This window comes from Canis lupus, chromosome X (genome assembly GCF_003254725.2).
Source record: "Canis lupus dingo isolate Sandy chromosome X, ASM325472v2, whole genome shotgun sequence".
NCBI classification, from domain to species: domain Eukaryota; kingdom Metazoa; phylum Chordata; class Mammalia; order Carnivora; family Canidae; genus Canis; species Canis lupus.
The window spans coordinates 116,900,553-116,972,641 of NC_064281.1; the positions used below are offsets into that span (position 1 = coordinate 116,900,553).

General features: G+C 39.5%; 1 protein-coding gene and 1 pseudogene across 1 annotated transcript; both read left to right on the forward strand.

The window, feature by feature from the left end:
* Positions 1–20,472: 20,472 nt before the first annotated feature.
* Positions 20,473–54,037, forward strand: FMR1NB (FMR1 neighbor). The gene is made up of 6 exons (XM_025460819.3): positions 20,473–20,869; positions 33,125–33,244; positions 36,889–37,029; positions 39,096–39,192; positions 52,279–52,427; positions 53,874–54,037. The coding sequence occupies exons 1-6, from the start codon at positions 20,554–20,556 to the stop codon at positions 53,888–53,890; spliced, it is 840 nt and encodes a 279-aa protein (XP_025316604.1). The 5' UTR covers positions 20,473–20,553; the 3' UTR covers positions 53,891–54,037.
* A 15,681-nt stretch (positions 54,038–69,718) lies between these two features.
* On the forward strand, positions 69,719–69,841 carry LOC112668606 (small nucleolar RNA SNORA70; annotated as a pseudogene).
* The last annotated feature ends 2,248 nt before the right edge of the window (positions 69,842–72,089 follow it).

Below are 72,089 nucleotides of genomic sequence, written 5' to 3' on the forward strand. Positions count from 1 at the left end.
ATATTTAAATCTTCAGCATCTTTATCACTGTATGTTTATTTAAGGCTGTTTAAAAATTTTATTTGGGGGCTATTTAGAAGTCGTCTTTACAGCGCTCCTGGGTGGTACAGTGGGTTAAGTGACTGACTCTTGGTTTCAGCTTGGGTTGTGAGATCGAGCCACATGTCAGGCTCAGCACTCAGCAGCGTGGAGTCCTGTTTTCCGCTCCCTCTGCACCTCCCGCTCATTCTCTCAATAAATATTTCTATTTAAAATTTTTTTCTTTCTATTTCTGAGTACTTGCCAGAAAGAAACACGGAAATCCTTTTTTTTTTTTAATATTGAGTTTTATGTTAGTGGGAGAGGCCTTAAAACTCTTTGCAAACTGCACTTGCTAAATGATTAAAGACTAAGCTTCAAAATGGAGTGCTTGAAGGCTTTCCCACCAATTTGTGTATACCATAGACTTGATTACAGGGGTAGGTTGAAAATTGGAAAGGAAGATTGTCAATAAGAGATGGTTACACAGAATCCTGGAAATTGGGGTATATGATGATGATTCAGCATCATTCAAAACTTCGATGGCTCATGTGGGGAGGAATAAAAAATCCAATGTTATTTCTTCGGGTATCCAGTTTCTTTGCTAAATACTAAAGCATCTTTGTAGATTTCCCTGGAAATCAAAACCTATAAAATACGGCATCAAAGAACAGAATGCTAGTGCTCAAGGAATATATATCATTAAAAGTTGCAAATGCAGTGTAGCTACTACATGACAAAAAGGGACATCGGGAGTTATGCTGTGGAAAAGGGAATTGTGGAGTAGATTCCACCCTTGACCAGGGCACAGACTAGCTCAGTGGTAACTGAGTAAGTCCTTTCATTTCCATGTGTAGGCTTTTCCATGGGTTAAAGAAATGGTTGCTAATAAGTGTTTGTGTTTTATATGGAGAAAGCTACAGAGTCAGTGGCCATGAACCTCACCCCTGGTTTCATCTGGCTCTCCGTGAATAGTCCCTGAATATTTACTAAATAGGCACTTCACAAGCTTCTTGGGGAAATGGGCAGTATCTGAGACGTTCCAGAAGTTCAGTGTCAAGTGGGAGAGCTTGAATCAATGGGCAGCTGCAGCATCTGGTACAGAAGATACTAAAATGCACAGGGTGAGGTGGGAGCATGTAGAGGGACCTGCCCAAATCAGGGTGGTGTAGAGCCAGTAAAGGGCTTCTCAGGTGAAGTGAATCTTACTTAAAACAGATTGGAGGTGTTAGCCAGGTATAAGGGTACTGTGGGCATTAATCTAGGCATGAGAAACTATTTGGGAAGTTTCCAAGAGTTCCTCATGGTTAAAGCACAGAATTTGAGGAAGAGAGAGAGGAGATGTGCTGTCAGAGGCCTACGGTGCCACGTTACAGGTTGGACTTCAGAGAGTCTTGGAAGGATCTTAAATGATCAGATTTCCACTTGGGGTGTGGTGGGACAGACAGGATTTCCCCATGGCTTTGGGAGCCCCTGTCAAGTTACCTTGTAACCAGCTAGCAGGAGGGACTGGGCCCAAATCCAACTTCCAGGACGCTCCTCTGCCCCCCAGTCCAAATCCAGCTTCCCACAAGGTCACAGGTGCCAGTGGTCTGTGTTTCCAGACAGCTCCCCTGACAGCCGGCAGTTTTAAGTCCTGACTTGATCCTCCGAGTACAAGGCTGCTCCCAGGCTTACCGTGTGGAAGGATAGGCTGCCAGAGAAGAAATAGCCGCCTCCCAGAGTACAAACCCCAAGGTGCAGCCAGCAATGCTGTGACCTTCGCATCTCTGCGAGAGAAAATGGGCATCCACGTACCTCTCCTTGCCGGTAATTTTGCCTTATGAAAACCTCTTGCTTTTGTCTGGTGGAGTGCTGTTTGCCTTCACCCACTGTTTCACAGATGGTGCCCAGCATGAGGCAAATGCCACTTACTCCTGCTCCGACCTCTTGGAAACTGCAAAAGGGATCAACTAAGCCATTCCAGGATGGACAGCAGCCCTCCAAGAGCTAGTGGGAATCCAAGGGTAGTGGGAAAGCTGGCTGAGCTGAAATCACAGGTGAACATGTTATTCCAGTGCTTATGGCCATTCCACGTGCCACAAAGGCCATGGAAAGCTCTCTGTGTAAGGCAGATTGAAACAGTTTGATCCCTCAGCACTCTCAAGTCAGCCATCCCTGTGAGCCCTAAGAAGGAAGAAATTGGGAGAAAAGAACTTTTGGGCCCAAGTGCCATTAGAAGAGTCGATTGAGTCTAACCTTTTGGATCTGAAATCTATCATCGTGCCATGTAGCACCCAGGGGTTGTCAGGGGTGGGATGGAGGTGCATTAACAGTCACAGGGATCCATTGAGGTTTGAAGTGCTTGCAGGGTGAAGAAGCTGCATCCACGAGGCAAGTGACACAGTGGCCAGCATTTGGGGTTTACCACGGGATTCCCTTTTGCGGAATGAATTCGCTAGTATAACCAATGAGGAGGGAGCAAATGTGCCTGCCCTGTGCTTGAACTGGATGCTCATGGAAATCAGATTCACACAGCTGCAAGGAGGAGACCTTCCTGAGGCACTGAATGCAAAGTGAGACATCCCTGCTGAGGTCCCAGCAGCTTTGAGGCACCCAGGCACTATTTACATGGTTGTAGGAAAACTCTGGGCATTGAGGATAACTTGTGACCAAGTGACTTTAATTCAGAGAGTGCTGGCAAACCTGATGGCATCTTACATGAGGAAAAGATCCCTAATTTTGCCTCCGCTGGGGAGTGAGGGGTGGGATAGTCTGTGGGCTGACTTAAGCCCCATCCAAAGCCGGAAGATGAGATAAGGGGCCCTGTAAGGTGCACCAGGTCTCGACAAAAGTGGAAAGGCGGAAGAGCACCACTCCAGACCTCTTCTGAGGCTCTCTCAGGCAGCATGTTCTGGCTCTGGGTCTTGAATGAAGGGGTCCCTAAGTCAGGAGATAGATGGGGAAGGTAGAGAGGCAAGTGGGGTAAGTAACTTGAATCACTGTGAGATTGCAGAGAGAACACAGGGAGGTATGCAGGACAATAACTTACTCTTTTTAAATACATTATTTTAGAGAGAAAGTGAGTCAGCGGGGAGGGAGCGAGGGCAGTGGGGGAAGGAAGAGAGAATCCCAAGGAGACTCCTCATCGAGCACAACCGGAGTCCGACTCAGGGCTCCATCCCACCACCCTGAGATTATGACCTGAGCCAAAATCAAGAGTCAGACACGCAACCGACTGCACCACCCAAGCACCCCATTCATAACTGATTTTACACCAAGGAGACCCCTATAGAGAGCTGATGCAAGGAGGTCCTGGGTGGGGGGATTCCCCTTGGAGATGGAGGCCAGTTGTTTTCCCTACTGCCTGGCCAGCAAATCAGCAAAGCCTCTCATGTCCTTGGCGAAGGCTCCAGAAGAGGAAGTTCAGTGGTTAGCCACATCGTAATGCTGCTGAAAGAAACTCAAAGACCCCGTCTCCAACAGACCTCCGTGCCACTCAGGAGACTGATTTTCTAATCCAACTGCTGGAGGGCCTTCCAATTCAGATTTGAGTTCATTCCAAGCAAACTTGGCCTAGGGCCCAATCCTCTGCCCTCTTCAGGGGGTTGCTTTCTGTCCTGGTCCATGTAGCCTAGAGCAGGTGTGGGGAGGATCCAGCAGACCTGGACCTACCAGACACTAGCGCCCGAGGAGCCGTTGTTCTGGGACCAGTAAGTGCATGGTCAATGAATTTCCCTGGGAGGCTTTGGGATTGGTTTTATTACAGCCAAGAGACTCGGCACAGTTACTGCATATGCTGTTGGTCCCCCCGTCGGACTGCATGACAGGTACGGACATGCCGGGCTCCCTCGACCCAGCGCAGCGCACTGACCCGCGGAGTGGGTGCGGGTATTGCCATCTTTCCCTGTGAATGCAGAGCCTCTTGTATTTCCGAAGCCTGCCGGGACCATGCAGTAGGTGAGCAAGAACACATTGGAGGCCTATTCCGTTGCCAGGAGGCAGTGGTAGCCCCCAGTACCCTCCAGTTCCCAGCCCTCTTCAGCCAGTGAGTAAGTCCAGCATCTGTGGTCCCTGATTGCAGATCATCGTGTTTTTAATAGTGGCCACCGGGACACCCAAAGCATCTGATTCACCAACAGGCCTTACTGGCACTTGGTACGTGGCCGTAGAGTTGCACTGTCCAGTTCTTCAGCCACTAGACACATGTGGAGGCTGCTCAGAGCTTCTAACGTGGCTGGTGTGAACTGAGATATCCCGCCCTGAGCCGAAGGCCGACTCTCAACCACTGAGCCACCCAGGTGCCCCAACAATTCAGTACTTGAATATAAAGAAAAATTAGGAAGTCTTCAAAATCCATCGTATATTCTCTCAGGAATAAATAAAATCTTAAAAAGAATAAATACTGAATTGTTAATATTTTGGACCTGTTCAGTCAATTAAACTATGTCATTAACATTAGTTATACCTGTCTCTTACTGTTTTTCTTTCAAATAGGTCTACTAGAAAATTTTAAATTCCATGTGTGCCTCACATTATATTATTCTTGGACAGAATTGCCCTACATTTTGCTAATGTCGTCTTCTCCAGATTTCTCTAGGAAGAAAAAAAGTACTTTGTTTTCATCTGGCAAAGTGTTAATTTTACCTTTATCGTCGTGCCTCGGGCATTTTGAACTTCCCCAGCAATAATTAATAACTGGAATATATCAGTAATGAGTAGGGTAATCCATTATATTATGTTGATGATATTTTAGGGGTTTTATTGTTTTTATTATTTTTATTTTTTTAAATATTTTATTTATTTATTCATGAGAGACACACAGAGAGAGAGGCAGAGACACAGGCAGAGGGAGAGGCAGGCTCACTGTGGGGAGCCCCATGTGGGACTCAATCCTAGGACTTCAGGATCATGGCCTGAGCCAAAGGCAGGCGCTCAACTGTTGAGCCACCCAAGCGTCCCTATTTTAGGGTTTTAAAAAAAGATTTTTATTTATTAGAGAGAAATCATGAGGTGGAGGGGCAGAGGGAGCGGGAGAAGCAGACTCCCTGCTGAGCAGGGAGCCTGATGTGGGGCTCCATCCCACTGAGATCATGACCTGAGCTGAAGGCAGACGCTTCACCAGCTGAGCCACCCATGCACCCCAGTATCATCTTTTTATATAGGCTCCATGCCAAGCCTGGTGCCCAACACAGGCTTAAACTCAAGACCCTGAGATCAAGACCTGAGCGGAAATCGAGTTGGACCCTTAACCGACTGAGCCACCCAGACACCCCTGTTTTTCTGGTGGCCCTCACAGCTCTCTATGCATGCTCTCTAAGCACAGCTGTGCACAGGTGGCTACACCTTGAATTAGGATGGAGACCAGGACCAGGCCACTTGAGTGCCCAGCTTGGGGGCTACATGAGCAGCTGTCCAAAGAGCTATTCCACAACCTAATAAGAAAAATTGTTGGCCTTGCAAACACTAGCTACACAAAACAGCCCTTCTCACCTGTTTGGCCTCCGGGTATTAGAGGCAGCACATCCTGCACCCAAGAATGTTACTTAAGAACCCACTAAAGTCATCGGACAGGTAGACAAATGTGATTGGAGCCCTCTGCAGTAAAGCCATGGAAGGAACACAGGTAGCAGTAAAATAATACCTGCTCCACCCCCAGAACTCCCATGGAGTTTTAAGTACCGGGAACCTGTCTCATTTCTGATGCCTCTGGCAGTAATACTCTGCCAGTATATGGATGGGTCATATCTTTGCCATGGAATGGTACATGCCTTTTGGGACAATTACTGGTTCTGGTGGGGACAAATTGTCTCACTACAGAAGAAAGTGTGATCCTCAGTTCCAACATTCCCATCTTGCCATGGGGTGTGGTCACTAAACCAATATCGATCACGGTCCAATCAGGAAACCAGAAATCACACCAGTGTTTTTAATGGGAAATTTAATATAGAGCTTGGTTAGACAGACATTAGAGGATTGAAAATTCAAAACAGGAACATTAAGGTAACAGCAGAAGTGGAGTCTGCAGGAAGCATCTGCCATCTTGAGGCCTGGGGGAATGAAGGGATAAGGCTCAAAGGAAAGGCCCACAGATTTAAAACTCTGAGCTCTAGGAAAGGGATGCTGTTGGTTGATACTGGTACCTTGGTAACTCACGGGAAGGCCTCCATGGAGCTGGGACTTAGACCATTGAGGAGGGAGTGGCAGCCAACTGGTTGATGCTGGTGTCCCTGAGGAGATGTGCTGATGCTGGTTCTGATGGGGGGGGGGTGCAGGGGGGGATCTGGAAATTGAATTCAGCTGCTGTTACTGGAGCAAACCATTCCTGCCACGGTCTTCCAGCCTCCCTCTAGAGCCTCTTATCGGCAGAACCTAATAGGCAGCACTGGCAACGGAAAAATATGGTGTGCGGAGTCCTAGCCCCAGCCTCAGAGAGCAGAGCAGAGGATGGAAAGATGGTTTGGGACTGAGAGACAATAGTTTAATCATTGACAAAGTGCAACAAGCTGAAAAAATGTTAAATGGAAGCACAGCCAATTGGGGGTTAGGCCACTTGCAAAAATAGGTTGGCTACCCTCTCAATAGGAACTGAGATGCCCCCATTGGCTGCTTTGCTTGAGTTACTGGCTTAATAGGGGCCTCAATTTTGAGACTTGGTACCATACAAGGAAACATGTCTCACTGATGGGTGAATAAGTTCAGTAGAATGCTAAGCCATCTGTTATAATGATGGTTAGTGCTGACAACCCGTGGCATTAGTTGCTCTGCACAATGGGTGGAACTGCAAAGTGCTGCTTTCAGCAATAAAGCATTCTGCTCCTCAACGAATGAAATACACCTTTTCATAGACTCATGGGCTGCTGCTAATGGCCTCACTCCAGTCAGGCCATTGAGCGACCCAGGATGAGACCAGTAAAATCATGCCCTATGAAAACAAATACAACTCACCCACAGGCTCAATAAGTCACATAGGTGTTTGTCTCCTAGAAAGGGCCACATCCTGAGAAAAGCAAGGCATCTGCAAGAAGTAAGTCAATTGAGGTCATGAGACATCAGTCATATCCATATCCATGATGACCTACTAGATCTATGTACAGACCCACAACACTAACAAAACCACCACGAAGGGCTGCCATTTGACATACAAAGAAGCTACCAATGCCACCCCCACCCCCACCCCCACCAGAGCCTGCACTCACTGACAGCTTCCTAACCCTGTAATTCAGGGTGAACTTGGTCACACTACAAAAGACCAGACTGGCTGGCTCATGCTGACAGACAGACTTCACAGGCCCCCTGCCCTCATTCCATTTGAAAATGCTCTCTGGGTGTAGGGTTGCTGTCCCCTCCTCCAATCAGATAGCCCATAGAGATTTAAGGCTCTGATGGACCACCTTGCCACATGGCAGAGGAGGTCAAGAGAGACTTTCAGACCATGATGCAGATCTGACATTTAAGAGGGAAAAGGAAGGAAGGAAGATTGAGTAGGAAGGATCTTAGAGTATAACACGGTTCCAGGCATGTTTCTACCAGGCTGATGGAGGTTCTTGAGCCAAAGTCACCTGTTACAGGGGTTCTTCTCCTCATAAGAATGGATCCGCATTCGTCCCCCGCCACTGTGCTCAATTATTGGCTTGAGGTGGTCTATAGGAAACATGACCTTGGCACAAACAGCCATGAATGCAGAAGGGTAGCAAGTGGGGCTGTCAGACAATCACGCTTGCCACAACAGATTGAAGTGGCACACTTGCCACTTGAAGTGGGCACCACACTACATAATAATAATTCCCCCTTTCTTTGGACCTGCATTGACTACAGTGAGTAGCTGGAAAGTTTTTACTACATAGATGAAGGAAATGTGGATGAACACAAATTTAAAATGGCATCTGGTGTCCTTTCCCACCAGGCAGACAACTCTGACACTGGGTATGTCATAGACCTCCTCTGCAAGTCGAGGACACTCCTGGGGCTCTTACGCTCATGCAGTAAGTCACTTTTACACCGTAGCCATCTTCCTTGATTTCAAGAGACTGCCTTTGGTAATTGAATTGTTAGCCCTGGGTCTCTGTGGAGCTTTTCACTCCAGCCTCTAAAATAAGGGGCCTGGTTCATTCCTGAGGGGAGCTTATGGAACCCAACTGGTTGGGCATGGACAGATCCAACTCTAGGAAGCAAGTAGAGGATTAAGGGGCAAATAACCTCTCTTTTGTGAAATAAGTCAATCGGAGAAGGACAAACATTATACGGTCTCATTCATTTGGGGAATATAAATAATAGTGAAAGGGAATAAAGGGGAAAGGAGGAAAAATAAGTGGGAAATATCAGAAAGGGAGACAGAACATGGAAGACTCCTAACTCTGGGAAATGAACTAGGGGTGGTGGAAGGGGAGGTGGGCGGGGGGTGGGGGTGACTGGGTGGCGGGCACTGAGGGGGGCACTTGATGGGATGAGCACTGGGTATTATTCTGTACGTTGGCAAATTGAATACCAATAAAAAATAAATTTATTATTTAAAATAAATAAATAAATAAATAAATAAATAAATAAATAAATAAATAATTACTTGAAAAAAAAATAACCTCTCTTTTCCTAGGCCAGATATGGACAGATTGTTCCCATCTGGGGCAGTGACCATACTGCCAACTATCACAAAGCTTGATATGTCACCCCCAATTTGATTTGACTGTGGGGGATCTTATGACCACCCCACTATCAAACAGCAGCTCCAGTATTGCTTCTACCAGGCAGAGGGCTGAGCCACTCTTTGCCTGGATTTTCTACACTCATGTACCATTGCCCGTGATGTCCATGCTAAATGGGTACAGACGTTCACCTTGGACAGAACTCAAAGCAGGCTTTGTGTTCTTTTCACTCACTTCCAGGGACAGCCTGCATTGCCTCCCCTGCCTCCTGCTTGGACACAGAGCTTCCTGAGAATAGCCATACAACTCTTTGGTAACCAAAGACCCAGTGGGCACAGGCTATATATCCGAGATTCCGGTGCCTTTAGCAGGATCTATCTGGGGGCCTTAGGGACACAGTTTATCATCATTTTATATGGGCTTTCCTCCCACCAGGAGGTGTTTCTAAGGCAAACTTGAGATTCCCAATGAGATAGCTGGGGTCTTAATATCAAAGATATTCTTGATCCCTCGTCTCTGCTTGTGTTGGATACCTGCATAGCTTTGCATTATTTACTGACTAGACAGCTTGCACTCTGGACAACAGCTCCTGCTGTTTCTGACTGAATACCTCACTGCAAGTGAAGCTAATGTCAACTATAGGCACTAGCCACATGGCTCTAAACTGCCTCCCACCTAAGTCCTACAGTTTTCACGATGAACTTTGTGTTCTTATTTAGGATCGTCTTCATTTTGCAGTGTCTTGTTTGCCATTGTCACCATTTCCAGAAACCCCATTGGCAAATCCAATTAATGTCTTAGTCCAATGGGAAGGCAGGTTTCACTGTGGGATAATGACAGAACATGAGACCATGTGCCTCATCTCACTAATACTTAGGCTTATGAGGTACCCCAATCAAACCTATTCTTGTGCCCACTGTACAGGACTGGCATCTTCTTTCACTCACCTTCCAAAGATAGATTAAATGGAGCAAAACTAGAGGCAGGGAGGCCACGTTGTTGGAGTAATGAGCCAACGCAATGACACAGAATGAAGATGGTGGGATCACTATGATATTTAAGAGCTAGAAACAGTGAGACTTGGTGATTATTATGTATGGGGAAAGAGAAAGGGAAGAAACTAGGGTTATGATTCACATGGTTTGGGCTTGATTAATAGTTTTCTTTCAGAGGAATGTAGATTTATTCATACAACTAATGTTTATTAAACATATACCATGAGTCAGGCAGTATATTTGATGTGGAGATGCAGAAGAAAATGACACTCGGAAACAGAAAAATCAGCATAAAATAATAGATAATTACAGGGACAAAGAGATAATCGTGCCTCTTCATATGATGCAATGAGAAGGGCACAACTCACTCAGCAGTGTTCCTGTTAAAAAAAAAAAAAGCTTAACCTAATAATTCGGAAACATCAGACAAGTTCAAATTGATGGACATTTTACAAAATAAAAGGCTGGTACTTGTCATAATTATTGAGGTCATAAAAGACAAGGAAACACTGAAGAACTGTTTCCAATCAAAGCAAACTGAAAAGACATGACAGTTAAATGCAACATGTGGTCCTGCATTGGATCTTCAACCAGAAAATACTGTCATCTTCTGTTACAGAGGACATTATCGAGAAATGTGGCTTATAAATCAGGTCTGCAGATCACGTGCTAGGACAATGCAAATTTCCCATTTTTGATAATTGCACTGTGATTATATAAGAGGATGTTCCTGTTTTTAGGAACTACATGAGGTATTTAGGAGCTCCGATATGAACTGAAAGAAGTTTCGAGCAGTAGCATAGCGGCTAAGCATGCTTAGGCTTCGGGGTTAGACTGCAGGAGTTCCAATCCCAGCATAGTTATTTACTACCTATGAGGCTTTGGGCAAGTTATTAAAACATTCTATAGTTTAAGATTCCTCCCTGGTAAAATGGAAGATGTTAATAATAGCACCTAACTCATAGAGATGGCATGAGAGTGAGATTGCCATATGTAAAGCACTTAGCCCCGTGTCTGGCATGTATGCATAACCAATGCTGGCTGGATTTCTGCTCTTTTGCCTCTACCCTGGAAATACAGAGAGAAATGGGATATGGCTCCCTTGTTCAAAGAGCCACAGTCTCGTGGGAAAAATAAGGTTAATAGATAATAACAAAACCACGTGATAAGTGTTCTGCTAGGGATTTGAGCTGAGTGCAACTGAACCTAGGACAATGAGTTCTGCCAGAGGAAGTCAGGAGAAGTTTCACAGAGGGCTTCTGGTTTGAAATGGATCACCAGGGGTGAACAGGAGTTTGCCAAGAATGCACTTTTTCCCATTTTTGTCAGGCCCAGGGCATCATTGGTGCAAAAGCACAGAGCTCTGGAAAGGGCATTAAGTAGTAAGTAGAGTACAGCTTCGGCCATGCAGTAGTGGTTGGCAGAAGGGCCAATATTGACTACTAGTCAGTTGACACAGGTTGAGATCCCAGCTTAAATATCACCTACAAACAAACAATCTCCCTAAACCTTGATTTCCCTGAAATATGGAAATATTAACACTTCCCTCATGCCTGTTAGGAGGAATAAAATAATATGCTTAGCCCAGCGCCCAGGACATGGCTCATCCCCAATAAAGGATCATGGTTAGTACCAATGCTAGTGTTAGATATTTCTAGGGTTTGCCACATTTCCTGATTCTTCTTTCCTAGGCACAGGCCTCCTTTGAGTGAGGCTTGGCCCTGTAACTTCCTCAGGCCCACGAGGTGAAAGCAGAAAGGATGCATGTCCTTTTTGGGTCGAGGCCAGGATGCTGTGACTCTCCACACTCTCTTCCCCTGACATAGCGATGTGGAAGCTCAAGATGAGAGGGTGCCATCAGAAGACAGTGGCACATCTGTCAATCCAGTTAACGGTGACAACAATGAGCAGAGTGCCGCCTGCCAACCTGTGTTGGGCATGTAGCATGAGCAAGCAATAAACCCTTGCTGTTTTAAGGTACCAAGACTTTGGCATTTTATTATCTTTAGCCACCCTTATAAGCCCTGAGGAATCAGTGACTTTTCTAGATCCTTTGGTGTCCCATGCCGATTCCAGCTAAGGGAAAATAGGCATTCATCACTCTCCCACTTTGTTGATGGGGTGATAAAAACGGATGGAAGATTTAGAAGCATGTGTGGTTAACAGAGGAATTCAAAATCATTGTAAACAAAGAAAAGTCATCCTGTCTTGCAAAGACTCAAACAGTGAGTGGAGGAGGTGATAAACATGGAACAGATCTTTCTTTCTCTGAATTAACTATGAATTTGGTTTTTCACATTCAAGCACCATAAGATTAGTGATGTTATAACCTAACCTTCTAGGGAAGTATCAGGAGGGACTATAATCTTGTCTGGGGCTCAGGAAAAGTCTCACGAAGAAGTGATATTTGGGGCGCCTGGGTGGCTCAGTTGTTGAGTGTCTGTCTACCTTGGGCTCAGGTCGTGATTCTGGGGTCCTGGGATCGAGTCCCACATCAGGCTCCCCACAGGAAGGACTATGTCTCTGCCTCTCTCTGCCTATGTGTCTGCCTCTGTGTGTGTGTGTGTCTCTCATGGATAAATAAATAAAACCTTTTAAAAAAGTGATATTTAAACTGAGGCCTGAAGGAGGAAGAGGACAGGAAGAGAAAGTGTGTGAAAAGGTAGCAGAGAGCATCATGAGTCTGGGCGAGCTGGGTGTGGCCATAAGAGGAGGAGCTGAGGCTGGGGTGGTCAGCAAGGCGCAGAGCAGGTGAGCTCTCAGGAACCAGGATCCAAGGAAAGGAATTCGGGTTGTCAGGGCAATAATAACTGGCTGTCGAAAGGTTTCCAGAACGGGAGAGGGATGTGATCCGATTTATGTCTCTGCAAGTATACGGGGGTCACAGTGCGGTGAATGGACGGGAGTGGGCAAGGCTACAGGTAGAGATGAGCTGAGACTATCTCAGGAGTCCAGAGACAACGAGGGGGAGGCAGTGGAAACAAGAACAGCGGAAGGAATAGAGACCTTGTGTATCAGTCAGGGATCTCCAGGGAAATAAAACCCATAAAATATGTAAAATCAATATAGATTTAGTTTGAAGAATTGGTCTATGTGATTATAGGAGCTGACAAGTTCAAAATTCCTAGGGCAGGCGGGTAGGCTGAGAACTCAGACCGGAATTGATACTGCTATCTTGAGACAGGATTTCTTCATCAGGGACATTCCAATTTTGCCCTCAGGGTCTTTCAACTAATTAGATAAGGTCCGCCCAGATTATTGAGGCTAATGTCCTTTACTTAAAGTCAGCTGATTGTAGATGCTAACACACAGCTATAAAATACTTTCACAGTGACACCTAGGCTAGTGTGATGGACTGACTAGGTTCTACAGCCTGGCCAAGTTGACACCGAAAATGAATCGTCACACGTAGTTTCAGAGTTAGAATAGAGAGCTGTTGGTGACTGAATGAATGGGGATTGGAAAATATGGAGGACTCAGGGGCACCTGGGGGACTCAATGGTTGAGCATCTGCCTTCCGCTCAGGGCGTGATCCTGGGGTCCTGGGATCGAGTCCTGCATCAGGCTCCCCGCAAGAAGCCTGCTTCTCCCTCTGCCCTATGTCTCTGCCTCTTTCTCTCTGTGTCTCTCATGAAAAAATAAAATCTTTAAAAGAAAATAAAATAAAAGCAAAATATAGAGGACTCAGAGAAGACTCCCAGATTTCCCACTTGAGAAACTGGACAGAAGGTAGTACTGCTGATTAAGATAGTGAACAGTGCAGAAAGTGCGGGTTCGTGGCGGAGAATCATTCAATTTTGGATGTGAGCCGTTTCAAGTGCTGTGAGTCAGCCAAGCAGAGATGCTTAAGTGAGGTTAGGGAGAGAGATCTAAACTGAAGTTTTGTAAATAATCAAGATGTAAGGGCAAGTCAGCTGCTGGAGCGTAGTGATCCTTTGAGGGGACAGTGTAGAGTGAGGGAGGAAAAGAGAAGAAGGCCTAGCAGAGGGCCCAGCGGGGGGGCCTAGAGGAGGAGCATCCAACAGAGTAAATAAAAAACACATAGGAAAGGAAAATGAGGAGGCAGCAATCTGAAAGTGCCAAGGACTTCCTGAAGGAGGGAACAGATTTATTGTCATCATTTAGACTGTAGCCTTTAGGGAGCCAGCAGAGGTTATTTCAGTAGGAAGAATCATTTGACTGCAGTGAGTATGGTGGGTTAGAATTGTGAGACCCTATTGGTGGAGAGATCCTTTAGGAAACTTTTGCTGGTCGAGGGAAGAAGTAACTATGCAGGTCTAAGCTAGGACTGTTTAAGTAGAAATAGAAGAGAGGAATGGGACTGAGGAGTATTTTGAAGCAAGATCAACCGGCATCTAATTGGACATAAGGGATTAAGAATCCCAAAAAGCTCAGAGGTAGTAAATCAAAGGGATCCAAAGGATGAGAACATCTACAGGAAAAAGCAAGTCAGGAAAAGGTACTGGTTTGGGAGAAAAAGATCGGAAGGCCAGGTTTGTACATGCTTCGAGGTGTAGCAGAGTATTTACACCTGCCTCCCAAACACACCATGTCTATCATGTCCTTCCATTCCTCTGGGTCTCTGTTCGGCCTCTCCTCCATGAAAAAAATCTCCCCCATCTTGTTTGGCTGGACATTTTCTATTCAATCTTCAAAACTTAAATTAAATGTCACTTTTCAGTAGCTTTCACTGACAGCCTCAGGCTGAATTATTTGCCCTCTTCTCTCTGTTCCTATGGCACTCTGATCACACCTTTGTTTCCAAGAGCATTCATCACATTGTGTTATAATTGTATTTTACATGCCTGCTTCCCACCCTAGAGCGGAGCTCCCAGAGCCCAGGGCCTCTGACTTATTCCATCTGGTTCTCCTAGAAGCAACAACATTGAACTTGCTTTGTTGATCTCGAGTTTAGAGCTCAGGACAGGGGTGAGGCGAGTTATATAAAGATGAAAGCACCACTGACACAGAGTGATCAGCGAAGAAATGAAAATAAATATATCACTCAGGAAAAATCCAGCACAAATAAGTAGCAGTGGGCTAAATCTCAGGGAATGCCTACATTTAGCCAATGGGCTAGGGATTAGAAGGACATGAGATTTGTGCTTTGTCATAGCAATTATCCATTAAAATCTATTTATTTAGTGGATTCTGTGTGCCACTCACTGTGTAGGCATTAAAACTACATCAGTAAATAAGAAGCAAGATCCCTGCTCCTACAGAGCTCACAGTACTGTGGGGACACATGGCTTCCTCAGGGAAGGAAGAAAATTAACAGTTTCAAATGCTGCAAAGTGTTTGAAGGAGGATAAATACTTCAGTGGCTTTCGGGTTTGAAAATTGGAAGGTGGAGGAGCCATCTAGCCAGCTTCATTGCAAGGATAACGGCCAAGAGTTGTGATGGAAAGGAAGTCAGAGAAGTAGAGAATACAATTTTCTGGAATGTAGTAGGCCCTTGAGATGCAGAAAACGAAACAGGTGGTAAAATCAGATAATGTGAGTCCCAAACAGAGGAGATTGACCACAAGCATTGAAACCATGGTTTCAGAGAGCAAAGGGATCTAAGGTCTTTTACTGACCCTTTCTCTTTACCTGGAAGTAGGAGGAGCAGCATCCATCACAGAGGGTTTTCAGGACAGTGATGAACCCAGGAAGGGTTTGACAGTAGGAAGCTAAACTTCAGCTAATTCAAGGGGAAGGAGAACAGGAAAAAGGAAAAGTGTGAGGATTTAGAATAATTTCTCTTCATTAGGATGGAGAGGTAGGATTCTCTATACCATAGGAGGCGCAGTGGAAGGAGCTGATAGAGCAAGTCAGATGTGGAACGTGCCTGGGTGGTAGTAGCCCTGAACTGGCTGGGTGTGAGGCTATTGAAGGCGATAGAGGCTCACTCAATCTTTGGGGGTTTGCCTCCCTATACTACAGAAACTAGAAAGCTAAACACTACATTTCCCATATTTCCTTGCAGACATGGTTTTGGATGTGACTTAGGTATGACCAATTAGACAAAATTATATTATGCTTGAATTCCAAACTGAACCAAATGTGGAGCAAAGCATCACATGCAGGACATTCATTTTGCTGGTGAGAGTCTGGAGTCAACAGTTCTGGCAGCAAGTTCCCAATCCCCAGGTCCCAGCTAACGTAGCATTTTCCTAGAACCACCAGTTCTAGAGCTCCAGTCTCTCAACTAGAGCAAAGGTAGTAGTTCCTTTTATTGGATGACAAGGATATCTCACACGAGATACACTGGGGTGGATTGTTTTTTAACTTGGCTCTCTTTTATAGGACACAATTACTTTCAGTAATAATCATTACATGAAATGAATAAATATAAATGGCCAGAAAAGAAATGCAGCCAGTGTGAAAATTTTCTTTTATTGAACTTCATATGTATATATATATGCATATACATAATCACACCATAGATATTAATAAGTAATAAAGGAAATATTAGAATCCAAGTGCAAAAAAGAGAAGAAAAACAATGGGTTAATACTTCTTAATTACACTGATAATTTTTGGGGGGAAAAAGGGAGAACAAACTTACATCTATATATTGGTCTGTTGCAGTAATGAATAATAGCATTCTAGTTTAATAAAAATCAAATAACAAGAACAGCACTGTACAAAGAAGGATCCATCTCAATTTTAAAGATTTTCAAATTTGGTAAAATCGTTCATGAATAAACTGTCATTTCACATTTACACTTACTAAACAAGCACAAATATTAGAGACATGAACTATACCTGAAGTGAGCTTGCAAACTGTGATGAACTAATTCTCAAAAACGAGCGTATGTTGTTGAGTCCAACAGGTGTTAGGGATTGACCAGTTGGAAGTTCTCTAAAACTGGAAGTTCTCCAACTTAACTTCCATGTAAATACAATGTTGATTAAAGGATATGTCATTAAGATGTGCTGAATTGAAGCTTACATATCTATTATTATGACTCAACAGCAGTCACAGCAATTTGTTTAGAACATAGTCCAATAAATGATTTTTTTTTTCAGAAAGTAAGCCAGACAGGAGAGCAAATGCTTTGTGGTCTCATTTATATGCAGAATCTAATTTTTTTAAAAAAAGTCAAACTCGGGCAGCCTGGGTGGCTCAGCAGTTTAGGGCCGCCTTCAGCCCAGGCCGTGATCCTGGAGACCAGGGATCAGGTCCCACATCGGGCTCCCTGAATGGAGCCTGCTTCTCCCTCTGCCTGTGTCTCTGCCTCTCTCTCTCTCTCTCTCTCTGTCTCTCATGAATAAATAAATAAAATCTTAAAAAAAGTCAAACTCATAGAAAAAGAAATGGAGATTAGAAAAGAGATTGCCAGGAGCAGGGAGATGGGGAAAATAGGGAGAGGTTGGTAAAAAGGGTATAAACTTTCAGCTATAAGATGAATAAAGTCTGAGGATCTAACATGAAACAAGGCGACCACAGTTGGTAACACTGTATTATACCACTGAAATTTGCTAGGAGGATAGAACTTAAATGTTCTTGCCAAAAACAACAACAACAACAACAACAAAAACAAACAAAAAAACCCCCCACAAAAACAAAACAAATGAGAAAGAAAAGAAAAAAGAAACAAAACAAAAGATGAATATGTACGGTAATGGATGTCTTAATTAACTAGATGGAATCCTTTCACAGTGTACGTGTATATCAAATCACTATGTGCACATTTTAAATTTCTTACAATTTTTTTTAGCAGTTATACCTTAATAAAGTTGGAAAAAGAAGAGGTTGGCTTAATAGAACAGTGAAGTCACCTCTTGAAAACCTAGTATGACACCACCTAGGAGAAGGCAACCTGTGAGTTGTACACTCTGAACTAGAGCCAATAATCAACATACAGTGTAGTTTCTTCCATAACCGGAGACGTGAGGCTAAGAACTAAGGGTGGTGGTGAGAGATACCTGATGACCCACTTGCAAAAATCTTGTGCTTTGCTTATCATCCCCACAACTCTGGTTCCTGCCATTTTAGAAGCTTATTATCTAAGAGAGGACTTTTTCTTTCAGGGAACACAACAATGGTTTGCACTGAACTAGAAGCAGGGACTGCCACTTCATGCCACCAGGCAAAGTAGTAAAAAAAAGAGAATGACTATGTTGGCTAGGGTGATCGATCCTGATCACCATTAAGTACTATATGCTTAGGGGAAGGAACTACACTGTGTTTCCATTTCCCTACTGAGGCATCCTTTATATTGCTTTCATTAAACCAATGACCATCTTTGTACATGTCTCCTTTTACACATGGATGACAGGATAGATACCCAAAAGTGGAATTTCTGCATCACAGACTATGTGGATATTTAACTTTACAAAGTGTCGTCAAATTGCATTCCAACGTGGTTGTACCCACTTATATCGCCACCAGCAATGACTGAATTTCTATTTCTGCATATTCTTATGAATATTTATTAATTTTTGCCAATCTGATGAGCATAAAATGATATCTCATTGTTGATTAATTTGCATTCCCCTGATTACCTGAGGTTGAGCATCTTTTCATGTCTGTCTATAGCAATATTTAAAAAATAGTGTCAATTCTCAATTTCCCACAAGAACAGTAGTCACATTCTGAGCAGTGGTATGTACCACCTCATGAAGCAGTTCTTGTATTCATGCCCATATGACAGATTTTCCTCCCTAATTAGGTCTGGGTTGACTAGTATCAAATTTAGCTCCCTCAAGAATATAGAATGAAAGAGGAAAGCCAGTGCAGAATTTTAAATCACCATCTGATAATCTTCAAAATGGCCACTTCGTATGGCTTTTTGTGTCCCCAATCTTGAATTAGTGTTATGTAATCCAGGGATTGCTCAGGCATAATCTTAGGGATTTTGTCCCTCTGAGTTCCAGTTAGTAATTTGGGTTTCTTTTTTTTCTAAGATTTGATTTATTTATTCATGAGAGACAGAGAGAGAGAGGCAGAGACACAGGCAGAGACAGATGCAGGCTCCGTGCAGGGAGCCCGATGTGGGACTCGATCCTGGGACTCCAGGATCACACCTTGGGCTGAAGGCAGGTGACAAACCGCTGAGCCACCCAGGGATCCCCGTAATTTGGGTTTCTAATGGCTTAGAAGTACTGGCATTGTTGTAGAACTGCTATGTCTTGCCTCTTTGCAGCAACTGCAAATGCTACCATCCAGGACAAGTCACAGCAAGCTAGAGCGAGAAGGAATCTTCGTAATCAGTCTGCCCATAGCCCATGCTTTGCAGAAGGGGAAACAGTCTCAGAGAGCATAACCTGTGAAGCGGTCAAGAGCTGAGTGCCCAACCTGCGTGCTCTAGCTTAATCTCCTGAGCCCTCAGGGTGGTTGTGTGGTGCTTGGTCACACGCTCATTCTCCACATGTGCTATGACATGAACAAGGTTGCTGTTGGGAGGCAACTGTTCATGGATTTCTCAAGTTTCTGCATGTCTCAGGGGAGCTTTTGTCTTTTGTCTCTGACCCACTTGTCTTGCCTCTTCTGCCAGCAACTAGGAAACTGCAGCAGGCCACCCTGTTACTCACAAGTAGGCTAAAATCTCCAACACTTCAGCTTCTTAGAGTTGCAAGCAGTAGTTTCAGAAGCTGTTAATAGCGTTTTGTGGGGCAGGTGTCCTCTGGTTAAATTAGTTTGGGAAAAGCTGAGCCCAAAAAAATCATAAAAAAAAAATACAAGGAAGGAAAAGCAGGTTCTTTTCTTGTCAGATCCTTTAAGAAACTAAAGAGCCCTGTGAATTGCTCCTGGATGTGGGGATGGGGTTGAGCGGGCTAATTTCAAGAATTATTTGCATAGAAACTTCCCTCCCTCCTTCCCCCTAAGGAATGCCTATTAACAGTGGAAAGAACAACAGGAACAATAGCATAAAATCAGCAGAAAACCATTTGGAAAGCCAAAGTAAGATATTGTAGGAATAGGGATGGAAACGCAGTGGAGAGGGCCAGTTTTCACATCCCTTGAAAAATTGAAATGAGGCAGGCTACAGTTAAGCCAGCATCAAGCACTCGCTCCTCTTGCAGGCCTGTCCAAACCGTGCAAGCTGCTGGGATTTTGCCTGAGAGTCCGATTCGAGAGTCAAAAGGGGGCTTAGAGACGATGCTGAGTCTCTCTTTAGACATTGCTGTGCTAAGGCCCCAGGAGGGAGGCACTTAGGCCCCCCCCTCCGATTCTTTAGTGGCAAACGATGGGAATAAAATCTAAGTGCTCTTAGAGATACTCTTTAGTGTTCCTCGCATGTTCTTTGTTGTCACGTTGTCCTGTTTCATCTATTTGTACCCAAACCTTCAAATCTCTGCAGGCAGGTATCATTTCGGTCCGCTTAGAAGCTCCGAGGACTGTATTGGCTACAGTCACTGCGCACGTCCAGCGCCGCCCGCTCCAGCTGCCTGCCGGGCCGGAGTCGGCCCAAACCCGCACGGTCCCGCACGGCGATCGAGCGCTGCGTACGTGGCTAGCGTGACTGCCAAAACGGCTTCTTGATTCCGTTTCATTTTAGTGACCTAGAGTTAACATCTAAGCAGCCCCAGGGGGTAGCGGCCACCGCAGGGACTAACGGTAGTGACCGCAGAGCGCAGTGCGGGACACGGGGGCCGAATGCGAGCGGGGACGAGGCGCCAAGGCCGGAGTCGGAATTCTCGCGAGGCACTGGGTTGCTCGGGGACCAGCAGTCCCGCCACAGCGGGCAGGCCTCAGGCCGCGTACGTTCGCCAAGAGCATGTTTCACAAGCAGCAGAAGCGCCAGGGCGCGGCTGGGGGAGTGGCGCGCAAACGCAGACAGTCGTTAAAAAGGGGCGGGGCCTGGGGACGACGGCTGGCACGTGCCACGTGCAAAGTGGGCCACGTCAGCGTCACTGTCCCGGGGGATTGTGGGGCGTGAGTCGGCGACATTTGAGGTCTCACCTCAGCGAGGCGGCCACCTCTAGCCATGCCTTCCGAGGGGAAGTCGATGCGGGGGAGGACCCGGTCCAAGTCCAGGGTGCTGCGGGGAGCCCGCTCCAGGCTCAGCTCTGAGGCGGGGTGCGTTGCGGAGGATCCGGCGACTGGGTCGCATCCCGGAGGTAGCCTCCCGGGCCGCCAGGCCGTCATGGCTGCCACGCCTCAGCCTGGCTGGCAGGCGTCTCTGTGTGGCCTCCAGGCCGAGACTCGCCACTCTCTGGGAAGGATGTGGGCCCACAAGCGCTTCGCGCTCCTGTTGCTCGGCATCTGGGTCTTGGTGCTGTTCTGTTACTACCTGAACACCGGTGAGTGAGGGCGGCGGGCCTCTGCCAGCCACGCGTTCGCGCCGGCTCTCCTGCCCTTTGACTTCTACCTGCCTGGTTGCCCCTGAGAGCCCCTCAGAAAGCCCTTCCCTCCCCGACTTCCCCGCATAAGATTCTAACCCCCCTTCACCCCCCTGCTTTTTGTTCGAAAAATGGCGGTGACCTTCACCTCACGTGAAATGGACTTTGCGGCGAGCAAGTGAGGCAGTTTAGTATATTTCAGCGTTGCAGAGCCACCACCGCTGCCCAGTTCCAGAATGTGCTCGTCGCCCCGACTTAAAGCCCGCGTTCATTCGTAAAGCGGTTACTCCTCATCTCCCGGCCCCTGGCAACCACCAGTTTGCTTTCGGTCTCTGGGGATTTACCTTCCCCGGACATTTCGTATAGAGTTAACATAGAATATTTTTTCTTTTGTGTCCAGCTTAGTTTACTTAGCATAATTGCTTTCGGGATTTATGCCTCTGCTACTTCGCTTCATCGTAATGGTCGAATATTATTCTGTGGCATGAATATACCGCGTTTTGTTTATCCATTTATCATCTGATGGGCATTTGGGTTATTTCCAGGTGTTGGCTATTATGAATAATATTGCTGTGAATATTCATGTACAAGTTTTTGTGTCAATGTGATGTGAATTCGCTTAGGCGTATACCTAGGAGTCGGACTGCTGGATCATAGGGGAATCCCATGTTGAATTTTTTGACGAAGCCCCAAATTGTTTCACAAAGTAATCGAACCATTTTACATTCCCACTAACAATGTGGGAGGGTCCTAATTTCCCAGCATTTGTTACCACTCCCTTTTTGATCATCACCATCCTAATGGATAGAAGTGGTACCTTATAGTGGATTTCATTAGTTTCTATAAAGACTACTGATACTGAGTATCTTTTCATGTGCTTTTTGGGCGTTTGTATGCTTCTTTAGAGAAATGGCTGTTCAAGTTCTTTGACCATTTTTTAACTGGATTGTATGTGGTTTTGTTATTGAGTTGTAACAGTTATTTATGTATTTTGGATGTATGATTTTTACATATTGTCTCCCATTCTGTAGGTTGTCTTTTTTACTTTCTTGATAATCTTTTTTTTTCATGCACAAAAGTTTTTAATTTGAGGCAGCCCAGGTGGCTCAGCGGTTTAGGGCCGCCTTCAGCCCAGAGCCTGATACTGGAGACCTGGGATCGAGTCCCACATCGGGCTCCCTGCACGGGGCCTGCTTCTCCCTCTGCCTGCATCTCTGCCTCTCTCTCTCTCTCTGTGTCTCTCATGAATAAATAAAATAGAGTCTTTTAAAAAAGAGTTTTTAATTTGAGGAAATGCAATTTATCTGGTTTTTGAATTTTTTTATTTTGTCACTTGTGCTTTTGGTGTCCTATCTAAGAATCCATTGCCAAATCCAAAGCCAGAAAGATTTATTCCTATGATTTCTCTAAAGTAGTTTTTGGTTTTATTTTATTTTTTAAAATTTTAAATTTTTTAAAAAATGTTTTGGTTTTAGCTTTTCTATTTAGGTTGTTGATGCATTTTTTTTGTTTGTTTTAAAGATTTTTATTTACTTATTCATGGGAGAGACACAGACAGAGAGAAAGGCAGAGACACAGGCAGAGGGAGAAGCAGGCTCCAGGCAGAGAGCCCGACGTGGGACTCCATCCTGGGTCTCCAGGATCACGCCCTGCGCTGAAAGCAGTGCTAACCTGCTGAGCCACCCGGGCTGCGCAGCTGTTGATGCATTCTGAATTGATTTTTTAAAAATTTTTATTTATTTATGATAGTCACACACAGAGAGAGAGAGAGGTAGAGACACAGGCAGAGGGAGAAGCAGGCTCCTTGCACTGGGAGCCCGACGTGGGACTCGATCCCGGGTCTCCAGGATCGCACCCTGGGCCAAAGGCAGGCGCTAAACTGCTGCGCCACCCAGGGATCCCCTGAATTGATTTTTTTTAATAATAAATTTATTTTTTATTGGTGTTCAATTTGCCAACATACAGAATAACACCCAGTGCTCATCCCGTTGAATGGATTTTTGTATATGGTGTGTGTTAGGGATCCTACTTCATTCTACATGTGGATATCCAGTTGTCTCAGCACCATTTGATGAAGAGACCATTTGTTCCCCATTGAAAGGTCTTGGCATCCTTGTTGAAAATTAGTTGGCCATAGATGTATGGGTTTATTTCTGGACTCCTAAGTTCTGTTCTGCTGATCTGTGTATCTATCCCTGTGCCAGTACCATCCTTTTTTTGATTACTGTAACTTTATAGCAAGTTGAATAATTGGGACATGTGAGTTATCCGGTTTTGTTCTTTATTCATTAGGTTTTGAGCATTCAAGACCCTTTGTAATTCCATATACATTTGAGAATCAGCTTTTCCATTTATGCAAAAAAGCCACTAAAGTTTTGATAGAAATTGCAATGAATCTGTAGATCAGTTTGGGCATCTTGCCATCTTAACAGTATTAAGTCTTTCAGTCCATGGATATGAGATGTCTTTCCATCTATTTATGTCTCTCTTAATTTATTTTAGCAGTGCTTTGTAGTTTTCAGGGTACAAGTCTTTAACCTCCTTGGTTAAATTTTATTCCTAGATATTTTGTTCTTTTGAATGCTATTGTAAATGGAACTATTTTGTTGATTTCCTTTTTCGATTGTTCATTGCTGGCGTATAGAAAAACAATTGATATTTGCATGTTGATCTTGCAGATTCTGCAGAGTTGCAGGGTACAAGGTCAACATGCAAAAATCAAAGTACTAGCCTCCATTTCCCCTCTCTTAAAGTTCTTCTACCTCTAACCTCATTTTACTAAACCCCCTTACCTCACCTCTCAAATTCCTTTCTCCATCACCTCCCTTCACAGAGACCTTTCCTTGCTCACTTCGCCCACACCAAGGCCTTTCCTTCTTTTATGGTTTGCCTTCCCTGCCTCCTCTACTTTCACAATTGACTTTCCTCTTTCACCTCCTGCCTCAAAGGCCTCGTTCCCTCAAGCCCTCTCACAAAGTGGGAACTTCCCTCTCCTCACATAATACTGAACTTTCACCTCCTTTCTTAAAGAAGTGCTCTTCTGTGCTTACAGAGGCCTTCTCTCTGTCACCTCCCTTCACAGATGTATTCCCTCCCTCATCATTGCTCAAAAGTTCTTAACTTTTAGTCAAGGTCCTTTCACTTTTCACCTCCCCACAATGACTTTCCTTTGCTCACCTTATCGGCATCCTCTTCCCTCACTCAAAAGCCTTTCTTCTTTATCTCACAAAGCCCTGAACTCCCTTCACTCCATCTTCCTTTGAAAATGCCTTCATTCACCTCACGCTGTCTTCTCTCTAACTTACTTTCACAAAGCCCTTCCTTGCCTCAGTCAAAATCCTTGTCTTAGCTCCTTATTTACCCTTCTCCAGGCCTTCTTCACTCACTGTCCTCTTAGATGCCTCTTTCAGCCCTCCAAAGGCCCTCCTTCCCACTCACAGCTTTCCCCTCCTTCACCACTCAAAGGCACACTCTTCTTCCCCATAGTCGACTTTTCCTCCTTCTACTCAGTGGTCTTGCTGCCTCACTTTCCTCAGTCTTCCCAACTTTCTTCTCCAAATATGTCTTGCCCCCTCACTCAAGTACTTTTCTTTTCCCCACAGCCTTCACTTTTTAGCTCCAAGTTGGCCTTTTTAGAAGCACCTTCTCTACCTTACCTCCCATGGCCCACCCTCCCTTCCAACTCCCTCTCAATGGTATCCTATCTCCTCATCTGTATAAAGGCCTTGGCTTTCCCATAGTCTTTCTCCCTCCCTCAAACTCTAGCCTCAAGCTCAGCCCTTCCACCATCCACCTCTAATCTCAATGACTTCTCTTTCCCTGCCTGCTCCAGGGCCTTCTATGCCCTCAACCAAGGTTCTCCCACAGCCAAAGAAGGGGGCAAAACGTGGGGAGATGCATTGTGAGTAAATGGAATATAGACCTGTATATACTATGTCGTAACTTTGTGGGATTATGACTTTTGGTGAGGGATGAAATTTAAAACTGAATAAAGTACATGCTATGCATTCTTTTCCAGCTATTTTATATAAGCTGGGAAAATAGGATTTTTGTTCTTTCACAAATATCTCAAGATACTTTTAAAATGATTGCTTGCAAATCATATTACTTCAAATTATTCGTATTTATTTTTCTTACTATTCATCTAAAATACCAGAGTATTTCTGAATTACTTTTACTGTATTTGTAAATGTTAGTTACAAATACATTTGAAAGCCTTACAAACTGAGAGCTTTTTCATTCTTTGAAAAAGTAAGTTAAAAACAAAACTATAAATTGTACATCATTTTTTCTTAGTCCATGATTTCTTCATTTTCTATTTCTATTTTGGGTAGAACTCTTTACAAAAAAAGAATACTGTTATTCAGTGTGATTTCTTTATTTCCATGGGGACTTTTTCCAATATAGGCTTAACATGTTTTCTCCTAAAATAATCCATGATTCATTCTTTATATTGTCAGATTTCCCAGATTCCCAGGAGGTGATATGACACTGGATGGATTAAGTACCATTTTGCATTTTAAATGGTTTAACTTAATTAATTTAAATGCACTGTGTTATGGGTTAAATTGTATCCCTTCCACAGAAAAAGTTGGAATTTTAAACCAAAGGACCTCAGAATGTGACCTATTTGGAGTAAAGGTCTTTATAGAAGTAATTAAGTTAAAATGAAGTGAACCCTAATTCAGTATGATTGGTCTCCTTATAAAAAGGGGAAATTGGGACACAGAATTAGACATTCATAAAGGAAAGACAAAATTAATAGAACAGGGAGAAGACAGCTGTCTACAAGCCAAGGAAGGAGGCTTTTTTTTCTCAGCCCTCAGAAGGAACCAATCCTGTTGACATCTTGATTTTGGACTTCTAGCCTCCAGAACTGTGAGACAATAAGTTTCTGTTGTTTAAGTCACCCAATTTATGGTGCTTTGTTTCAATAACCCTAGGAAACTAATACACACTGAAGATTTAAATAATTTGGCCATGGCCTGGAGTATTATGGTGAAAGCAAGGCACGTGGTCTTAGAGCTAAATTCCCCTTCTGCTTACTAGACAGACCCTTCTGAGTTCTCTTTTTTTTTTTCTCTGAGTTCTCTTAGATTTAATGCCACTAATAGAATTTGAGGTTGAGGGACTTGAGGTAGATCTGGGATATCTCTAGTTTTGTATTTTCATTTGGGCTCCCAAGACACTTTGCTTTTCAGGTTCTGTTTATGTAGAAGATATGTAGACTAGTGGCATACAGAATGAGGAGACTAGCCGATTGAGGACTGGGAGTTTGATCCCACCTATTCCACCGATTCTCTGTAACCTATTGAATCAGTCCTCATTGCACATTTTTTCAGGGAGATTTAAAAAATAAAATAAGAAATAAAGATTGAATAATAGGTAATATTTTCGGAATGCTTTAAAAGCTCTATGGACAAAACCATGAGACTAGTTTCTCTATTATTATATTAGAATACTTCACTTATCTCCTATCCTTGGGAAATGAATGAGACGGTGCATATGGTCTGGCTACCTGCTGTGTACCTCATTAAGTATCAAGCTTGCTCTTGCCTTAACCATTTGTGTGTGTGGTATGGTTAGAGAAGCTCTGAATTAGGAGTTAGGAGACCCAAGTTATTTCGATTCTGCCACTGACTTGCTGTGTGACCTTTGATGAGTCACTTTACCTCTTTAGGTTGCAGTTACCTTGTCTAAAAATTGAGATTTCACTAGATGAGTGTTTCTCCTGACTCAGTCATTTGTATAACACCTGCCTGGCTCTTGGTTATCTTACTGTTACCAGTTTTTCATATTTTGTTAAACTGCCTATTTTTTTACATAAATATATTTATTTATTTATTTATTTACTTATTTATTTATTTTTATAAATATATTTATTTTAAAAGAAAACTGTAGCACAATTGTAGATGGAAAACTGATCATATTTGCTATCAAGAGAATTATTTCTAAAAATAAATATCCTGAAAACAAAGTAATGTTATTACATTTACAATTCTAAGCAATAAAAATAAACAGTGAAAGACATATGACAAAATATTTACTCATTCTACATTGTACTTCATTTAATCCTTACAATCCTTCAAAATAAATATTATCCCCATTTTGCAGATGAATAAAGTGAGGCAAAGAGAAGTTTACTGCCCGACTAGTCTGTGGCAGAGCCAGAATGCAAATTCAGGTCTATTTGAGGCCAAAGCCCAGAAAGACTGCAGCATAGATAGACCCTCAACTTATGAAAGCCCCAGCAGAATCTTCTCCAACGTGATAACATGAGCCACTGTTCCCATTCTGTCCTCACTCTTTAATTCAGTTCCTCGAATCTGAGAGACCTCCCTGCAGAGTAGGGCTGACAGCATAATTCATATAAAGAAAATGCAGGGTGCCTTGTTCAAAATTTATTATACATTTCAAGATGATAACAGAATCATGAGTAGGGTCCTTCTAAGAGCCAGACTCTGTAGACTGTGCAGGTCTTATACCCGTGGAGCCTGCAGCTTTGAGTCTGTTTTTTTTTTTTTTTCTGAAATGTAGTTAGATTTTCAGTCTTTTTTTATAACAGAGAAATTAAAAAATAAAATTCTTTGTGATGGGGAAACATAATTGGTCCTTTACCATTTCTTGCTGCCATTTAAGGAAGCTGGCTCCTAATCTTTTGTTTGCTGAGCATGTTAATGAGTGTACAGATGCAAATTAGAGGTAGAGAGGATGGAATTATTCTGCCTATGAAAAGCAGTGCAGGAGGGGAAAGAGTCTGGAGTCTACCAGAGTGAAGAGGAAGATCTGAGAAGACTTGGGTGAGGGCTGATGGGAGATTTTGGAGAGAGGAAAGTACAGTTGAATTGCTCCCAGGGATGAAAGAACAGAGATGTTAAGGAGAGTTTTATAAAGGTTTGCCATATGGTGAGTTATGTCAACCTTGTTGGGTGTCATGGTAGTTTTGATAATGCTAGATTGATTGATCTATCTACCCACACACACACGTATATATATATAAGTGAAAAAGAGGAAGAGAGAAACAATCATATATTTCTTTCTATGCTTTTAAAGTAAATACATAAATAGCAAAAAATAAATACATACATAGATATTCAACTGTGTTCCTCCTAAAATTAACTCATGTAATACTTTTGGTACTCATGCCACACTTTGGGAAGTACTGCTCAAGATAATTTGTAAATAATTATCTTTAAATATAGGGAAGAAAGAAACCAGTGGTAGAGTGCAGGTTAAAACATGCTGGAGAATTTTGTTTCAGGCTGTCACCAATGGTGCCTATCTGAGTAAAATGTTTAATTGCCTCCTCTATTTCAAATGTCCATTGAAATGACCAAAAGATCTATAATGATTGAAAACCAAAAGAACGAAGAAGGGTGCCATATGCCATCAATATGCCAGAATTTTGGAGGGTTTTCTGAAAGATAGACAGGAGGCCAGGCCAGACACTACTAAGGAAAGTTGCAGCAACCTGTGTTTGACCTCAGGCTTAGGCCAAGCCTATCTGGTAGGGCCTGGAGACTAGGGTACTTTGAGTTGGGGATCAATCTCTGTCCTAGAGGGACACCAGAAAGTACAACCTCCTATAGAAATTAACCTAGAGTGGAAACTTAAGCCACGTTGTGCTATACTGCCAGCCAATGCTTCCTTCATATGATGCACCAACAAGGACAGTCAGTTGGGGAAGAGGAGGAGCACCAAGTGAACAAATGGCAGTTTCTGGTCCTGTCAAAGCCACTTATAATTGATTTCTTTTCTGTATGGTGTACAACAGTGAGCCCTCTACTCTATTGAAGTGTGCCTGGCAATATTAATCTCATTTTTTTGTACCCAGTGCTGGAAGCACTCTTCTAAGCCCTTGGTGTGCCCAGCTGCTTCTAATCCTTTTTTGAAACTTAAATATCATCTCAGGCCATCCTCTAGTTAAAGTAGGTCCCTTACCTTATACTGTATTGGTATCCCCTTTCTTCACAGAGCTCATTACAATTGGTAATTATTTAACTTCTTAGTTTACTTATTTTTTGTCTGTTTGCTCCACAATACTGTAAGCCCCAGGAAGGCAGGGTTCTTATTTGATTTGTTGTATTCCCAGAACCTAGAATATAGTAGTCATTAAATACATATATGAGTAGGAGTTAGGAAAAACAAATAGAACAAAATGGGTTATTTTAAATATTGTCAAGATGTGTAATATACAGTGAAGATAAAACTTTAATGAATGAATGTTTATGCATAATGTTAAAATAAAACAAATGGTCTTAGAAATTCAAGTAGAAATGGACAAAAACCACAGTCACGGTGGGAGACTCTAATACATATCTGTTAGTCCTTGACAGAAAAAATAAAGATATTGAGCATTTGAATAACACCCTGTAGCTTGATTTAGCATGTATAATAAAGTTCATATTCATGTAATACATTTCATATCATAAGAAAGTACTCTACAGGTTGAAAATACACACTCAAGTGTATGTGTATGGAAATTGGTCTCATTAAAATGAGAAGGGTTATTTTCATTGATATAAAGGAGATTTAAAAATTATAAGTGGATATTATTATGATTCCATTGTAATAATTATTTTGTAAGTGGCTGATTTCCTAGGAAAACATGAAGAAGTGAAATGCTGTTCAGGAACTATTCTCTCTACAAAATACAGTCAGACTATTTATGGATGACTTTTCCCAAACCTTTAATGGATCATGTATTTCTTGTTCTGTTTAAATTGTTTCAGTATAGAAAAAAAGGATGGGAAGCTTCCCAGATTATTTTATGAAGCAAATATAAACCCCACACCAAAACATACAGAGAGATAGCACAAAAGGAATTGCAGGCACACTTAGAAATGTTGATCCACAAATCCTACGTACAGTGTTAGCACTATGGGCTTTATTTCAAGAATGTAAGAATATTTTAATATTGGGAAATATATTAATATTCAACAGTTAATAGGCAGAGGGAAGTATGATTGTGGCAGTAAATATTAAGAGCATTTGATAAAATCCCAGTTCCATTCTTGATTTAAAAGTAACACAAAATAACAACAGAAACTCTGTAGTAAATCAGGACTAGAGGAATGCATCCTTAGTTTAATAAAAAATGTCTGCCCTAAGCCAGAAGTCAAAGTTATACTTAATGCTGAAACACTGGTGCATTCCCATTAAAGTCAGGATTGACTGTAGCATGCCCATTATCATAGCTGTTTTTCACCATAGTTTCAGAAGTTCTAGCAATACAGTGAGACAAAAAAGAAATGAACTGTTAGTATTGGAAAGAAAGGAGACAACACCATCTATATTTAGTGATTATATGATTGTATAGATCTGGAATGAAAGTGAAGAACAGTGGAGAGCTAATGAGTCAAATAAGGTAGTAAATCAGAATATACATGAACCAGGGCCACCTGGGTAGCTCAGTGGTTGAGTGTCTGCCTTTGGCTCAGGTCATGATCCTGGGGTCCTGGGATGGAAGCCTGCTTCTCTCTCTGCCTTGCTCTCTGTGTCTCTCAAGAATAAATAAAAATTTAAAAATATATATACATACACCAAAATCAATAGCTTTCTTACATACCAATAGTAAATCAGTAAGAAAATGTGACAATACAGATCATATTTGCATAGCAAAGTATATATGATATAAGGGAGTAAACATAGTAAGAAAGGTATGGGACCTATATGAATGTAACTATAAACCTTACTCAGAGAGAAAAAAGAGTTGAATGAGTGGAGAAAGCAAACTTATTATTGGGTGAGAAGATTTTGTACAGTTATCACTTCTCTCCAAATGAGTTGACATATAACTGAATTTATGCTTAGCACATGAGACACATAATAAATACTTTTTAATGAATATTAAGTAAGTGAACATAATTACAATAAAAATATTGCTAGATTTTTTGACTTGACAAAATGATTCTAAGCTTCATCTAAAAATGTTCTTCAGAGTTAAGAATAAAAGTTTGATAATGAAGACTAATGAAAGGATTGCCAGGTCAGTTATTAAAACATATAACAGTGTAAGATAAATTATAACATTTATTGGTGGTATTGGTGCGTGAACAGATAGATTCATGGAACAGAGTAGAAAGTCAAGAATCAGATTTATAATTGTTTAATGACTTAGAATATGATGGTGAGATCATAATTAGGAAAGGGTGGGTGTAATGTATTTGGACAACTGAAAAAAAAAAGCATCCCTACTTCAAAATATATTCCAAGTGGATGAATGACTTAAATTTCCAAAGTGAAGCTATAAAAGTGTTAGAAGGAAATATTGGAATTTATAATGTCTTTCTAAACATGACCCAAAAGGCAGAAATAGTAACAGAAGAGATTGATATATTTGATTACATAAAACACCTAAAATTTTGAACTTCCCAAAACATCATAAAAAATATAAAGGTAGCTGACTACCTTGAAAAATATTTGTAACACATGTGGTAGACTAAAGCTTAAGTTCTCTATTATACAACAAATGTATGAAAGATATAAGCTCCCTGATGACTAAAGGTGCAAAGTAAAACAAAAGAAATACCATTATTTTGGCTATCAAGCTGGCAAACAACAACAAAAAAGTCTGGGGTGCAAAGTAACTTGTATTTGCCTGCACTACTGGTAGAAGTGTACCTTTGAGCAGCCTTGCTAGAGGGTAGTGTGACCAAAATCAAGAGCCATCCCTTAATTATTTATCTTAAGGAATTTTTCATAGCTATTTGCAAATACAGAGTTCCAGTAGTAATCATTACAATGTTGTTTATTTCTTCTTTTTTTATTGAGGTATAATTGATATATAACATTGTTAGTTTCAGGTATACAACATAATGATTAGATATTTGTATATATTTCAAAAAGATCACAATAACTCTAGTTAACATCTGTCATACATAGTTACAGAATTTTTTTTCTTGTGATGAAAACTTTTTTAAAAAAGATTTTATTTATTTATTCATGAGAAGCAGAGAGAGAGGCAGAGGCACAGGCAGAGGGAGCAGCAGGCTCCATGCAGGGAGCCCGATGTGGGACTCAATCCTGGGACTCCAAGATCGCGCCCTGAGCTGAAGGTGGCGCTAAACCGCTGAGCTACCCAGGCTGCCCTGATGAAAACTTTTAAGATCTACTCACTTAGCAACTTTAAATATGCAATATGGTGTTCTTAACTATATTCACCATAGTATACATTACATCCCCAGGACTTATTTATTTTGTAGCTAGAAGTTTGTATGTTTTGATGTTTTTAACCCATTTCACCTACCTCCACCGCCTCCCTCTGGCAACCACCAGTCTCTTCTATGAGTTGTCGTCGTTGTTTTGTATCTATGAGTTCTATGCAGTGTTTTTCATAATATCAGCATCTTGTGAATAACTGAAATGTCTTTCTATGTGGGAATGGTTAACTCAGTTGTATTAGAGCCATATAATGGAATACTGTGGGATTTTTAAAAAAGATTTTATTTATTTATTCATGAGAGACAGAGGGGCAGACACATAGCAGAGGGAGAAGGAGGCTCCTTGCGAGGAGCTTGATGTGGGACTCAATCCCAGGACCCCGGGATCATGACCTGAGTCAAAAGCAGATGCTCAACTGTTGAGCCACCCAGGTGCCCTAAGTACTGTGAAATTATTAAGGATAGTGTTGAAAAATATTGAATGATATAGACAAATCCATGCTACAGAGACAAAAATGGATATACTTTCCTCTGATATAAAAGGAAATGATGCAAATAAAACTAAAAGCAGTTTGTTGGAAATATTAAGGAAGAAGGATAAGGAGAGTTTTACAATGTCTAAGGCCTTGATTTTTGTCTGTAAATAAAGATACCATCAATATATGCCAAGAGTTTCTGTGATGGAATCTAATTTAGTTCGGATACATACTGTTTCCAAGTAGTTAATTGATTGGGCCTCAGTGTTAATGCTGTTTGTGAGGGGCAAGTTCAGTATTATAATTCAGTTTACAGCACGAGATGTGTTAGCCTATGGCTTATGCATTTTAAAATTATTTTTTTAATCACAAAGTTTTAAAAAATTAATAGTTTTACAGTTTCACAACAGAATCACATTCTGATTATTAATAGTACCTAAGCTATTATGAGATTTAAGTATAATATCTGTTAGCTCTTAGACTTTTCATAATTAAGCAAAGGGTAATTACTATTAAAAGGTCATAGAAAGTGATCAATGCTTTGTATGTTGGGATTAATAATTTCACTTTTTCTTAAGGGTTCTTGAGTTTTGTGTCTCCAAGTGAATATATTCTGTGGAGCAATGAAGATGCTGATGGACAGTCTCTGGAAAAAAATTCTGCATGGGAAACTCTGTTGAATTTTTTCCTTCCAACAAGTAAGTTCTTTGATTTTTTTTTTCCTCTCAATGTCCTCGTTTTGAAATGAGTAGTTAAATGTTTAGGAGGCAGTGTGGTCCATTGGCACGGGGGTGAGACAGACCTGAGTTTCAAAAGATTTTATTTATTTATTCATGAGAGCCACAGAAAGAGAGGCAGAGATATATAGGCAGAGGGAGAAGCAGGGTCCATGCAGGGAGCCTGATGCGGAACTCAATCCCAGGACCCTGGGATCAGGCCCTGAGCTGAAGGCAGACATGCTCAACCACTGAGCCACCCAGGCATCCCCAGACCTGAGTTTTAATCCTAACTCTGCCCTTTGCCTTAGGCAGGATAACATCTCTGAACTTCAGTGTCCTCATCTTTAAAATGAAAATATTTACCACAAAGAATTGTGAGGATGACTTAAGACAATCCATAAATGTTTGTTATTCTTTATAGAAATACTCTTCCTTCACAAATATCTAAACCTTTCACAATTTACCTTAGTGGCATTGTTTGAAATTTAGTCACTCACCCAGTACTGTGAAATCAATGTCTTCTTTAGCATTAACCAGAGAATTTTGTGGCTCTAATATTACGGAATATACCAGATGTTTTGCCATCTGTTTTAATGATAAAAAGTTCAGGTTTCAAGTCACATCATCTTTTTGTGATTCTGGATATAATGTTTTTATCAAGCACATGATGACCCCTGAGAATTATTAACCACAAATAAACATGTTTCATTTTCTACAGCATGTGGTGCCCTTTCAAGGAGAAGCTTCAAATAAATTGACATGTGAATTACAAAGATGAAACTTTTATTAAAAATCATTAAAATTTATTCTAACAAAATTTGATGTACATATATAAGCACAGAATTATATTCACTGTTTAGTTTCAGACTCTACCACTTAATTCTTCTATGATCTTGCATAAATCTCTTCATATTTCTCTATACTCGTTTCGTCAAGTACAAAACAGGCATAATACCCACTCTAAATGAGAATAGCAAAACAAATGAGGCCCTTAAATAAATTTTAAAAACTGCCACGGTCAAGTTGAGTGAAGAAAGAGAAATTTGAAGGGTTTCCTGGCTGACTCAGTTGGTAGAACATGTGACTCTTGATTTTGGAGTTGTAAATTTGAGCCTCATGTTAGACGATAGAATTTACTGTAAAAAAAAAATAGAGGTGCTAGGTGGCTCAGTGGGGTAAGTGTCTGCCTCTTGATTTCAGCTCAGGTCAAGATCTCAGGGTCTTGAGATCAAGCCTCTTGTGGGGCTCCACACTCAGCAAGGAGTCTGCTTCTCTCCCTCCCCCCCACCCCTGCTCATGCACACACTCTCTCTCTCTAAAACAAATAAATGTTTTTGAAAAATAATAAAATCTTTTAAAAACAAGAAATTTGAGGGGGTAGTATGTTGTGAAACTAAAAAAAATGGTTTAGTGATTGCCAAAATTGGTCATAAATGACAACAAATGATGATTTAAGCTTTAGAGCTTATGAAGATAACAAACTGTTCCATAATTGTCTCTGATAACATTATATAAACACTGCAGCCGCCTTTAAAAATAGTCTAAATAAGAATATCTGCATTTCCAAAATATTCCTTCATCCTGCTGCAGTAAGTTGAGTCAAAATCAATTGTATGAGATGCCCAACAAAATCAGACTGTTCCATTTTAAGAGAAACATTGGACCCAGGTTGATTCAAATCTTTCAGAAACAGTGATTAAATATTTATAAAATGTACATGCTATCTCTTTGAAAAGAATAGCTATAAGTTCATAAAATGTGAAGTATTTTTAACCAATTTTTTCCTCCCCTGTATAATTGAAAAGGAACATTCTTCCCACTTAAAGCACGTGCACACACACACACACACACACACACACACACAAGCCTGCCGTTTTGTCATCAGGCTGTTCATGAAAGATTTATCTCTTGTGCATTAAAGTGATAACCTTGAGACAGACTGGCAGGGAATCTTGAGAGGTTACACAATCCTCCTCTCTTTGGACAAAATTATATACTTAAACCTGATACAAAGTATTCTACCCTTTTTATTCTTCAGAATGCAGGTGTCTCAGTAATTTAAGTCTGAAAGTTAATTTTGGTATCTGGCATAAAGTCCAACAGAAGCTCAGCATTAGGTGAGATCTTAGAGATCACTCAGTCCAGTCTCTTCTGTGATTTAAAATCTCTTCTATGATTTCCATTCCTGGAAAGTGGTCTTTGAGCAATGCCAATAGTGAAGAATTCAACACGCAGTAAAGTAAGTCCATACCGTTTCTGACTAGGCCTGACTATAGTCACCCTTTTCTGAGTGTGTGGTGCCTAGAACTGAAAATGGTATTCCAGATGAGTATCCAACTTGGGGAGGAAAGTCACTGTGGGCCTGGCAGAATTGAAGAATAGATTGCCCAAGTGTATATAACAACAAAGTAGACCAAAGTGTCACATGTCTAAAATGTTTGGGAAATGAATATCCAGGCCAACTGGTAATGCATTAAATTTGTGGCCTTGCACAGGTTACTTTGATCTTCATTTCTTTATTTCTAGAATGGGGATTGTACGACTTAGAGAGTTTTTTTGTGAAAATTAGAAATAATACGTGTAAAGTGAGGAACCTGGACCAAATATGTACCTAGTGAATAGTAGCTATTATTTTACCTTAGTTTCAGGAATTGCCAATCTTTAAAAAAGAGGATATAATAAAATATACCAAGAGAGAAAAATGTGCCTGTAACCATGATACTGTTCTTTGCTGATGTTAAAATTCTTTGGGGTGATCATAAAACATCAGTTATTAACTTTTCTAAGTCTGTAGTTGTTGATGGTATTGGAGATTGAATTAAATCTATGCTGGCTTTAAGCCATAATGTGGAAGTTTTCTTTTTGAATAAAAATTTGGTATCTTTTTGGTTGTCATTTGTTTCTCTTATAAAGCAGGATTTTTTTTAAGCAACAGCTATTTGAGCTTGCAAGTCTCTATGAGCTTGCAAGTCTTATAGATTCAGATATATATGAATTTATTACAGTTGCATGAACTTTGGTATTCATGCCATAAGTTTTTGCCTACTGAAAATTAGATAGTCATAACTTAAGGCCAAAAGGGAGAGACTTAAAAAATACTATAGTGCCAATATGGTAAGTGTTCACAGGAAGTAGATCAATAACCGATAGTATCCACTTAACCTTACACTCTAGCAGTAACCTGTGAATTTTACTTACATTCCTTTTCGTTGACATATTCAGTGAGTTTCTGTAGCTTAGTAAAATTGAGTGAGAGGATATATATGATATTTTAACAAGGTGTTAGTTTTAAGGACGTTTGGTATTGTTATTTAGCTCCTTCTGTGTTAGATTTGTATCACTACTACTCAGCTTATGATCCATAGTCCTTTTAAAACTACCTTGCCAATGACCTCTTAACAATTTATATTTTCTGCAGTTCATCTAGAATTGAAAGTGTGATGTTAAATAACTTTGTGGTAGTTTTTAGCTTAACTCTTATTTTTTCAGCATTCATCACTATTTGTATATATCATCTAGTCTGTACCAGTTTGATTGTTTATCTGTTTTGCAGTCATTATTTAATTAAGGAAAGTGTTTATTAACCATACTGAATTCTTTTTCTTGGATTTTGTTTCTAAAAGCTTGCATTCCAAAGGAGAATGAGGTGCTGAAGGCTTGCAATGAGCAGCGAGATTATAACAAGAGTGAATGTTTGGAATACAAATGCTGTTATTCATCCTCCGAGACTAGTAACTTCAGCTGCTTCGTCCCATTAAAGGATAGTAAGTTCATCCTCTTACGTTTATTATATTTCTATTTTTAAAAATCAAATAAATAGGTCACAATGGCATAAATTTAAATTTGGATCTCCCAGGGACTCCTGGGTGGCTCAGTGGTTGAGTGTTTGACTCAGGTCGTGATCCTGGGGTCCCAGGATCAAGACCTATATCAGGCTCCCAGCAGAGAGCCTGCTTCCCCCTCTGCCTATGTCTCTACCTCTCTCTCTCTCTGTGCCTCTCATGAATAAATAAGTAAAATCTTTTAAAAAAATATTTTTGGATCTCCCAGCTTAACACTTAAAAGTGTGCTCCCAGCCCTAGAGCAAAACTGTCTGTAAAAGTCCAGAGGTGGTCAGGCCTCTATCCATGAATAGTTTCTGCTTAGTCCTTAGATGTGACTTTGGCAGTTCAAAATTAGTTTCATCTTTTGCTTTAGTCACTCTCTTTCTTATTCCAAAGATTCCAGACTCGAGATGTAACCCTCAGTGTCTGGAGAAGATACCAGTCAGGCATGCCTTAACTTATTTTTCTCTTCTTACCTTTTCTTCCTACTTGAGGAGAATTCTTCCCATTTTTTAAAAAAGTTTTTTTTAAGATTTTATTTTTTTATTCATTCATGAGACACACACACAGACACACACAGAGAGAGAGAGAGAGACAGAGACACAGGCAGAGGGAGAAGCAGGCTCCATGCAGGAAGCCTGACGTGGGAGGGAGAGAGAGAGAGAGAGGGAGAGGCAGAGACACAGGCGGAGGGAGAAGCAGGCTCCATGCAGGAAGCCTGACGTGGGACTCGATCCCAGGTCCCCAGGATCAGGCCCTGGGCTGAAGGCGGCGCTAAACCGCTGAGCTACCTGGGCTGCCCAAATTCTTCCCATTTATCTTGTCTTCAACCTCTCAATATGTAACAGTAGACTCGAATGTTCCTTGTTAAGGTTTGTTTATTAGCTTCTCTTTGTTCTATTGGTTTTGAATCAGGTTCTTAAGATTTTTTTTCTCTACAAAGTTTTAAGAACTAGGCCATCTGTTTTTGTGCCTGCATTTGGATAGTGGGGACGTATTACCAATTGGTCCCATCATGGACATATTAGATATGATTAAACACCAACAAATTCTATAAAAAGGATGCATACAGAACAGTGTTTTAGGTTAATGTAGTCCTTATTCAAATTATAGCTCTTTATTGAACATCTAGCAATAATAATGGAAACTGAAATCCAATCATGAATATAGTATTATAATTTCAACACTGTCACATGGTGTTTATAATTCATTCATCAGTTTAGCCTTTATATTATATGTGAAGAGACATTTGGTCTTTGTAGAGGAAAAAATTAAAGTGTGATTATAATTCCCCAATCATATAAAATGCATTTCCAAATGAATATGAGAATAAAATATGCTTGAGGCACCTAGGTGGCTCAGTTGGTTGAACATCCACCTCTGGGTTTCGCCTCAGGTCATGACCTCAGGGTCATGAGATCAAGCCCCATAGTGGGCTCTGCAGTCAGCATGGAGTCTGCTTGTCCCTCTCCTGCTCCCCTTGCCACTAAAATAAATTAATTAAAATCTTAAACAAACAAAAATGTTAAAAAGAATAAAATATGCATATTCACCTGCGGATTCTTGATTTCTGATTTAATGTTTTGTAATTTGGAAGTAAACATTTAAGAAGCCATTCCTTTAACAAGTTAACTATTCATAGATTAATTCACTCTTTGAGTGCTCGAGGATGTATAACATACGGCCAAGGAAAAAAACACACTTAGGCCATAGGAAGAAATATATAGTATGAGTCATAATAGTCTCTTAACAAAAACAGTAGCATCATTTTGTTAAGGCTTCCTTTGGGAGGCGTGTATTTCAAGTGTAGTATTTAGTTGTATTTCAAGAACATTTCATAAACTCTTACTACTGATAGAGTAGCAAAAATATTTACCTGTCATATAAGACTACCTCCTTATTTTGCTTTATTCACTGATAGTTTTTTATAAGGACTTTATGAAAGAGCTCAGATTTGCTTCTCTTGCTTAAGTCATAAAAGTAACAGGATATAATTAAACCAACAGAGCCCACACAGATGTTCCGGATGTTTGGGTTTGGTATGATCAGCATGATCATGCTGGGATGTCTGCCCATTTATTGCTGTACTCTTTGCCGGAGGAGGTAGGCAAACATAAACTTTTATTTGCTGATTGCTGAGTGTATTTGGATATTTCTGTGTAGACACATTTATTCATATGCACTAGAAACACAGGGATTATGTTTGGGTCCCTATTGTTTAAAAGAAGGTAGCTTAGGAAAAGCCTCAAATAGAATTACCATAATATTCTTAAATACATGTTATTTTATTTTTCCATAAATTTAGACATTCTCTTGCATAGTCTGTAATTCCCTCATCAAACAATTGGAAGGAAAAATACATCAGTGTACTGGGAGTGTGTGAGTGGAAGTGGTTATTAACTGCAAGTCAGAAGAGTTCCCAGAAGTGTCATCTCCATCTAGTAGACGGTCATCTACAATTGGGTCTTAAAAGCCTTGGTCTGTCTTCAAGCCAATTTGTATCAGATTTCTTCTTAGCATCTTATAAAAAATCCCGTGGCCTATTGGCATGGTGCTTCTAAGGTTTTTAAAAAATAGCTCCCTACATTCTGTAACAGTGGATATAGAGATAGAGAGCAGGACCAGGATTAGGGTGGGGTGAGTGAGGCAGTTGGAGCACAAAATTTAAGGAGGCACTCACTCTCAGGTTTGTGCAAGTGCAGGGTCGGCACTAGCATGACCCTGAGAGTAATTATTTCCCTCAATTCTCCAGTAAAGAAAAGGTACTGGGGCACATGGGTGGCTCAGCTGGTTGTCCCAACTCTTCACTTTGGCTCAGGTCGTGATCTCAGGGTCATGAGATGGAGCCCTAAGCCCCATCTGATGCTCTATGCTCCGTCAGGAATCCGCTTCTCTCCATTTGTCCCTCACTGCCCTCCACCCCACCCTTGCTCATGCATGCATATGTGCATTCTCTCTCTCTCTCTCTCTCTCTGTCTCTCTCTCTCTCAAATGAATGGATAAAACTTAAAAAGAAAAGAAAAGGTACCTGTTGAAGATTAAGTATCTTTTATGTTTTTATTTGAGTTAATGAGAAAGTGGTATTGGAGATACCAAAAATTGTTTAGATTTCACTGGAAGATTGACACTACACACAAGTTACCATTTTTCCATAAAGATCATTAAGTCTTTTTTCTTTTTTCCACCTTTTCCTGGAGTTTGGTGAATGTGTCATATTCATCACTGTATTTTCAGTCCATAGTAGGTTACCTCATATATTAAGGTGCTTATATATTTTTGTTGAATAAATGAATGGTTGAATGAATAAAGTATAGTAGATGGCATTGGCTAGCCTGGAAGTCAGTCTTACAATAACTTAAACTTTCTCATAATTTAAATCATTTTCTTAGACCATTTTATTGCAAAGGGATTGTCCTCTACTTACCCTTTCTTTCTTTCCTTTTTTTATAAAGAGTTTTATTTATTTATTTGACACAGAGATAGAGCCAGAGAGTATAGTCAGGGGGGGATAGCAGAGGGAGAAGAAGCAGCAGCCTCCATGCTAAGCAGGGAGCTCAACGTGGGGCTTGATCTCTGGACCCTGGAATTATGACCTGAGCCAAAGGTGGACACTTAAGCTACTAAGCCATTTTGAAGACACAGTGGAGTCACAGCCTTTCAACTCCTCCAGTTTGCTATCTGACAAGTCAGTTCTCTCACTTTTCACTTAGTTTCCTATATTGAATGTGTAATCCCTAGGCCTCTCTCATTTTCTTTCTACAGATGATTGAAAATAGAAGTAGAGTTTTTGACCCTTCCTCTGTAAAGTTTGATTTCAGATAAAAGATAACCCATGAATAAAAATTAAATAATATTTGCTAGAAAATAGTAGTTAGGATTATACCATGAGATTTACAGTGTCTTGTATAATAGGCCTGGTATAATAATTTTATTATGGCCCCTCTATTGTGTCTCTGTCCAGGAGTTTAATGGGAAAATTCAGGGACATTGGATTTTTCTTTAAAATGAAATTCAAAGAATTATTCCTTGATAAGAATGTATTTTCTTCTTTCTACATAGTATAAACTACTTGAGAGAGTTGAACAATGTGAATAGTATATTTATTGAACACTAAAAATTTTGGTTTACTATCATTTATTCATTTGTTTGTTTTTTAAATTTATTTTACAATTTTGGGTAAGAGTGGTATGTTTCTTCAGACATCCTGGGTTGTTTGTTGCAACCACAGAGTATGTGCTTATTAGCAGTTTTCTGCTTAGCTTAATATCCAGGAACAATGAATGTTTGAGCGTGGATGGGGCATTGTCAAGCTTTTCCTGGTAAGCTGATTTTAGAGGCAATGGGAAAAATTGTGTTAGATAAAGATCCTATCCTTGATGCCAAACAAGGAGCTTAAATGAAAACCAAAGCCTGCTAACCAGCACCCCCTGCCTTTTTGGCTTAAGATATCCCTTCAGAAGTATCTCCTTAACTCACTTGCTAGTCTTCATTTCAAACAATAAAGAGATAGATAAAATATTACAGTAGGTAAAATAAATAACCACATAAAAGGGAAATAGATGCAGCAGTAAAATCAATATGTAGTGGTTTTAAAGAGAAAAGAAAGTAGCCAAACACAGTTGTTTGTCTAAATCAGAAGGGCTAAAAGCCAAAAGCAGATCTGCAGTAACATGATCTGGGCCTATTTGTTGGAAGAACTCTTGAGGCATTGGAAGGTACTCTTAAGCTCCTCCTCTGGTTGGATCCTGTCCTATGCATTAAATATACATACCTTCAGATGTTGTACCTCTCCCATCTCGGCCTTTAGTTGGAAGCCAAAATAAGTGATGTTTTGACATTCCTCAACTCCTGAAATTTGGAGAGTAAGTTTTATTTACAGATTGCTTTAGGACCTAACAACTAGCAAGAGTTGGAGGGAGTAAAAACGAGAAGTAATATGAGCAGGTGGGAGAAATGAAAGCAGTTTAGGGGAAGAGGATAAGCACTTTCCAGAACCAACTGTATTTTATTCTTTTGGTGCCTAATTCGTGCTTTCCACAGTTGACATATTCAGTCACTGCTTGTGCTAGGGAAGGATACAGAAATGTCTAAGACATAGGCCCCTCTTTTAAGGAGCTTAAATCTACCTTAAAATAAGTCCCAAGCATGACATGTTAAATAACAATATAAGATGGAATATAATTAAGGACTAAAAGAGTAATGGCAGTACCTTGTCAAAGTTCTGAAGCAGTGGGGATCAAGATGAGTGGGAAAAGACAGAGTGGGCTCCATGGTAGAGGTGCTATTTGAGCTAAGTTTTGAAGGGAGGTCAAGATTTAGGTTGGAGGAGGCTCCCACAGAATTCGTTAAGTCCAGATGGAGCCTCCTCATTAAAAACCCCTTAACTGCTTGTCATTTGTAAGCAGTGGTGACTGAACTTTGCCCCTGGAGTAATCTATAATGGAATCTCTAGCTCACTTCTACTTAACTTGAGTTCAAGAGTGGTACAAACCAGGTACACTGAGAACTCAAGCCAGCTTGAGCTGGTTGCGCATCTGCAAAAGGGAGCAGAGAGCATTAGTGAAAAGCTTTCTAAGAATTTGCTACTAATAGCCTTATTAAACTTGCATATAAGATGAGTTTTGAAATTCATTACATCTTCAAGGTTATGTAAGATCTATTTTTATTCTCATTAATAGATATCAGAAGCCTCATTAGGTTTAAGTGTCACTGGCAGGCTTAAGACTTATATAGAGATGAAGGAAGGAAAAGATCAGGTGGATGAGGACAAAAGGAAGCAGAGGAGGGGGGCTCTAGTGGGAGAGAGGAGAAGAGGGTTGGCTGAATTGTTCCCATTACAGTAATAAAGTACCAATAATAGAAGTCTCAAGTGCCAAATTCATTTTCTAATTTTTATCTGTTTTTAGATAAAGTTTAATCTCTATGCATAGGCTAGTTAAACATCTGTGTATTATATAGTCATATGATGCTTGAGTATGTACATAGCTTTGGTAAGGTGGAAAATTCAAACAATACCATGCCTATTAAACTCAGATGGAGTGCATTTTCTTGTTTTTTTTTTCTTCCTATCAGATTGAATTTGCAACTTTGAATTAAGAAAAAATTCAGAACTCAGTCTGCAAATGACAAAACTATGTTTTCTTTCAACTAATAAAAAGCCCTGTTTTTTTTTAAGATTGTAGATCATCTGATACACAGATGATGTAAATAGCACATCCCCCATACACTTTCAATATTGCTACTTGCCAGATGGCTGTTACTGAAAATTTCTACATTTAGACAAATCCTGCTGCGTGATTCTCTGTATTATAATGTGGTTTTCATTATGCAGATAGTCTTAATACCACTTAGTTTCTTAGAATAGGAGGTAAAGAATTGGGAATAAATGTGTCAAAAATTGCCTAAAAATCATCACCCATTGAATTTTAAAAATAGGCATTTACATTTTCAAATCCCCATGTTTGTGTGTTTCATTATACTGTACAATATAATTAGTAATGTTATTTTGAAAAGCTTTATGCAGTAATTAGCCAACTGCTGAAAGGTTTGAAGTTCTTAGGATTATATACATATGAATTCAGAGAAAGGAAATAAAGTCTATAAATTTTAAAAGTATGGCTAGTCTCTGAGAACTTTGATAAAATATGATCAGATGAGAATGTGAGCAAACTGGAGCCCTGCTCTAACATGAGTCACTATAGATTTGAAACTCACATAAAGCCTGTTCTTCTTGGACCATGTTCAAGGTAATTTAGTTACTGAAATAATAAGAGAATCTCATTATATGGGGATTATATGTCTGAGGTGTTCCCATTGCAAGGACTCCAAGGGCAACATTTTAGAGAATTCTGGAATAGTAGGTACTATTAAAAAGAACATTTTGTTGCCAAGTAACTAATAACCTCATTGCAAAATGCAGTGGCCTTTTCTCAGTTCCCATCCAACTTGACCTTTTTGTCGCACAGTACACTGCTGACTGCTTCCTTCTTGAAACTTTCCTTCCTTGGATTTCATTGTTCCCCTTACCATTCTGATCCATCTCAGTTTGCTTTTCTTTGTTTCCTCAACTGGGGTTGTTGAGTCAACTGCCTTTGACTCAGGTCCTAATCCCAGGTTCCTAGGATCAAGCCTGGTATTGGGCTCCCTGCTCAGCAGGGAGTTTGCTCCCCCACCCCCTACTCTCAAATAAATAAATAAATCTTTAAAAAAATGAATCCTGAAATCCTTACCTCTACCTCTTCCATATTTCCAATTGCCCTTGTGAATTATTTGTTCTGTTAGCATCTTAAATGCATCATGCAGAAAACTGAATTTATCTTTTTTTCTCTCAAATCATCTCTCCTTGATACCTGTCCATTTTTGTCAGTGATTTCTTTAGTCTCCCAGGCCAGAAACCTTGGAGTCATCTGTGACTATTTACTTTCCTTTATTTTCAATGTGTAATCTACTCTCTTAGTCCACTTGTCACTTTTTGGTTTCCTTTGGAATGAGTCTGAAATTTGCCTCTTCTCAAGTTTATTGTTACAACTTGGTCCATGTCTTGTATGCTGTCAACTTCTGTCCTTGGTAAGTGGTTTCAGGAAAGGAGCAAAAAGGAACCAAGGTGTATTAGTCTTCTAGGGCTGCCATAGCAAAATACCAGAGACAAGGGGACTTCAACAATAGACATTTAGTTTCTCACAGTTCTGCAAGCTAGAAGTCCATGATCATGATGCCAGCTGATTTGGTTTCTGGTGAGAGCTCTCTTCCTGCAGATGGACATCTTCTCACTGTGTACTCACATGGCCTTTCCTTAATGCATGGGAGAAGAGGGAGAAGAAGAAAGCAGATTTTCTAGTTCTTAGTTTAAAAAACTGAAAAATTGGGGCACCTGGGTGGCTCAGTCAGTTAAGCATCTGACTTTGGCTCAGATCATGACCTCAGGAAACTGGGTCCAGCTCCCTGCTCAGCAGGGAGTCTGCTTTTCCTTCACATTCTGCCCTGTCCCCCTGCTCAAGCTCTTTCTCTTTCTCTCTCAAATAAATAAAATATTTTAAAAATAAACAACTGAAAAGTTAGGTTTTTTTATAGTAGCATTCATTTTACTGATTGAGGCTCCACCCTTATTACCTCATTTAAACTTAATTATTTCCTTAGAGCCCCCAATCTGCAAATATAACTGCATTGGAAGCTAGGGCTTAAATATATGAGTTTCAGGGATATAATCATTCAGTCCCATAACACAAGGCTAGCTAGCATCTAAAGGCAAAGAAAGGATTGAGAACTGCAGAGGGCATTGGAATGAGGTATTTAATCCTTAGAGTTTATACAAGAGAGACTATAATAACTAGGATGGGACTACAAGTGAGATTTGGAAGATGGCTAGGAGTTGAGTACTGGGGAAGGTTCTTGGCACTTTAATAGGAATATATGGCTTAAGAAGGGGAGAGTTGGTTAGAATGCTTGCCATGTAAGTTTGGGCATATACCTGGATTCCTAATCTATGTTCCTTCCAATACATCCTATAATATCCTGCCAGATTAATCTTCCAAAGATAGTATTATTTCATTTCATTATATTTTTCAAGAACTTCTAATGTATCCAAGAATATCTGGATTCCAGATCTTGTGTTAGGTAATGTGAAGGACAAAAAGGTGATTCAGAGCATGCTCTGTTCTCAAGGGACACATAGTCTAATAAGGGATATATACAAATACCCAAGGTAAAAAGTCACACTCCATTAAAAAGGTACAGGTAAAAACAATTAGCTTATTCGACCTTTTCCAGTTTATGTAAAGTTTTCACATACTTTGTCTTATATGACCTTCAAAACAGAGATGCAGGAAGGTTTGGTCTCTTGCTCAAAGTTACATAATGATAGAGCAAGGATTACAAACTATATTCTGAGTTTCTTTTTCTACTATAGAAAATAGGAAGAAAAGAAATGTAGATAAAAATACAATGGCATCTTGTTGCTTCAAGTCCACTCAAAAGGCTGTGGCTTTCAAAGTTATCTATATTAGATTCATTTTGTAACTCCAATGACATTTCTTAGAACTCTCCATGTACCTTGTGTTCCGTCTAGGGAAGTATCTTTACTTTTCTTGGCATACCCCCGGCTTTATTCTTGCCTCTATTGTTTTGCCCATGTGGCTCCCAAATTTTGTGATTGTTCTTCATCCTCTTCACTAATTTGAATTCTCTCTTACCTTAATATTACAACTGCCCCGATTCGTCCATGAAGTGTTCTGCAACTGCTCCAGATCCCAATGTTTTCTCTTTTCTTGGAGCCTCTCTCTACATTTGTGTTTTTAGCCACATAGTATAACTCATAATTATCCTTTGTCTTATGTTACTAGTTTTCTTTCTCTGGCTGAATTGTAATTTCTGTGAGGACAAGTTGCCAAGCTTTGTACTTCTTTGAGTGTTGATCTGTGATTTCCCAAATGGGGTCCCTGCACTAGTATCATCATCATCTCCTGGGAGCACGTCAGAAATACATGTTCTCTAGCCCTACCCCAGACCTACTGAATCAGGGGCCTGAGGGTTAAAGCCCAACAATTTGTGTTTTAACAAGCCCAGCAAGTCATTTTCTCTTTTTTTAAAAATAAATTTATTTTTTTATTGGTGTTCAATTTGTCAACATATAGAATAACACCCAGTGCTCATCCTGTCAAGTGCCCCCCTCAGTGCCAGTCACCCAGTCATCCCCACCCCCCGCCCACCTCCCCTTCCACCACCCTTAGTTTGTTTCCTAGAGTTAGGAGTCTTTCATGTTCTGTCTCCCTTTCTGATATTTCCCACTTATTTTTTCTCCTTTCCCCTTTATTCCCTTTCACTATTTTTTATATTCCCCAAATGAGTGAGACCATATAATGTTTGTCCTTCTCTGATTGACTTATTTCACTCAGCATAATACCCTCCAGTTCCATCTACATCGAAGCAAATGCTGGGTATTTGTCGTTTCTAATGGCTGAGGAATATTCCATTGTATACATAAACCACATCGTTTTATCCATTCATCTTTCGATGGACACCGAGGCTCCTTTCACAGTTTGGCTATGGTGGACATTGCTGCTATAAACATCAGGGTGCAGGTGTCCCAGCGTTTCATTGCATCTGTATCTTAGGGGTAAATCCCCAGCAGTGCAATTGCTGGGTGATAGGGCAGATCTATTTTTAACTCTTTGAGGAACCTCCACACAGTTTTCCAGAGTGCACATTCCCACCAACAGTGCAGGAGGGTTCCCTTTTCTCCACATCCTCTCCGACATTTGTGGTTTCCTGCCTTGTTAATTTTCCCCATTCTCACTGGTGTGAGGTGGTATCTCATTGTGGTTTTGATTTGTATTTCCCTGATGGCAAGTGATGCGGAGCATTTTCTCATGTGCTTGTTGGCCATGTCTATGTCTTCCTTTGTGATATTTCTGTTCACATCTTTTGCCCATTTCATGATTGGATTGTTTCTTTGCTGTTGAGTTTAATAAGTTCTTTATAGATCTTGGAAACTAGCCCTTTATCTGATACGTCATTTGCAAATATCTCCCATTCTGTGGGTTGTCTTTTAGTTTTGTTGACTGTATCCTTTCCAGCAAGTCATTCTCATGTACACTCACATTTGAGAACCACAGGTCTCTAGAACATGTGGTAGGGAACTCAGTAAATAATGATTGAAATAATCTAGTCAGCCATTTTAGTGGATTTTCTATCTTTTCTATGTTGCAAATGATAAATTACATTGAAAAGTTTTTTATCTATAAGATTGATGTTATGTTCTTTAACTGTCTTAAAGAATTTATATTAATTACAGTTTTTTAAGAAATATGGAAAAATCAACCTACTAGACCAGTGTCTATGATGCTCTAGTCTGGAATATATAATATATATATATATATTATATATAAAATATATAATAATACAGATTCCCAGGATACACTCGAGAGATTCTGGTTTAGTAAGCCTGGGATTTGGACCTGAAATGTGTATTTTCTGAAGCACCCAAAATGAATCTGGTACCTAGCCATGTGGAACTACACTAGACTCTCTAGTTCAATCATTTATACATTATACATTATACATTCATTCTTTCTGCAAATATTTATCGAGTTCTTACTTTGGTCTGGGCACTTGCTAGGTATTACATTCTTCATCTGATCATCAACCTGGGCAGCCTCACTTTCAATGTTAGAAGCCACCTAGGCCCATAGCTTCAGGGTTCCCTGATTTACTAATTCTGAGGAATCTCTCTTGTATTCTGTATTGGCCACCCACTTTCATGCCCATATCCTGAATCTTGTAATTCATAAAAAATTAAACCTCTGAGTCTCTGAAATCTTAAACTTTCAAATCTGAAACTACTCTTTGACCATAGGTGCTTTATCCTCTAGGTTTTTTCTTTCTTTTAGTCTTGCTACGCCTGTTCTTATTGGGACCTCTAGGCTCTTTAACTCTGTTTTCCTCTATCTTTTGTCTTTTAATATTATATGGTTTTTCTATCCAGCCTCTGGATCCTGTTGTCTGATACGTAAATCCATTTTTTTCTAGCTCCTTTGTTTCATTGAAATTGAATCCACATCACTTGTCTGCTCCTAGATCTATAAGTTCCTGGGAATTCTTAGAGAAAAAAAAAAATCTCAAAACTGTATAGATCTGTATCACAAGAAATTACCAGTGAGCCAATTACTGTTTTCAACCCCACACTCTACTTGATGTTTACAAACAATATACTTCTTTGCCACTCTGGTCTTTTCATACAGTGTACCACCCACTGATTGAAATGCTTTTATACATCTTCCTATCTCTACCCTTCTTTATCTGGCTCACTCCATTCTGGATGCAGATCTCAGCTTAGACATGACCTCCTCTAGGAAGCTTACCCCAAACCTCTGGCCTAGACTGCTTCAGCCAGACTTCTTCCTATTTGTCTCCTACCAATCTCTGCTTACCTCTGTTTGATTATCTCAATGTATATAATTATCAGCTTATAAATATCTGTCTTCCCTTCTAAATCTTAAGCTTCTTGGGGGCAGGATCCATATATCGTTCATCTTCATGTCTCTAGTGTTTAGAATGGTGTTTATTTCATAAATGAGCAAATGTGTTAGTGAATGAATATGATATAAGTTGACCTATATATTTCTTTTTTTTTAAAGATTTTATTTATTTATTAATGAGAGACACACAGAGAGAGAGAGGCACAGGCAGAGGAAGAAGCAGGCTTCATGCAGGGAACCCGACTTGGGACTTGATCCCAGGTCTCCAGGATCACACCCCAGGCTGAAGGCGGCGCTAAACCGCTGAGCCACCAGGGCTGCCCCTGACCTATATATTTCAAGTGTGAATATGCTGGTCACAATATGACATTTTACATAAAAAGAAGAAAATAACCTCTAGGACTCTGGACAAATCATTTCACCCCTACTTTCTCCCTAATGAGAATGAGCATTCTCATTAGATAATGGATAGAATATCTAACATTGGATCTCAATAATAAATAAGTCTGAACCTAAGTCCTAGTTCTCTGCAATCTAAACTAGTGCAGTGCGTTTCAAAATAATAAGGCCATGTTGCATTTTCTTTGTCAATTAAGATGAAATGTATTCCATTAAATTAAAAATAAAATCTATGTATAAAGAAAACATTTTAATTACATGAAATAAAATATAGTGAAGTCACATTAGAAAAAAGCAAAAGTTCCCAATTTCTTATCTAAAATTCTGAAGTTCAAAAAGCTCTATAAACCTAAAGCTTTTTTCCTAACTCATTTGGTAGCAAAACCTGAGCTGACCTGACCTGAGACATTTTCTAGTCATTATTTAATCTTAGAGTGAATCTTTATATATTTTGTTGTAGAAAATTAATGTGTTTGATCATGAGATGTTTCCCCAGACCTTATGGGAGTATCATGTAATATTCAGTATATCATATATATTACCTTTCTAAAACCCAAAATATTGGACATTCTGAAACACATTTGGCCCCAAGAGACTGAGAACTATGTAGTTGTTTCAGTTATTCTTTTGAGACTGAAGTTAATAGCACTACAACATAAAGAGGCCATAGGTAAATCATAAATATATTTTTGGCCTTCACCAACTATTTCATTTATGCCTGGAGACATTTTTATGATTAATCGAAGAAAAAGTATTTATTTGCTCCATATTTGTCTTACCTAGTAGAGCTCAGTGACAACTCCGTAATGCAGTTTGAGGGGAGAAAAGTGAGTATTATCTTCAAAGTCATCTTTTCAAAGGCAGGCTTTTAAGTCTCTGGGCCCTACATGCTAAGAACCTGGTTGCTCTGTATAGCTAAGTAACACTGTCAGGATCCAGGTGTCCTCTTCTGTATACTATCTAGTTTTGAGCTGAGGATAAGACTATGTATTTGTCATTACCTCTTCATAATATCATATGGAAATCTTTCTTTCTCTTTTGGGTTTCTTTGAGCATTAGCTTTGAGCATCTCTAGTTTTGCTTCTTGGCTTGTGCTTAAATCTTTGGAAAGTGAAAGATCTTGGAGCACCTGGCTAGCTTATTCGATAGAGCATGCAACTCTTGATCTTGGGGTTATAAGTTCGAGCCCCACAGTGGGTATAGAGATTATTTTAAAAAGATTTTGGGATCCCTGGGTGGCGCAGTGGTTTAGCGCCTGCCTTTGGCCCAGGGCGCGATCCTGGAGACCCGGGATCGAATCCCACATCAGGCTCCCGGTGCATGGAGCCTGCTTCTCCCTCTGCCTATGTCTCTGCCTCTCTCTCTCTCTCTGTGTGACTATCATAAATAAATGAAAAATAAAAATAAAAAAATAAAAAGATTTTAACAAAATCTTTTTAAAAAGAAAGTGAAAGCTCCTATAAACATAAATATCAATTAACATTTCCTTAACCCTCATTGGGTACCAGGTTCTGTGAGATATATAAAGTTACAAGGTAAGGCTCTAGCCTGAAGATTTTTTCCAAACTCTGAGGGGGGAAAGGGACAGGTTTGCATAGTTAGTGAGAGATTGCTCTTTAGATTTAGGCAGGTGTGTATTTAAAACCTGGCACCACTACTGAATAGTCTGGTGACCTTAGGCAACTTACTTTCTCCTCCCTGGTGCCTCAGTTTTCCCATCTGAAAAATGGACATGATAGAACCTGCCACATCAAGTCATCATGAAGTTTAAGTAAGATCATGGCTTATATACAGGCCTTGGCGTGTGGAAAGTCTGTCATACTTGTTATTAGTCATCATTCACTAATACTGCAGTGTGGTCTAATGGAAAGAGGCTGTGTTTTAGAGCCAAACAGACCTTGGTTCAAATGCTAGCATCTCCGTTTACTACTTCTGTGTGACCTTGTGTGAGTTATCTTTCTTCTCCAAGCCCCAGCTTAATAATTTGCTGAACAGGAAATACAATATCCATCTTATAGGATTGTTATGAGGATTAAGTGAGATAAGGTATGTAAAGTATGTAAAGCACCTGGCCAAGTTATTAGCCTGTGATAGGCTCTCAGGCACCCACAACCCTGACTATTCATGCAAGTACAAGGAAGTACAATATTGAATACTAGATGATAGCAATAGTCAAAGTGCAAGCTTCTAAAATAGTAGATGATAATCTAATAATGTGAACTATTACCATTTAGTTTTGAAATTAATAGGATGGAAGAATCCCTATAGGCTAGGAGTAAAGGGAAGGTTTTCTTTTTTTTTTAAGATTTTATTTATTTATTCATGAGAGACACAGAAAGAGAGAAGCAGAGACATAGGGCAAAGGGAGAAGCAGGCTCCATGGAGGGAGCCTGATGTGGGACCCAATCCCAGTACTCCAGAATCACACCCTCAGTTGAAGGCAGACGCGTGTAACTGCTGAGCCACCCAGGCGTCCCAAGGGAAGGTTTTTTAGGCAAATATCTTGAAGGGTGAGTAACATTGATATCAGCAAAGGGGAGTTAGGACAGCATTCCTATTGTGGAGGATCAAGTGATCAGAATGACACTATGTAAATTGATAGTGATGGTTATAATGATAAATATGAATGAGCCAAATGCAATATTTTCTATCAGATTTGCTAAATATGGTAAGTTAAACAATCAGGTGGGACTGTGTAATGAGTTATATGAGTAAATAGCCTTTTCTTTATGACCCATCACTTTTTTATAACCCATAATTGTTATTGTTCTATCACTGTTGAAAAGTAAGGCTTCACTTTGAACTTGGAATATTACAGCAAATGGGCCAATCCTTTACGAAGGAGAGTCAGCAGAATTTTAAAGGATATGAAGAAACAAAAAATGAAAATGAAGAGGGATGCTGAAATGTCAGGGACAGCAGAAGAGGAGGAAGGTGCAGGTGATGATAAAGAGCAAGAGACCAAAGGTAATTAACAGTAGGATATAAGATTTAAGTATTTAATATTTGATTCTTGTTACCACCATCTTAGTTCAGTTATATATATATTTTTTTTACCACATAAATGCTTGGACCACAGAAGTATTAGTTTCTAAAACTAATTGTTTTATCACTAATTGAGATATTTGGATGCTAGGAAGGTGTACAAGAAATGTGTCAAGTTGTTTGGGTACCACATTATTTGGTATATATGGTTTAACCCTTCAGAAGAAATAGTGGAATGCCAGCTCTGACTTTTAGGCTCCATGAAAGATACCCTTGCTAAATAATAATGGCTGTAGTTCCCCCATACGCGTTGACCATGACAAATATCCAGGGGAAGGAGGGTAGCTTCGGGAATCTGACAGACTACAGTCAAATCCTGGATCCTAGCTGTTAATGTCAGCTACCAGTTCGCTAAACTTAAATAATTCGAGAGAGGGGATCCCAGAATCATACACCAGGGACTACCTGACCCTCAGGCTTACAGATTCCCTAGGCTTGGCCTGGGTTTCCTCCTTCCATAATCAGTATGAAGAGCCAACTAAGAATAAAATGGCTGGTGAGAAAAGAGGTACATTTTCGGGAACAGAGTATAGGATTTGGTGAGGGGATGGTCAGGAGACTCAGGCCATTAATTAGTGGACAAGTTAACCTTTCAACAACTTGATACCATCAGCAGAAATTTTTGTGTAGCTTAAACAATATAACAAATATGAAAATGCTTTGAAAATTGTAATGCATTACTCAAATTTAAGTTGTTAATTTCTAGCCTCAGTTACAGAGATGCAGAGGAATAGAATAACAGACAATTGACCTTAGTGTCAGGAGACTCTGGTTTTAGTCTCAGTTTTGCCATTACATACAGTGAGAGCTTGAGCAATTACCTTAACTTTCCTGAGCTTCAGTTCACCAAGCTGTAAAATAAGTTTGGATTAGGTGAACAGGAAATGTGATTAATCTAAGAAAAAACAAAATCCTTATACAAGGTATATATAAAATATATATATAAATACATATATATATATGTAAGGTTATATGTAAGTATATATAATAATCCTACATGTCTATATATTACTGATTTGTATAAATTTAATACATACATGTGCATATGTATGCAAACATAGACACACATATATGACATTATAAATAGAATAACAAAACAATTTCTGTGGGCCATTTACTGGGGCATGGAAGTTCACACCAACGACAATTCAGAAATTGTCATTGTATTTGCCACAGTGTGTTTTATTTTTATGCCTCACAGTAATATGAGATGGTACACTGACAAACTGAAAATACGTGAGTTAAACATAGCATTGAATATATAGAGTTTGAGAACTTTGTTGCAATCATTTCCTTTTCTAACAAAGCATGATGTATGTATATTAGTCCTATCAAGTTGTTTAACTCTACTTTGCTTTTCTCCAATAGCATTATTTTCCCACTAAGAAGAATGTGAACCATTCAGAGCAGAGGAGACTGTCCCAGTCATCTAAACCTGATGGAGCATTTTAGTACAAAAATTAATTGTTATTTTTGTCATATTTACTTCCAAATATAAAATAAAGTTGATAGTTCTGTTTCTATGCATCAAACCAGGCTCTGAATTCTTCTTATTAAAAATAGTTTCAGAATTTAAAAAATATATAAAAAGCATTGGTAGCATTTCAGGTTCTAGATAGTGACAGGATTTTTGCAAATTGGGTTATGTTATAAACATATACTTCTGTTAGGGTTAAATAACACAGAGATTTCATGTTCATATTCACCTTCTAGCAAAATGTGTGTGTGGGGAAACTTAGTGATAATTTTTCACTTTATATGATAATGTGTTTATTTTGAAAAAAAGAGGTAACAGTATTTTGTAGTAGGGTTCTTATTTTGTAATTTATAACATTATTTTTTCCACTATGAAAGATACACTCATAGAAAATTTGATAAATACTCTAGAAGAAAGAAAAAAAATCATCCCATAATCCTACTACCAAAGACCTGAACACTGTTATTAGCTTATTTTTTTTAACAACTGTGTTCTGTGACATACTTGAATTGGTTTTTAAAAAGTTATCTTTTCTTTATGATTCACTTTCCTCTTTTGAAATGTGTGGGGCTCAAGTTTACCTGGGCTTGTTGCTCACTCATTCAATAAGAATTGATTAAGCTTCTGCTATGGACACTGCACTTTCTATGTGCTAGGGATATAGTCATGAGGAAGGTAAAGTTGGCCTTTCCTTCATGGAGCTCACAGTCCAGCTGGAGAGGAAGTCAGATAAAGAAGTAATGACAAGGTTCTGATAGGAGTACCAAGTTCTATGAGAGTATTTAGCAGGGGCACTTAGCCCAGACTTCAGGAAGAGGCATAAAATGAAAGGTAAGAAGGACCAATAGGTGTTTCCCATGCAATCGCAGTGTGGTGGGAGGAGTGTTTCAGATATGAAGGCCCAAGGACATGGAGTATTTGGAATACTGCAAATAGTTCAGGGTGGCAGCAACTTCAACTTAGATGTTAGATTAGAAGAACTTTATTTTTGATTGATTTATTTATTTGAAAGAGAGAGCACAAGTTGGGGGAAGAAAGAGGGAGAGGGACAAGCAAAGTCCATGCTGAGTCAGATGTGGGACTTGATCCCAGGACCCTGAGATCATGACCTAAGCCAAAATCAAGAGTCTGATACTTAACTGACTGAACCACCAGGCACCACTGATGAGAACTTTATAACCCAAATTTTAAAAATGGATTTAATCTTGTAGACAGAAGGGAACCAATGAAGGGTTTTAAGCACAAGAGTGGTAAAGGTTAATCTATGTCCTTAGAGGTCACTCTATTGTGTGGAGAATTGGAAGTAAGTAGCACTGGAGTCAAGAGAATCAGTTATGAGGCTATTGTATTAATATAGATGAGAAAATATGGTGTCCTGGGCAAGGGTTAGTGGCACTGTAGATAAAAGTAAATACATCTAAGAGCTATATATATGGCATGTAGCATTACTAGGACTTGGTTATTAGTTTGTGTGGGGAAGAAATGAGGGGGTTGAAATGAGAGTATGAATTTCAGGTTTCTAAATGATGAACCAACTGGAAAGATAGTGGTCTTATTCCTATTCAGTGAGATGAGACAATGGGGAGAAGGACAGGTATGGCAGGGGAAGATGAGTCATTTTTGGATAGGCTGTTTGAAGTGCCTTTGGAACATCCAGGTAGAGATGACTAGCAGGCAGTCAGATTTATGGGTCTGGAGCTCAGGGGAAAAGTCTGGCTGTGTATAAAAGTTTAGGAATCATCAATATAGGGATGATAATTGAAGTCCCAGTTAATGATTGATATCAACCAACAAGAATAAGAAAAAAAGAGAACACAAGCTTTTAAAGCATAGTCAGAAATGGTGTAGTTGTTAGTGGTGACTGAAAAGTATGAGGATAAGCAGGAGAGAGTTGTTGGGGAGGAAATATTTTTATATACCTTTCAAACTCATTTTGGCTGATCTAAGAATAAAATTGAAAGAAAAATTAACAGGAGAAAATAAAATTTAATTATGTAGACACAGAGGCTCTATAAAGAATTTGAGGCCTATAGGCAGTCAGGCAATTGAAGCTTATATGCCATTCAGAGCTAAGGAGGAAGAGGATAGGGGTCTGGGACTTCAAAAGGAAGACAATTCACAGGTAGATAAAAAAGAGTGAATGTTTAATAAATGTTTGCTGGGCCATACAGAAGCAATGGGATACACAGAGAAATTTTAACAAACTTTGCTAGATTCCTCGTCTGCCACACCTAGTCCATATTATACTGTAGTTATCTATGCTTAGTAGATCCCTTCCTGGAGTAGATCCTCTATCTAAATCTTTTAGGCAGTTAGCAGGAAGGCAAAAAAAGAAAGAAAAGAAAACCTTCTTGAGTTTTCTTGAGTTTTCTTTTACTTAAAAAAATCAGCCTAAAATAATCCACATGCCAAAGAGACATATTTTGGGGTGGCAAGTTTTGCTCCCCTGCAGAGTAGTTTAATGAAATCCAAGAGGTGGCACATTTCAAAGAGGAGGGAATGATCAACAGTATCAGAATTCTGATTGATTTCCACTGGATTTGGCAACATGGAAGTCATTGGTGACTTTGGCAATAGCAGTTTCAGTGATGAGGTGGGAGCAGAAACTAGGTAACTTGAGTTGCAGAGTGACTTGGAAGTGAGAAAGTGAAAGCAGTGTGGACAGCTTGTTGAAGTTTGGCTGTGAAGTGAATCAGAGAAACAGTGGTATAGTAATTGGTAGTTTAGGTTGGGGAGAATTTTTTCAAGATAGGGAGTAGAAGGAGCAGAGTGTAAAGGCTGGCAATGTGGGGAAGTTTCAACTGATCCCCAACTTATCCTGTTCTGTTTATTCCATGGCATTTATCACCTGTGAACATACCATATAGTTATTTGTTATGCTTATTGTTTATTTTTTTGCCTTCTACCAGAATATAAGCTCTTCTAGGACAGAGGTAGTTTTAGGTATACAGTTCAGGGATATATCCCAAGTGCCTAGGACAGTGTCTGGCACACAGTAGGTGCTCAACAAATAAAATACCCATTGGATGATTGGATTGGAAATGAAGATATTTTTGTAGTATTCTTCACTTTTGCTATGATTAGTGGGCACTTCCAAGGCAAACTGAAGTCTTAGGAAAAAAGCCAAACTGTACAATAAATTATCACCAGAGTTTAGTAAACAAGTGGTTGCTTTCAAAGCTATTCTCCAAGAATCTGATACTGTTGCTCTAAATTTTAAGAGCTGCATTCAGGGGAAAATTAAATTAAGAACAACCAAAAAAGTTCTCTGGGTAGAAATAAGTAATAAAACAACTATATAAGGAAATGAATACTTTATAAAATTGAAATTTTAGCAAAAGCAGTGGCAATCTATGGATATAAGCATAGTGTGATGCAGTACTCTGAAAGCAATAGGAACATCTGCAGCGGTTCTCTAACAGATTAGAAACTAGGTTGCAGGGGACACTGATAGAGATTACCATTAAGTGATAATGTGAGGGGAAAAATGAGTTTAGAGTGGCAAACAACTATAGATGCAGAATAAATGCTGGGCCAGAAATGAAAAGTTGAAGCAATTTAGGGTTGTTATTATTAAAGATTAAAAGTCAAAGGGAGCCTCGTGAGAGTGGGAAGGAAATAAGTTTTTTGGAGAGCTGTCTCCAACACCAGTGCCTAGTGCACTACTAAATCATGTCTGACGTGGCTGACCAAGTCCTGCAAGAGATAGATTGGTAGATAAGTGTGTCACTAGCATGCAAACTTTAACAGTCACAGAATCATTTCCCTCAATCTATTACTGTATCTGTGCCAAATAAAAAGACACTAGCTAAACAAGAAGTACTTTTGATGCAGAGCCTGATTACTTAAACTGATTAGGGTGACTGCTTTACAAGCAGAGGTGATGAACATTCTCCCCAACTACAGAGACATTGAAACTTTATTATTTTTTTTATTTTTTTTGACACTGAAACTTTAAATCAAGAATGACCAGGCAGCCCGGGTGGCTCAGCGGTTTAGCGCCACCTTCAGCCCAGGGCCTGATCCTGGAGACCCGGGATCAAGTCCCACGTCGGGCTCCCTGAATGGAGCCTGCTTCTCCCTCTGCCTGTGTCTCTGCCTCTCTCTCTTTCTCTCTCATAAATAAAATCTTAAAAAAAAAAGAATGACCAAGTGTTCAAAACCAAATCTCTTCCACCTTACCCCATGGCCAACCAGATATTGGTAGAGAATCTGGATAGATGTAAAGTTTAGTTGTTAGGAAATGAGGATAAGATCTCTCTTAGATATCAGCATCATGGACAATAGAAGTGCTCCATAAAATAAAGGCTTGTCTTTAGTATAAGAAGACACATTTTATTCATTATGGCATTTTGTAAATATTTCTCATCTATTTATGGTCTAAATGATGTACAACTTCCTTTGGGAGGACTAGGAAAACTGATAATACCTATTATAGGATTGGCAGACTGAATTCAAAGCCTCAGATCAAGCTGTAATATGTGGGTTAGCTGTTGTCTGTCCCAGATATCAGGCAGAGGACTTGCCAAAAAAATGGAGCTGTATGTGGGCTTAGCTTCAGAGTAAAATGAGCAGAAGGAGGTGAAACTCAAATGGAAAATTATTTAGGAATAGCAAGACTAGCCATATAATATGTGGGGCCTAGCACAAAATGAAAATACAGGGCTGCATGTTCCCAGTTACTAAGAGTTTCAAGATAGTGACAACAGAATTATTAAACCAAGCACAGGGCCCTTCTAAGAGCTAGACCTGTGCACAATTGCATAAGTTGCATACCCACAAAACCAGCCTTGAGGGATAGTTGTCATACATGACAAATTTAGTTATCATATATGGATCCCTTCCCACCTTCACCCCTGCCAATGCCAAAAAATGATAAAGAGTTAATGGAACTCAGTGTTAAACTTAGCAACTAAAACTCTATCGAAAGCCTTAGAGTATGGTTAATGTATGAAGGGGAATGCAGGCGTTGGCCAGGGCCTACGGATGGCAAAGTGGTTAGGGTAAGGGTTTCTAGTTGCACTCTTTACTTTCTCTTCATTGTGCCCAGAGTCAGATTCCATTTTTAAAAGGTGAATATTACCGAAATTTCAAGAACAGATAATCCCAATCTTACACAAATTGTTCCAGAAAGTAGAATAACAAGAAAAGCTGCCCATCACTTTTATGAAGCTGGTATGCTATAGATACCACAACCAGAAGAAGATAGTGCAAGAATATTAGAGAATATTAGAGGCCAATTTAACTTAAGGACACAGATCCAAAAATCCTACGTGTGTGTGTGTGTGTGTGTGTGTGTGTACTGAAGCCAACAATGTGAATGCATAGGGATATAATTACATTAATGAACTGAAGGAGAAAAATTACATCATTTTCTGAAAAGGTACAGAAGAAAGCAATTGATAAATATCAACATCCGTTTATGATTTAGATATCTTAGCAAACTAGAAATAGAAGGAAAAACTCCCTTAACCTTTTAAAAGAAAATAAACAGTATTAATGAAGACAAGTTAGAGGTATTCCCTTTAAGGTCAGGAACAGGCAATGAAGGCTGGTATCACAGCTACTATTTTTGTTTTGTTTTGTTTAAGTAAATTCTACCCTCAATGTGGAACTCAAACTCAAGACCACAAGATCAAGAGTTGCATGCTCCACCACCTGAGCCAGCCAGGCACTCCCACAACTGCTGTTTAACATAATACTAGACAATCTAGCCAAAGTCCTTTAAGAAAAACAAATATATCCTTTAAAGACTAAAAGAGGAAAACTGTGATTTGCATACAATATTGTCATTTACATAGAAAATACAAGAGAATCAACAAGCAATTGGGACTAATCAAACAGTTAAAGATTGCTGTATTCAGCACCTAGAGTCCATAAGAAGTCTTATTTTATATCAGCTTCCGTGCACTTACTGCGCTGGGAAAGGATAACCACTGTCCTGGTTGCCCAGAAGAGAGGGGTTTTCTTGGATGCAGGACTTTCCATGCTAAAACCAAGACAATTACCCTAGCTCTGCCTCTGATTTCTTTCTTCCCTTATAACCCCCAGAAATTTACTTTCCTTTCAAGCTAGTCTGTGTATTAAAATTTGTTTGGGTATTGTATTTTATTCAACATTCCTAGATATTTTTAGCATAAGGTATGGGTCTACATCAGCTCAATCTGCTCTTTTTTCAGAATTCTTCATAATAATCCTTTAAGAATAATGAAATGTTCAGTTACATGGGAAAATGTTCATGTGTAGAGTGAAAAAGATGATAGAGCTATAATGAATAGCTGAGTACCATTTTTGTTATAAAAATATATCATGTATTCATATCTTTGAAATTTTTGAGATTTTCTTTAGAGAATTTCTGCAGGTAAAATTGACTTTAGTGTCTTTTGGGGTGGTTTATTGTGGGTAGAGGAAAAAAGAAATCTGATAGGTTGTTGAGCAGTTGAAAAAGGGGAAGGATGACGGTAGAAGAAAACTGGTGAAGATTGGGAGAAGTAACACAGAGACAATGTTACCATTGTAGTGAGAGGGTTTATATTATAAACATTTTTGACCCACAGCTCTTTCTCTTTTTTCACATTACATGACTCTTCTCTCATATTGGAGAGAGAGAGTGATCAAATGTTATTCCTCAGAGCCCAGGATCCAGATGGCATTGTCTTATTGAGCATGTAACTAGGTCATTGGAGCAGGCATTTTGAACAATCACTTACTAAAGGGATTTTGTAAAATCCATGCTTCAACCAGAACAAAAATATAAGTTAACTAAGATATATTTGAATGTCAAGTATTCCTAGAAAGGCTCTGACACATCTTGGGGTTTTTTTATGGCAATAAAGCAAATTGGTAGCTGTGAACCCAGGTTCAAAACAGTTTTGATGAGTTGTCAGGTATTTCTTGGTTAGGAAAATGGTAGAGATATGTTCTTGGAATTTTTAGGTATATGTGTGTCACAGGGAAATCCCGTCTGAGGCAGTTTCTTCTTTTCTTTTAGATCTTATTTATTTGAGAGAGAGAGAAAGAGAGAGAGAGAGAGAGAGAGAGAGAGCACAGAGAGGAGGAGCATAGGGAGAGAGAGAAGCACACTCCCCACTAAGCAGGGAGTGTGACTCAGTGCTCTATCCCAGGACCCTGGGATCAAGACCTGAGCTGAAGGCAGATACTCAACCAACTGGGCCACCCAGTTTCCCCGGAGGCAGTTTATTCTGTAAAGAGTTAAACACAGGTAATGTAGAGAAGAGTGGGAGGGGGGTATAACGATAAAGGAGTAGCACTAGGAGATCTTTGGGGTGATGGAGTAGTTTGTATGTATCTGGACTGCAGTAATGGTAACAGTGAACCTACATGTGATAAAATGACAAAACTGTGCACACACATTGTACTGATGTTAATTTCCTGGTTTTGATATTGTACTATAGCTATGTGAAATGTAACCATTGAGGAAAACTAGGTGGTGGATATGTGGGACCCCTCTGTTCTATCCTTGTAGCTTCCTGTGAATCTCTAATTATTTCAAAATAAAAGTTAGAAAAACACCAAAAATTAGGTCATGTAGACTAGCATCACCCAGGAAAAGCCAATGTAACTCCCAAATATTCTGTCTACTTTGTCCTAGTTGAGCACCAAGGCTGGGAGAAGAGTTTTGGGCTGACTGATATGTGTGTGCCTTGCCAAGTAGTGTGTTAGGCAATGGAAAGGTAAATATAACCTGAAAATCCTTGTTCATTTTCACTTTTATAGGCCACAGTGTCTTGCTGCAGTTAGAGAAATGACCTTCCAAAACATTCCACAATTGGTTTATTTAGACTGTTTAGTCAAATAACCAATTAATTCACTAGAGGGTGAAAAAATCACCTAATGAATTGAATGATCAGTTAGAATGTTAGGTTCTTCACTCAAGTATAGACAGACATGGGATGCATGTTCATGATAAAATGGCTTACAGAACAGCTTTTATACAATTTGACTTACAATTTTTTTAAGTAGAGGGTCATACTTGGAATAAGCATTAACAACAACTAGTACATTGGAGAATGGACCTTAACCATCTAAGCTAAGTTTAAATGTAATAAAAATATTTAGAATTAGAAAAGACCAAAATTCTCTAATTGAATCACCTCATTTTATATGTAGTAGAAGTTTATATCTGAGTAAAAACTAAGATTTAGACATATCTAGGCATCCATTTTCATAGGTTCATTACATCAGGCATGGGACCTGGTTAGCTTTGTGCTAGCCACCAGCTAGCAGAATCTTAGTGATGGATGGGTGAGTAGAGTGTATTCCCCTGATTGGCTCCATAGACTAGGCCCGAGCCCTATGGAGAGAAGAGCATTCTTTCCATTTCTCCTTGGAACATAATATGTATTAAGGGTAAAGCAGAGAAGAAACAATAGGCATAATAAATTATGTGATATGTTAGAATGTCATTAATACTATGGGAAAAAGTAGAAAGTACAGCAGAAGGAGAGGGGCTCAGGGAGGCACAGATTGCACTACTGAATAATCAGGATAGAATTCACAAAGCAGGGACTATTTGAGGAAAGATTTGAAAACATTAGCTGAGCTGATATCTATCTATGGGAGGTGCATTCCAGCAGAGAGGATAGCTACAGCAAAGGCCACAGGCAGGAATGTGCCTGGCATGTTTGTGGAACAGCAAAGAGGCCTGTGTGGCTGATTAAGAGAGCAAAGGGAAGGGTATGAGGTGAGGAGGTAAGAGTGGTGGTCAGGGCCAGAGGATAGATAGGGTCTTATAGGCCATGGTGAGGATGTGGGCTTTCTCTGTATGAGATGGGAAACTGGTGTGGGGTGTTAAGAAGAAAAGAAATGGGACATGGCTTGTGTTTTAATAGAATCACTTAGGTTGTTGTGTTGAGAATAGACTTTAGAATGGCAAGAGGAGAAAGAAGCAGGGACACCAGTGATGAGCGTGTTGCAGCAATGTAGGTAGGTTAAACCAGAGTGGAATCAGGTGAGAAGTGATGTGACGAAGGTCTGATGCTGGGGAAATTTTGAAGAAAGGGTTGATAGGATTTCCTAACAGATTGGATGTGAGGTATAAGAAAAAGAGTAATCAGGGAAGAATTGGAAGGATGGAGTTGCTATCAGTACTGATCTAGGGAAGGCTGCAGGAGGAGTAGATTTGAGGAGATGATCAGGAAATATCCATGTTGAATTTGAGATGATTATTAGATATTCCAGTGGAGATGTTGACTAGGTCATTGGGTATAGGAGTCGGGAATTCAAGATTGCAAGAATTGTCAGCCTGTAGATGGTATTTAAAGTCACGGGATAGAATGAGTAAGATAAAGAAGAGGACCAAGGAGTAATCTTTGGGGCATGCCAAAATTGATGTAAGGAAAAAGAGGAGAACTAGCAAAGGAGACAGGGAGTGTCAAGTGAAGGAGGAGGGAAACCCAAAGTGTATGGTGTTCAAGGGAGGAAAAGAGGAAGATGTGATCCATGGCCAAATGCTGCCAATAGGTCAATAAGATGATAGCTTGCACTTGGAGGCTTATCAATACTGAGGTCATTGTAGACCTTGATGAGAGTGGTGTGGTGGAGTGGGTGGAATGAAAACCTACTTCAAAGGAGTTTATGAAAGACTAAGAGGAATTAGAGACACCAGATATAGGCAACTCTTTTGAGAGATCTTGTTTCAGAGAGGAACAGAGAAATCAAGCGATAGTTGATAGGTGGTGGAGACTGAGATAAAGAAAAATGTGGTTTTCTTAAGGCAATGTATATCATAATTGGAAAAAAAGATCATTTCCCCATTTGAAATTTATTGATAAATGCACAATTAATGCAGATTGTGTTGAATTAAGACAAATGGAAAAAGGGGGAGTAAAGCAGCAGTTTTCAAAGTGAGATTCCTGGAACAGCATGATCAGTATCGTTTGGGGGATGTGTTAGAAATGCAAATCTTGGCACCTATGCACCTCCCACCAAGACCTACAGAATCAGAAATCTGTACTTTAACAAGCCCTTCAGGTGATTCTGCTGTACACTGAAATTTGAGAGCCACTGGTGAAAGCACCATTATCAGGTGAGTGTACTTCAAAATCATTAACAGAATATCTCCATTTCTTCATTAAGAGCGGAAGGAATGTTTTTTTCCCTCTCCCTTCCCATCTCTAGGTTGCTCAAGTGTCTTCATCCTAAAAGAAGTCTCTGTCTCTCTCATGGGAAAAATAACAGCATATTTGTTTGCTGATGGGAATGATCTAGTCCAGACTAAAACACTGATGATATAGGAGAGAGAGTTGTAAACTTGTTGGAATCATGTGCTTCAACAGGCGAGAACAGAGGGATCTGATGCTTAGGTGGCATTAGGAGCAAAGAAAACATCTATGGTAATAGGCAGGAAGGCAGAGAGCATGGGCACAAGCAAAGGCTGTGGAAGTTCTTATTGTTCCAATTTTCTCAGTTAACTAGGAAGCAACATCATTAGTTGAGAGTGAGGATGGAGGAGTTTTGGCAAGCTTGGCATCACATTCTGTGAGCAATACTCTGTAAAAACAGTCACTCTCAAACATTGCTAGTGGGAGTATGGAATCATTATAAAAGGACTCCTATGGAGAAAGATTTAGCAAGATTTTTATCCTTTGACACAGCAGTCTCACTTCTAGTAATTTAGCCTGAAGATATCCCTCCACAAATATGAAACAACATATGCACAAGGTTATTTATTGCAGCATTGTTTGTAATAGCAATATATTGGAAATAACCTGACCATCCACAGAGGACTGGTTGATGGACTACCATGCATCTGTAGAAAGAATAAGGAAGATAACTATAAGCTGACATACAGTGATTTCCTGGCTATATTATTAAATGAAAAATGCAAGGTACAAGAGAGTTTATAGTATGCTACCTTTTGTGTAAGAAAGAAAAGGGAATGAGAATATATATTTATTTTTTTTTACAAAAAGAAATGGATAAACCAGAAACTGAAGAAAATTATTACATAGAAGTGGTGGGTAGAAATAGGGTAAAGGGAAACAGAGATGGGGATAAGACTTCTCTCAAGTGTCTCTTATCATAGTATTCATAGTCTTATTTAGATGTAATTCAATATGTAAAGTTCACCCTTTCAAAGTGTACAGTTCAATGGTTTTTAGTATTCACAAAGTTTTTCATCAATAACAACCATCTAATTCCAGAATATTTTCATCAGTCCCAGAAAAACCCCACACTTGTTAGCACTTAGCCCCTTGCCTTACCTCCCCCAGCACCTGGCAACCACCAATACACTTTCTATCTCTATGCATTTGCCTGTTCTGCATACTTTCTACAAATGCAGTCACGTGATATGTGATCTTTAGTGTCTGATCTCTTTCACTTAGCATGATGTTGTCAGGGTTCATCCAGGTTATAGCATGTGTCAGTATTTCTTGACTTTTAATGACTCAATAATATTCCACTGCATGGATATACCACTTTTTGTTTATCCATTCATTAGTTCATGGACATTTGGGTTGCTTCCTTCCAATTTTTGGTTATTATGAATAATGAGATTATGCACACTCATGTACAACTTTTTGTGTGTTTTCATATGTCTTGAGTATATATCTAGTATATACCTAGAATTGTTTGGTCATATGGTACTACCGTATTTAATATATTGAAGAACTGCCAAACTAGCAATGTATTAGGGTTCCACTTGCTCCAAATCCTCACCAACATTTTTTATTTTCTGTCTTTTTGACTGTAGCCATTCTAGTGGGTGTGAAGTGGTATTACACTGTGGTTTTGATTTGCATTTCTCTAATGGTTGTTGAGGTTGAGCATCTTATATGTTTATTCTATGTTTATTCTTATGTTTATGTGTCAATTCCATGTCATCTTTAGAGAAAAGCTTATTCTAATCCTGTGCCCAGTTTTTTTTAAATAATTTATTTGTTTGAGAGAGAGAGAGAGCGTGCACAAGTGGGAGAGCCAGAGGGAGAGGAAGAGAGCCTCAAGCAGATGCCACAGTGAATGTAGAGACCAAGGCAGGGCTTGATCTTACAACCTTGGGATCATTGACCTGAGCCAAAACCTAGAGTCAGATGCTTAACTGATTGTGCCACCCAGGTGCCCCTGTCCAGTTTTTAATTGGGTTGTCTTTTCACTGATGACTTGTAAGTCTTCATGTATTTTGGATAAATTCAGATATAGGATTTGCAAATATTTTTCCTCTTCCATGGGTTGTTTTTTTTATCTATCTATCTATCTATCTATCTATCATCTATCTATCATCTATCAAGAGAGAGAGCACAAGAAGGAGGGGCAGAAGGAGAGGGCAAGAAGCAGACATGCTGAATGGGGAGCCAGATGTAGGGCTTGATCCCAGGACCCTGATATCATGATCTGATTCAAAGTCAGATGCTTAACCAAGTGAGCCACCCAGGCACCTCAGTCTTTTCACTATCTTGATAGTATCCTTTGAGGCATAAAAGTTTTTCATTTTGATGAAGTCAATTTGTTGATTTTTATTTGGTTGCTTGTAGCTTTGGTGTCATATTTAAGAATGTATCACCTAACCCAATGTCAAGAAATGTACTTGTAAGTTTTCTTCTAATGTTTTTATACTTTTACACCTTATATTTAGATATATGACCCATTTTTACTTTATTATTCTATATGGTATGAGGCAGGGGTTCAAATTCATTGTTTTGCTTATGGGTATGCAGTTGTCCCAGCACCATTTGTTGAAAATATTATTCTTTTTCAATCTGATTGTCTTATAACTCTTATTGAAAATCAATTAACTGTAAATGTAAGGCTTTATTTCTAGACTCTCAATTCTATTACATTAATCTTTATTTCTATCCTTATGTCTATACCACACTGTCTTGATTACTCTTGCTTTGTAGTGAGTTTTGGTTAGGAAGTGTGATTCTTCCAATATTGTTCTCTTTTTCAGATTGCTTTGGCTTTCCCAGACCTCTTGTATTTCCATTTGAGTTATAATGTCTGCTTATTAACTTTTTTCAAAAATGGCAGCTGGATTTTGGGTGAGGATTTCACTGAATCTGAAGATTGTTTTGGGGAGTACCAATATTAAGTCTTCTAACCCCAATCATGTCTTCTCATTTGCTTAGGTCTTTAATATCTCTCACCAATGTTGTCTTTTTTCTTTCTTTTTTTTTAACCGATGTTTTCATTCCAGTTTTTAGTGAACAAGTCCTGTACCTCCTTGGTTAGGAATAAAGTTCCTTAGCATTTTATTTTTTGATGCTTTCGTAAATGAAATTGTTTTCTTAATTTCATTTTCTGATTTTTTTATTGTGGTGCATAGAGATACTGTTGATGTTTGTGCCTATATTCATAATGGGTATTGGTCTATAGCTTTTTTTTATTGTGATGTCTATGTCTTTTTTAAAGGATTTTATTTATTTATTTGAGAGAGAGCATGAGTTGGGGGAGGAGCATAGAGAGAGAGAGAGAGAGAGAGAGAGAGAGAAAGAGAGAGATGGGAACAAGTAGACTCCCCACCGAGTGCAAAGCCTGACATGGGGCTTGCTCTCACAACCCTGAGATCATGTCCTGAGCTAAAGTCAGATGCCTAACTGTCTGAGCCACCTAGGCACCCCCATATCTTTTTCTTTATTGTGGAAAAATTTAGATTTAGCCAGCTGGACTCAGTTTAAATGATCCCAATTTTGTTGGCAACATCCAGAGCATCATAGTCAGGAGCCATTCAAACATATACCTTTTTCTCTCAATCAGGCCTGATCAGAGTGTTGACTATGATATATCTATGTCATAGAGCTTCTTCACAGTCTATTTGATACGGTGCTTGTTGGCCTTGACATCTGCAATGAACACAAATGTGTTGTCATCTTCTATCTTCTTCGTGGCTGACTCAGTAGTCAGGGGGAACTTGATAATGGCATAATGGTCAAGCTTGTTTCTCCTGGGGTTTCTCTATTGAGGACATTTGGGCTGCCTTCAGAGATGCAGTGTCTGGAGCCATTGGAAGGTAGGTGACATTCAGATCTTTATTCTGTGACTGTGGACACCTTTCAGCACTGCTTTCTTGGCCTTCAAGGTATTTGCTTTGGCTTCATCTTTGGGAGGGGCAAGGGCTTCCTTCTTTGCAAACTTTGGCACCATCTTAATGAAAGGGCTATGTCTGGTTTTGACATCAGAGTTATAATCGCCTCATATAATGAGTTGCGAAGTGTTTCCTTTTCTTCAGATAATAATCTGAAAGGGATTGTGGGACTTGGGCTTCTGTTTGGGGATAGTTTTTAAATTACTAATTGAATTTCTGCTTTTTAAAAGTCTATTTGGATTTTTTTTATTTCTTTGTATTATTGAGTTTCAGTAATTTTTACCCTTCTAGGAATTTATCCCTTTCCCCTAAGTTGTCTAAGTTATTGGCATATAATTGTTCATAGTATTCTTTTTACCTCTGTATCCTTTTTTGTTTTTGTTTTTTTAAAGATTTTATTTATTTATTCATGAGAGACACGGAGAGAGAGAGGCAGAGACACAGGCAGAGGGAGATGCAGGCCCCATGCAGGAAGCACAATGTGAGACTCGATCCCAGGACCCTGGGATCATGCCCTGAGCTGAAGGCAGATGCTCAACCACTGAGCCACCCAGGGGTCCCCCTTTTTTATTTTTGTAAGGTTGATAGTAATGTTTCCTCTTTCATTTCTGATTTTAATAATTTGAATCTTCTCTCTCTTTTGCTTGGTATTGATATAGTTAAAAATTTGTTAATTCTATTGACCTGTTCAAAGAACCAAACTTTGGTGTCATTGATCTCTATTTTTCAACTTTCTATTTTATTCATTTCTGCTCTGATCATTTCTGCTCTCTTCTACTTGCTTTAGGTTTAGTTTGCTCTTCCTTTTCTTGTTTCTTAAGGTGGAAGATCAGGATATTGATTTGAGATTTTTTTCTTTTAATATAGGTCTTCAGAGCCATAAATTTTCATCTGAATTTGTACCTTATAAGTTTGCTATGTTGTGTTTACATTTTCATTCATCTCAAAGTATTTTACAATTTTCTTTGTGATTTCTTCTTTGACTTTATGGTTATGAAGCAGTGTGTTGTTTAATTTCTACTCTTTTGGGGTACCTAGGTGGATCAGTCAGTTAAGTGTCCAACTCTTGATTTCAGCTCAGGTCATGATCTTGGGGTCCTGGGATCAAGTTCCATGTCAGGCTCTGCTCTCAGCATGGAGTCTGCGTGAAATTCTCTCTCTCCCTTTCCCTCTGCCCTTCTCACTCATGCTCTCTCTCTGTAAATAAAGTCTTAAAAAATAATAATTTCTACTCTTTTCATATAGTTTTAGCTTTTGAACCATGTAAATATTTGACATATCCAAAAGAGAATTAAGAAAAGCAAATTAAGTTGAATACATACAAAAACAAATGATCCCAACTGTCTATCAGATTGGTAACTAAATCACAGAAGAAAGAATTCAAGTAAATTTTGACTCTAAACAATCTCAGTAGGATATATCCTAAAGATATAAAAATCAGGTGATTATATAATTGTGGTTTATTCCTATACTTTTAATTTTGTTTCATTGATCTATTTATCTATGCTGTCCCCAATAGCACACTGTCAAGACCACACTGTGGGACTTGATATCTGGTTGTGTAATTCCTTCAGCTTTATTCTTTAAGGTTGTTTTGGCTATTCTTGACCTTTTGCATTTCCATATAAATTTCAGTATCAGCTTGTCAGTTTTCCTAACAAAGGTGCTGCAGTTTTATTTGGATTTCATTGACTGCATAAATCAAGGAAGAATTGACATATTAACAGTGTTCCCCGGGGGCCCAGTGTGCAATGGCTGCAAACAGTATCCTCCTTGGTAATGTGTGGGTTGGCCTAAGAAACCTTAGAGACAGCCCTTTCCGGTGGACATTGATGTCTGACCTCATACTATCTCCAATCTAGGCTCCATACAGGTATGCAGGGTACCTTTGGAAAGCCCAGGGCATGGTGGCCAGGGTCTACATTGGCCAAGTCATCATGTCCACCTGTACCAAACTGAAGACAAGGAGCATGTGATTGAGGCCCTATGCAGGGCCAAGTTCAAGTTCCCTGGCCACCAGAAGATCCAGACTTCCAAGAAGTGGGGCTCTACTAAGTTTAATGTGGATGAATTTGAAGACATGGGTGGCTGAAAAGTGGCTTATCCAAAATGGCTATGGGGTCAAATTGTAGCCCTTTGGACAAATGATGGGGTCTGCACTCATGAGAACTATGGCACTGTCCCCTCCCTATTCATGCTCACCAATAAATCCTACTTCCTGTCAAAAAACCCCTAGTATTAACAACACTGAGACTTTAACCTATGAACATGATATATCCCTACATTTATTTAGGTTTTCTTAAATTTCTCTCAATAATATTTTCTAGTTTTCAGTGTAAAGATCTTACAGATCTTTGTTAAATTTATTCTTAGGTATTTAGGTATTTGATAGCTTTTCTGTACTATTGTAAATTAAAATTTTTTTCTACTTGTCCTGATCTATAAAATTAAATTGATTTTTACATTTTAACTTTATATCAACATTGTTAAATACACTTATTAGTTCACATTGCTTGCAGATTCTTTTGGATTTCTTATATATATAATCATGCCTTGTGTTAAATGATAGCTTTTATTTCTTCGTTTCTATTTCTTTTACCTTTTATATGTTTTCCTTGCTTAATTACACTATCTAGGATCTTCAGGACAGTATTAAATAGAACTGTTGCTAGCAGATATCCTTGTCTTATTCCTAATCTCAGGGGAAATTAAAAAATAATGATTTAAAAAAAATAAATGATTTTTTTTGGTAGCTATTATTTATTCAGACTAGTAAAGTTGCCTCTCCCACCTGCATGGCTCAGTTGGTTAAGTGTCTGCCTTTGGCTCAGGTCATGATCCCAGGGTCCTGGGATTGAGCCCTGCATCAGGTTCCCTGCTCAGCCAGGAGTCTGCTTCTCCCTCTCCCTCTGCCCATCCCCCCCCACTCATACTCTCTATCTCAAATAAACGAATAAAATCTTAAAAGAAAATTGCCTTTTCTTCCAAGTTTGCTACAAGTTTTTTTTTGCTATGAGTTTTTTTTAACATCAAGTGGGAGTAGAGTTTATTACATGCCTTTTCTGCATCTGTAATTTTCTAGCTTTTTCCTATATGCTAAATTACACAAATTGATTTTCCCACAAACCCCATTTCATTGAGATATATTATCATTGTTAAATATCACTGGATTAGATTTACACATATAAATCAATGTTTTTAATTTTCATTTTTATACCACTTATTAAGTTATAGCTTCCATGTTAAAAGCTGTACCTATATAATATATTGATGAGTATAGGTACAATATATTGTACCTATTTAATAACTTGATGAGTTTGGAGATAAGTAAAAACCATCAAGACCATAGACATATCCATCACCTTCCAAAGTTCCTTCCTGCTCCCTTTATTATTATTATGTGATTTTCATTCCTTGCAATTTTTTTCAAGTTTTGATCATGCTGGCTTCATAAAATATGATGGCAAATATCACCTTTTTTCTGATCTCTGAAAGTGTTTGTATAAGATCAATGTTATTTCTTCTGTAAGTGTTTGAAAGAATTTACTAGTAAAGCCATTTAGGTCTGAGGTTTAACTTAGTTGCAAGGTTTTTTTTTCAGGAGGAAGGTTTTTAATAACAAGATCATTTCTTACACACATATAGGACTCTTTTCGTCTTGTGTCAGTTTTATTGAATTGTGTTTCTCAAGGAATTTAATTTGCTTCTTCAAGGGCTGCTTCTGATCTATTCTCTCACTTTTCTGAGTCTCCCAAGTACACTCTCTACCTTATCTCTTATGTTTCTCATATGTCTAATTTCCATCCTTTTTGCTCCCCATTCTTCTTTTTAGATATTATCTATTGACCTATCTTTTAATGCACTAATCATGTTTTCAACTTTGCCCAATCTGCTGTTAAATCCATGTGTTAAAGTCTTAGTTTTAGTTATTTTATTTTCTGTTGCAGAATTTCCATTTGGCTTTTTCTTATAGTTTCCAGTTCTCTAATGAAAATTTCTCTTTTGCTATCTATTTTGTTGAACCTATTTATCACAATTATTTCAGAGTCTGTGTCTGATAACT

What these genes read in the sequence shown, in the direction of transcription:
- FMR1NB (XM_025460819.3), top strand. Translation starts at nt 20,554, where the DNA reads ATGCCTTCCGAGGGGAAGTCGATGCGGGGGAGGACCCGGTCCAAGTCC. An exon ending in CTGTTACTACCTGAACACCG is followed by an intron (nt 20,870 to 33,124) that starts GTGAGTGAGGGC and finishes CTTTTTCTTAAG; the next exon opens with GGTTCTTGAGTTTTGTGTCT. An exon ending in TGTACTCTTTGCCGGAGGAG is followed by an intron (nt 39,193 to 52,278) that starts GTAGGCAAACAT and finishes GGAATATTACAG; the next exon opens with CAAATGGGCCAATCCTTTAC.